A 72089-nucleotide genomic window follows, 5' to 3' on the forward strand; every position below is an offset into this window, starting at 1 on the left:
CACGCGCTTCTTAAAATCTCTAATTTCATTTTTGAGAGACCTAAAATGCTTTTAAAATTTTCTTTTAGGGGATAAGTCTATTCAACCCCTTTCTAGACCTCTTTGTGTTTATAATTTCACCCAACAATTAGTATCAGAGCGGGGCTTTTTTCAAAGTCACGGGACTCCAAAAGTTGAGGATATGGTTCCTTCGATCCTAGACGAGTTTTTCTAATCGTTTGGAAGCTTATGCAATTCAATAAACTCCAATGATATTACAATGATTTACTAATGTTTGATTATTTGTTGCATACATTACATAGAATAACTTAAAGTAAAACCTTACTAGTATATTCTTTATACATTAATTGTATTGAAGATATTCTCTAAGTGTTGATTCATCCAATATTGACATGATAATATTTTAAGGTATGTGCAGTGTAATCAGAAACCTAACACCATGTCTTAAAGTTTCCTCTGGGTTGTCCTAATTAAAGATCAATGTGCATTCATATTACAACATGCTTGAAGTTTTTGTGCGATAAAAGAAAGAAGCAAAAGGCATATTCTAATGACATATTCTTCCAAGGTTATAGTAAAAAGAAGATGAAGGCAGTTTGTGACTATTGGAAATGATTCTCTGAAGTTTGAATAGTTACTAAAGATTCGAGGATAGAAATGTATTCCTTGAAGTGAAAATGATTGTCAAAGACTTAAATAAGTTATTCGGGATTGACAAAATGTGTCAATATGTGATAATCAAACCATTGTTGTTCAAAATTAATCTGAAGCATTATGAAGGAATGTCTGATAGTATTCTTCATACGTATAAGAAGAATTATATCCAACTAGTATATGATTGATCATATTGTTCGCTTATGATATTCTTGTTGTTGATTACAAATTGTTCTCGTGTACAACAAGTTAAGCCTAGATCGTCTAAATTGGTATGATCGTTTCAACCCTCGCTTATTTCTTTTTAAATATACATAGTTGTAATTATTGAAATGCCTAAGTGTATTGTATGTTTAATATGTGTATGTGTACGCGTATGCAATATTTTTGTGTATCTCATACTTCAAATCATTTAATCATTCAATACATCGATTTTATTTTATTTTGGCCGTTTATTGCATATATATATATATATATATATATATATATATATATATATATATATATATATATATATATATATATATATATATATATATATATATATATATATATATATATACATCTGCATTTAAATTCATTCATACATGCATCATCATCAATATTAAATTTTCATTCATTCAATTTTTTTAGCATTTACATTAAATATATTTCTCATTAAAAATATCATTAAAAATTATTTTTCATTTCATCAAAATAAAACTTTCATGCATTAAATAAATTTTTCAAAATCGTGCTTCATGATTTAAATCACTGATTTAACCTGATTCAAATCATAAGAATTGAAATTTCAAGTGTTTGGCGCTGTGGAGGTTTGATTCGAGTCACATCTACAATGTGATTCGAATCCCAACTCATTTAGTTGAAATTTTCAAGTGCATGATTCGAATCACAGAAACAACTTGATTCAAATCATGAAATGAAGAGGCACATGTTTTAGGCCATTTCTGCATTAACGGTTCATTTCTTCTCTTAACCATTTTTTCCACTCGTCCCATTCATTTTCTCAAACCTCATTTCACTCATAACTCATTTCAAACATTTTCTTCATAACATTAGCATCCATTTCACCTGATCATCCAATCACTCATAAAACCTAAACCTTGTTCATCATCAACATTATCATGCCTTCTCAAATTCCACAAAAGAGGTTCACTAACAAACAAAAAAGGGAAGAGACAAGTTTCTATTTCAAATTCATCACTTTCTTATGCGTTGCTCGTTGTACATCCATTGCACCTTTAACAAGAGGATTCACATCGTTCTTGATCACTTCAAGAACATATTGGTATCCAAATAACACATTCATTTGCTTGCACCATTTGTCATAATTCTTTGCATCAGGAATGGGTAGGTTTGTAGAGATGATTTCATTGGAAACAGAATTCATGTTGCATACTAGGTGTTTTGTGGATCGAACCAAGCTCTTGATGCCAAATGTTAGAACTTGAAATCCTAAAATTGGTTAAAATAGAGTAAATGAGTGTGGAGAGGGAGAGAGTGAGAGAGAGAGAGAGAGAGAGAGAGAGAGAGAGAGAGAGAGAACTAGAGAGAGTATAATTGAGGGTGAAAATGTTCATTCAGCTTATTTCGTTAATGATACCTTCAAGTATATATGCAATTACAATAAATTGGGACACAAGTAATCAAAATTGTCAACAAAAAAAAATTAAAACTAACTACCTGTAACCGGTTACGTCAAATCTATAACCGGTGACAACTGTTTCAATAATTAAAATACAATACATTGATAATGAATTACCAAAACGTAGTAATCAGTTACACCTATTTCAACAACTTAAGTTACTACACCCTGCAATCTATTACCAAAACGCAGAAATCAATTATTATTCTTGAATTACTAATTTTTTACAACAAGATCATCCATTATAGGCGTTTTATGCAATTTTATGCAATAAAAGGTCTCAAACATAAATATGTGATCTAAATGTTTAAATTTATCCAATGTAATTTTACAATGTGTATTCAATCTCAATCATTGATCTCCAATCAGACGGCTAACATCAATCATATACTTTTTTTACTCATTCAATTATATACTAAAAAACATAAAATCAAATGATTAATTAATCTCAACTATTAGTTGGAGATAAATCGATTAAGATCCATAAATGTACCATACATTTATTTTATGGAATCAAAATCTCAGTGAGCTAGGGTCCAAACAAAAGTCAAGAATTTATTAAAAAAATAATACTAGAAAAAGCAAAAGTCAAGAAATTGGTAATGTGGATGGGCTGTCCCATAACTATGTAACCATGCTGGCAATGGCAAGTGGGTCAGCTCATGAATAGTAGGGGTGGACAACCGGTCGGTCTCGGTCGGTTCCGGTTGAAAAATCTCGATCCATTTTTAACCGTGGTTGACAATAAGACACCCATTTCCGTCCGTTTGGTTGAACGGTTTGATCGGATGACGGATTAATCGGATTGCGGTTATACTCGGTTGGTTTGTTTCGGTCTTACATAGCTTTCATCATCTTCATCAAGACAACACGGTTAAGAGAAAAAAAAGAAAATTTGAGAGAAGGAAGAAGTCTAAGAGAGTAAAAATGGTGTTGTAAACAACCATGGTGAACTGTGTTTTTTCAGAGAGAAAAAAAGCATAGTTTTATCAATATAAATGATAGAAATTAAAAAAAAATTGAGAAGAAAGAAGGTACACGTGATGATAGAGTAGAGTTGTGGTCATAAATGCATAGCAGTAAAAAGGACAGCTATTCTACTTTATTTATTTGTATGCTATTGTTATTCATAAAATGAAGAAAGTTAACATATAGGAGTAATATATTGCCAACTTCGGTCGGTTATGGATTTCAATGGATACAATTTCAAAATCCGATTTCGACCATTTTAACTCATCAAAAACCGAAAAAGATGACCCGCAGACCCGAAAAACCGCTTGAATCCACCCGTTCTCCTTATTTCTCTATCGGTTAAATTGGATTGGGTCGGTTGTCGGTTTTTTGTCCACCCCTAATGAATAGCCATTTTTTCTGAAAAAAGTAACACATTCAAGTGATTTACATGTGCTATGTTTACTAAATAAATCAACCTACTCTAACAACAAATATTTTCTCCCCTATAAGCATGGAGAATCCTATGGTAATGTTGTTGTCAACTTGCCAATAAAATTAGAGCAACTAGGCCTGTAGATTCTATTTAAAGAAAGAAAAAATCAAATTGGTCATTGGGATTGAAAGATAACAACTTATGCCAACTAATTAAACTTAATTTAAAATTAGCGACTTGTGTTTGGATGATTGTCTTGAATATCGGTGCTAAACATTAGATATTAAAAATATTTAAATGTAAGTTAAAATAAGAGTATATATTCATATCCTAACTCATGTTTATGAGGCAAAAAAGATATCGATAGGTTTTGTTAAAGTTATTATAATGTAATTGGCAGTATTTTAATTTTCTTTGAAGTAGGACATTATATAATAAAGTATTGATAGTTTATATTTGTTAGCCTAAAAATCGAGGGAAAGTCGAGTGGGAAACATTGTTAGTTTGTGGGACTTTCTTTTGAACAACACATCTTTAGAGCGACACATCACTTCTCCACCTAAAATTTTAAGGTGATAGGTCAGTGGGTTCTCTCACTTATAAATGTTCAAGTCACCACATTTTTATCGAATATGAGACTATTTTTCCCACACTCACACTTGTTATATTCTCAACACTCTCCATCAGTGGAGGAGCCAAAAAATTTAGACAATCTGAACAAAAACTTTACATCATTGATTATTCATCTATTTTAATTTTGTCTAAAAATCGGCTATTAAATTGGGGAGAGTACAAAGAAAATAGGGATTGAGTCCGGGCGCGTGCTCGGGCTAGCTGGGCATTGGAACCGCCCCTGCTATCCATCAAGTGTGAGTCCATAAAGCGTCCACAATGCTCTCCCTCAAGTGGAAGCTTTCTCTTCCACATACAATTGTACCACCTCCTATACATCATTTGTGGGGTGTATTTTCGATACAAGTAAGTCGGTCCCTTTCTCAAAACCAACAAGTAAGTCGGTCCCTTTCTCAAAACCAAAGGCTCTGATACCATTTGTTAGCGTAACAATCGGGGGAGGGCATTGTTAGTTTGTGGAATTTTTCTTTGAGCAATACACCTTTGTGGGAGAAACACCACTTCTCCACCTAAAACCTTAAGGTGATAGGTGAGTGGGTTCTCCCCCTTATAAATGCCCAAGTCATCACATTTCTATTCAATGTGGGACTATTTTTCTCACACTCACACTTGCTATATTCTCAACACTCCCCTCAAGTGTGAGTCCACAATGCTCCCTATCAAGTGGAAGCTCTCTCTTCCATATACACTTGTACCACCTCTTTTCCATCACCGGGGAGTATTTTCGATACAAGCAAGCCGATAACTTTTTCGAAACCAAAGGCTCTAATACATTTGTTAGCACAACAACGGGGGAAGGTCGAGCGAGGAGCGTTGTTAGTTTGTAGAACTTTCCTTTGAGTAACACATCTTTGTGGGAGACACCCTACTTCTCCACCTAAAACCTTAAGGTGATTGGTGGATGAATTATCCCACTTATAAATGTTCAAGTCACCACATTCTTATTAAATGTAGAATTATTTTCCCCGTACTCACCCTTGTTATATTCTCAATAATATTTTCAGTTCTATAATAGAACTATTATAATGTTAAACAATACACTGAGACTTTGCTATCAGGACAATATTATGGACAAAAACTCATGAGTTTTTTTTAATGTTAAAGGTGACTCTATCAACTGATGACTAAATTATTTTTAAAGAAATTAAGGTTTAAATATGCATTTCATTTATGAAATAGTTTATATAAAAAATTAGTTACTATGTTTGTAAATTATTTTTATTTTCTTTTGATTCTTATTTATGTGTCTTTATTACGATAGCATGAGTTATAAATTCTTAAAAAAATATATAAAAGTTGGAGTTGAACATTTTATAAGATACGTGTTTTAAGATTTTGTATGAAGATGTAATCTTCAATTCACTTATTTGATTAATCTTAATTCAATGTGTTGATCTAATTCATTAGTAAAGACTCGACTTAAGTTTCAATAGTTGTTTAAGAGTTTGATTCGATTTTGCAAAGGAGCTAGAGATATTATTAGTCTTGGATAATATACAAGGATGGTACGAGAGTCTCAAACTTGATGTATCATACTTGGAAGGAGAAATATTATGATGCGTTAAGTGTGAGTTATTAAATCTCTCACATTGTAGAATTATTCAAATGAACTAATCTATATGGGTTTTTCCACCATATAGTGTTTTTCACATCTTCAGTATGTTGATGACACCTTAATCATAGGCAGAAAAGGGTGGGGAAACATACGGATTATAAAGGCAATTCTACTGCTGTTTGAGTTAATGTCGGATCTCAAAGTGAATTTTCATAAAAGTTCGCTGATCGGTATTAACATTCCTAAGAACTGGTTAGAGGAGGCAACCAACATCTTAAATTGCAAGGTAGGATCCACACCATTCAAATATCTTGGCTTACCGGTTGGGGCAAACCCAAGAAGAATAGCGACGTGGCAACTCGTAGTTGATACAGTGAGATCTAGATTGTCGATATGGAAGCATAACCAACTGTCTATTGGAGGTCGGGAAGTTATTATCAAATCAATCTTGTCAGCTATCCCGGTCTATTATCTCTCCTTCTTTAAGGCTCCGACAGGTATAATCTCAAAACTCGAATCAATGTTTAAATAATTCTTGTGGGGTGGGAGAGAGGATGAGAGGAAAATAAATTGGATCAAATGGGATACGGTATGTAGACCATTAGAAGAGGGGGGCTTGGGCATAAAAAATTAAAAGGATTCGATGATGCTCTCTTGGGTAAATGGGTTTGGAAATTTAGATCGGAAAAAGAAGGTCTTTGGTTTAAAGCATTAGCTAATAGATATGGAGATTTTGATGGGTCCATCATAAGTGGAGGGAGAGATAGCTCTCTCTGGTGTTCCGATTTAAGTCATTTAGAACTAGGGGAAAGCGTATTAGCGAATGAATATTCAGTCAAAGAAACATATAAGAAAATTACAGAGGATATATCTTGCTTGATCAACCCCCTGTGGTTGAAGATTTGGAATAAGAGCATTCCGTTAAAAATCTCCTGTCTTGTCTGGAGGCTTTTTCAGAATAAAATTGCTACTAAAGATAATTTGTATAGCAGAGGTATCATTAACCAAAAATCTTTACTGTGTTGTAGCGGTTACGGGATCGAGGAATCAGCCTCCCACCTATTCTTTGAATGTCCTATTTTGCAGGTATTTGGTATCACATCGCAAATTGGTTGAGAATCTCAACGACATTCCGCAGAGAAGGACTAGACCACTTTCACCAATTTAAAGGTTTGATCGATAGCGGTAGACGTTTTTCTAAGAAAGTTAGGGTGATTTGGTTCGCTTGCATATGGTGCATATGGAGATAAAGAAATGCGAAGCTGTTCAAAAATAAGGAAATCAATATGCACAACATGGTCGACTTCGTGATTCGTTGGTCTTGGAATTGGCTGAAACTAAAATCAAGTAGCATCGACTACAATGTAACTTTGTGGTATTTGAATCCGAGAGCTGCTCTTGGAGGTGTGGATTATTTTTGAAACTCGGTTAGTAGGAGCGTTTTTCCGTTTGCGGTTCAGCAGTTTGGAGGACTGACATATTATCCATTTTTTTATTCTCATTTTATACAGGATGTTTCGTCCGCCGAATAGTTTGTCTCTTGCAGTCAGAATCGAAAGATGCATCACTGGGAGAACGATATCAAATATTCTAGACGTTTATGGTGTCGTTTCTGGTGTGGAGCACACTATTATTATTTGTAGCTTCTGTCAATATCGCTGATGCAGACTGTAATCATTGTTGTTAGGAGCATTATTGCTGATTCAAACTGTAATTGGTTCCTTGTGCATTGTGTAGCTTGGTTTTATCTTAGTTTACTGCAGCATGAAAACTATGTATTTCTCTGGTTTGGCATTTCTTATGCTGACCAACTTCTGTTTAATTTTAATGTTGGCCTTTTCCAAAAAAAAAAATTAAAACATAGGATTTGAGTTTTAAAATTGGAGCTCAAATTTTTAGTTTTTTTGGCACGCATAACTACAAATTATAAATTTTAGTTTTTTATTTAATATTCACGGTGTTTCACTAAAAAAACAACATATTCAGTTATTTTATTTCACGAAATTTTTTCTCTTTTATTTATTATGTTTAATCTTTTTTTCTGTTAAATATTATACATTAATATAATTAAATTAATATTTAATTATTTTACATATCACTTCAAAGATTACTCATATTCTACTAGTTTGTGTTACATTAGATATTTGTGTATTATTTTGAATAATTTTAAACATTACTGTATTATTTTGTATTATTCTACCGAAGTCATCTCATGTCTCATAGGTTAATTATACTTCCTATTATGAGATATGACTCATTCCAATTACTCTAATTATTAGGTCAAACTTAAGAGTCGTGTGATTGAATTCATACGCAGTAGAAATAATCTTTGTAACGACTCTTGTATAACCAAGCCTATAAATATCATTGGGACAATTGGGCAATCCATTTTTTTTTACATATTATAACATATAAAACCTTCTTGCGCATCTCATCATAAATTGAAATAGGTTATTTATTTTTTATTAATCGTGCATCATTTGTGCACAACTATAGAGACTAATTAATCTCTCGAGCCTTTTAAGACCATAATAGACAACAAACTCTTCATTAAAAATTTGTGCACAACTGTAGAGTTTAATCTCTCAAACATTTTAAGACCATAGTAGACGACAAACTCTGCATAAAAGATTTAACATTATTGTATATCCAGAGCGACATTTGAACTCAAAAACTCTAATTAATTTGTAATAGATCTTCACCATTTTACTCTAATATTCTTGGATAAATTTTCTTTTACAAATAAGTCACTCATGTAAACTTTTATATATATATATATATATATATATATATATATATATATATATATATATATATATATATATATATATATATATATATATATATATATATATATATATATATATATATATATATTTTGTATTTTAAATTTTTAATATAAACTTGAATGAGTACTCGTTTTAACATAAAACCATGATTTTTGACGAACAACTATATAAATTGAAATGTTTTGAAAAATTAACGTAGTAGTCTATAGTCTATAGATGTTTACTAAATATAATTTCAATTTCAACGACATGCCCGCGGACCATTCAATTATTCTGGTTGACGAACATTGCACATGAAATCACATGTTTATTTATACCATAAATTTAAAATTAGTTTCTTCATCATAAAAGAAATTAAATACACCTCGTTTGAGAAATGTAGAAACAATTAGTAACATTTTTCTATGAGCAATTAATCCTTAACGTGCCTTCTCCTTCAAGTTTCCAATTTGTCTACAACAATGGTACTTATCATCTTTTTCTTCACTACTTTATTTTCCAATTTAATAATAAAAGTTAATATTTATACTATTATTAATTAATTCCCACTATGATATTTTCAATTTATGATAAAAGAAGTATGTGTTTGTATTTTGTTTTTGTCATCAGAGTCTCTAGCTGATATGCTCTCTACAAGTACAAAGCATGGAAGGAAGAAATACAGTGCACAAATATCGAGAGTCATTATGATGTTAATTATAATTTCTGCAACCCATTTGATGCTGTTTCCTTCTCGTCATTGATTAGTACTGTGACAGCCTGCATTTCCATTTTTAGTCATTTCAATTTCACCTACCTATATGAGCTGTGAACAGACATTTGCAACTTCAAATCCTGCAATTTATTTTACTTATTTATTTATTTATTTATTGTTGTAGTGTATTTTTTCTTTATAAGCAAAAATTCATAGATAAAAATAAAAGAGTACTAGGGTGAATAATTTGATTAAGAAATTATTTGTATTTATTAAGTGTAAGTTTGGTCTGAGGATCAAAAGTAATTCTAGAATTGTAGAATTGATTCTGAGTGATTTTAAGATGTTTGTTTAAAAAAAAGTAGAATTGATTATGTCTCCAGAATTGATTCTACGTGAAACTAGAATTTATAGTTTGTGCCTTTATAATTGATTCTAGATAATTTTTACATTAAAATTTATTGTTCAACTCACTTTTATATAAATGTATTCAAACATAAACTAATCCTGCTAAACTCTGAAAAAATTAATTTTACTTAACTCAATTATATTTTAATCAATTTTGTCCATCGCCAATCTTAAGACACTCTATTTCATTTATATATAATTTTCTTAAAGTAGTAATAGTATTTAAATTTGTAGCTTATACTACTCATTACTCCCTCCGTCCCACAATGAGTGACTCAACACACCATTTCACGTATATTAAGAAAAGTGTAAAAAAGTAAGAGAGATAATATTGTTTTTACCATAGTACCCTTATCATGTATTGGGAATTGTGAACTTTTTAATAATTAGAGGATAAAATTGAAAAAAAATGTATTGGAAATTGAAATAGATCAATCATTTTGGGATATCAATTTATTCCAAATGAGTCACTCATTATGGGACGGAGGGATTATTATATTTAGGCACTCACGTATAGTTTGAATTTTAGTATATACTCCCTCCGTTTTTTATTATAAGTCGTTTTGAAAAAAAAATTGTATTTAAATATAAGTCGCTTTACAATTTCAATGAATAATTAATGCTATTTTTCCTATTATATCCTTAAATATTTATTATTCTCTCTCCTTTCAATTATATAGATTTATCTTCCACATGTCATTAATAAAGGATAATTTTGTAAAAACCTTCATAATTTCTCATTTTCATACAACAATTATTATTTTCTTAAACTGTGTGAAAAGTCTAAAACGACTTATAATAAAAAACAGAGGGAGTATCTTATTACAATAAAGATATTGTACATTCTATAATAACATTTACAAAATATTTTTTCTATCTCGTATTTTATATTTGGAATTTATCTTATTCTTGTCATTTTTTAAAAAAAAATTCTTTTGTATCCTTTATTTATTTCAAAGGAATTACGTTAATTTGTAATTGTAGGATAGATGTCACATAGATAATATTTCTTCGACTCATAAAACAAAAACACATAATACATGACTATACAATATTCACACATTCCAAGAAACTCGTCCAAACTTCAATGACAAAGACAAGTTTAGACGTTTAGAAAAGTTGTTATCTTACTTCAGATATACATTTGATCTAGGAAGTTCTGCGTCGTTCTTCAGAAAAATTGTTGCTATTTTTGAAAGACAAAGTTCTATTCCTATTGGCTTTGATTTTCATGCTATCATAACAAAGTAGTTTCTGAACTACTCATCAGAAGAACAAAGAAAAGAAAGTGATCTTTTTCAAGCTTACTATTTCATATCAGAAGTGCATCATATGAAGATAAGATCAAGAACATTTCTTAAGAAGATTCAATACAACGGTATGCTACAAATCACTATTACCAAGATGTTCATACTATTCAAAAGTTGTCTTCCATGCCATCATGCTAAAGCTACAAGCTAAGGAAGTAACGTGTTGTACTATCCAACATCTACACTTGATTCTATCTGTTGGAAAGTAAGTGTTGGTTTTAGAAAAGAATCTTCTATCCTCACAACGTCTCTTTCTCTGAAGGATATAAAAAAAAGATTAAGAACTCAGAAGAAGAAGCTTGTTGGTTGCAACAACAAAAGTCAAAGATGTTGTTGGTTGCAAATGCCAAAGCCAAAGATGTTGTTCGTCGCCAATGCTAAAGTTGCAATGCTACTGCTAAATGAAAATAAGCCAAAGCTCAAGTATTCAAAGCAAAGCGAAAGCTGTTGCAATATTATGGAAGCTGAAGCTAAGGGATAAAGAAAGAGAGAAAGAAGATTACTACAAGATGTTATCCAACAACTATCAAATACATCTTTGTAGAATCATGTAAAAGCACGAAGTTGTTGCTTATATCTTGCTCAACACTTTTGTGTTATATTTGTACTTAAACATTTGTGTAAATCTGCTTAATAGAAGCAAACATGTAAGCACAAACATTAATCAATTCCTATTTATTGTTCATTGAGTGACTATTCTTATTCTGTATACTCGAGAAGACTTTGACAGTTTATTGTCGTGAGAATTCTTCTTTAGGGGACTAGTTGGATCATAATTCTTAAAGGAGTCGTTGATCGTTATATCTCTTCAGGGACCAGTTGAGTCGGAATTCTTAAGAGATCACTAACAGAATTGATCAATGTTTGATTGTTAGTCACCGAAGGTTGGCCCGTGCAATTGTATTCATTTCTATGATTATTGGATTAAGTCCTTTTATGAGGCAAAATCACCTTGACGGATGGACAAGACTAACATTTTCTAAGGGGAACCTGAATAATTGAATGTGTCATATTTCTGTTTATTGCATTCGCTATTGTTTATCTTAAACAAATAATGTTTCTAAAGGGCAAATTTTGGAAAACCCAATTCAAACCCACCATTTCTTGTGTTTTTCTCTACCTTCAATTGGTATCAGAGTCTGGCTATGTTATTGATTTTTTAATCGAACACTTAATTGTGTAGAGAGATCAAGTTCTAGAAAAACCTCTGGCTGCAAAGAAAGAAATGACTTATGTTCAAAGCCATTAAATCTTCATTAGAATTGAAAGCAATGAAGATAGTGATGATGTGAATTTTAATTATGACAGTGCAGTGGATGTAGCATTTTTAGACTCAAATGAATGCAATGATAAATATATGAAAAATGATAAGGAAAATACGTTATATTTTGTTAGGATACAAAGGGAACCAGTTAAACACCAAATTACAAGGGGGATTTAAATGAGAGTGAAGTTGAGAGTGGTTGTAAAACTAATGAGGAATATGTACCAAAGAAGAATAAATACCCAATTATTTAATTTGCAGAAAATATGACAAACTATAAGTGGAAATTATAAACATATTCTAGTAAGAAGTCTGATTTTAAGGAACCAATCAGAATATATGCAATGTAGTCTGTAAGAAACGTTAATTCAAGAAAAGTGACAAAAAAAGAGTCACGATTATCTGCAAATATGCTTGTTGGTGAAATGCTTACTATGCCAAATTACCAAGTGAGAATATGAGGCAACTAGGGAAGGTGTTGGACATTCACAATTGTGGTAGAGATTCCAATGTAAAAATGATAAGTAAATTGTCTAAGTAGGAAGATACAAAATTCTTTGAAAGATAATCCTAATATGAAGATTAAGGAAAAGACTCAATAATTTAATGGTTTTGATGTTAATTAATTATTTTTGAAAATGAACCTTGAGAATAATTTAATTTTTAAATTAGTTTTGATTTCTTTCCAGTATGGATAAATGTTTAGTCCATTAAAGTCCAAATAATTCAATCAATTGGTGAAGAGACTCTCTAAGAGGTATACTCGCCCTAGAGGTACATTGGATTGAGGCCACCCAACCACTAAAGTTTGTTGGCAAGGCCATAAGATCTATTTACAAATTTCTTTTGAAGTACAGATACACTAAACGGCAAATAAATATCAAGTACACACAATTTTAAATTAAAACTTCACACTTAAGGCTTTCACTGACTTGAGCTTTAGAGTATTTGTCGATGCACCCTCATCGTCGGACCGAAGCTAAAGACTGTACTGGAAATCACCATTAGATCTTTGGACGATTTCAATCTTTCCTTTTGTCACGTGGGTTCTACCACTTAGGAAATAATGGCTTACCAATAGAAATGATATAACTGTTGTATGAGAACTATAATTGCCATTATAGTTTGGAGCTTTGGGATATAACTCTTGATGAAGTGATGTGTGGTCATTGGTGTATACACGGCCTCATGGATCTATTTGATTATCTAGTGTTGCATATTCACCCTCTTCGTATTCCTGATCCAAGTCAAAAGTATATAAGAGGGTAAGTCATTTCCTTTTCTCTTATTCTGCTATTCTAATCCTTATTCCTCTGTTTTTTTTTTATTTTATTACCACCATTTTCAAAATTTCTATGAGACTATTCTCTAAGTCTTAAAGTCCTTACGTTAGGTCGACGACATCATATTCACCAAGATTTTCATCCTTTTAAAGTCGCTTTCAGATCTTCTTTCAATGATATATCTGCACTCTTTATTGTTTTGTTTTTTTCTCTATTTTTTCTTATGTTTCTACATGCGATGGAGTATCCATTCATAGGAGGTTGCACTTTTGTTTAATGGGGAAACGTACTCTTCCAGCATTCATGTTTCCCGTCTTTCTCCCATTAATTCTTTTTGGTTATTCTAGACGTTGTTAGGATAAAGTAGTTTTTAGTCCTCGTTGGTTGGCTTTGAGTGACCTTTAATTTCGCATGTGTGTGTGTGTGTGTGAGAGAGAGAGAGAGAGAGAGAGAGAGAGAGAGAGAGAGAGAATATTGTATTCAACGCGTTCACACAAAGTGAAATGGTGGGTAAGTGAGGATTATTTTCTTCGACTTACTCGTTGTCTTTGTGATGAGATGTGTGATGGGCAAGACAATAAAGTTCCTTTTCACATAGACACTTGTAGATTCAACAATGATTGCTCAAAATAATTATGTGGATGATGACAAATATGGAGATTCCATCCATTATTTATTATCTAATTGTTTGATTTCTTATGATATGGATACACATATAGGTGACTCTTTAGGGATTGAGCTACAAAGGCTCCATTTTCTTCTAATTAGGGAGGGATCATAGTTCCATGTGCACAAGTACTTATAAGGCTAACCCTAATGACATAATTTTTTTATGAACTATGTTTTCATCGTCGTTTGAACTCGACTCCATTTTGAACGATCTTGATTAGGAATGTGTGGCCCGAATCAAGGAGTTTGTTTGTGGCTTCGACAAGACCTCCCATTTTGAAAAGATGTTTGGGCAGCTAAATAGCAACGACCGATATTTTGACACGTAGTACTTGTCATAACCTCTAATTAAAAATATGCTTTCGATATTATCATTCTGTAATGTGACTAAGAATAATTGATATACAATAAACTATATGTAGGATAAAAGTATTTGATAATACGAGGAATGATGGGATTTTTAGACCACATACTTTTTATCGCAGAGGCATTAATTAGGGACTCACCAAAGGTCACAACGATAAAACTATATTAAAATAATAACTTCTATTTAAGCAATAATCGTAATCACATGTTAAATATTTACCTGAGTGAGTGACTTAAGTGATTCATGCAACAACAAGTTTTTCTTGTAGGGACACAACTATGTTTGATTAACGTAATCAACAAAGATATGGATGTCAACACATTCTAATTCAAAATGTTGCAAGTGTCACTCATATTCAGCCATCAGAAATTTAAAAAGATTAAAATAATGTGTTTGTAATCTTACATAATTTACTGATTAAATGAACATGTTCCTATACCATAATTTATATATTGACCTATAATTGTATGTGACGAATTTTACTTATTTTTTATGTAAAAGTGTTTTTGATCAATATGTAAAAGTGATACAGATCAATATTATTTTACCTAACTCACTACAAGAAAAATGTTGTTTAACCAGGGGTTAAACCCCTCACAACTGCCAAAACACCTCACAAATCATAAATTTGTGAGGGGACAACACCCCTAGCTAAATAAGGAGTCGCAAATAATTTGCGTGGGGCTTTCCACCTTTGCTTATTTAGCTTGGGCCTAAACCCCTCCGAAATTGCAAACCCAAATTTAGCTCTTTCTAGTTCACAATCGTAGGCACAATGTGCGTAGAGATAGGTGCAAATTAATGTGTCAGCATTTAGCTAGGGATTAAGCCCCTAGCAAATTTCCGCTTTTTGGAATTTGTGAGGGGTTTATCCCCACGCAAATTGCAGATGTAATATTAATTTTTTTTTATCATTATCATTAAAATTATAGAAATTAATACATCAAACATTTTAATTATCTTAACCTTCATCTTCCCCTTCTTCCTCCTCTTCCTCTTCTTCCTCCTCAGCGTCCTCAACAACTCTTCCATATCCACTATCAGAATTTTGGTTTGTCATTTGTGAAGCTATAAATTGTTCAAATCTTTGTGTCCGCTCATTTGCAACCCGCATTGCTTCTTCATACTTCAATGTTTTCCTCCTCATTTCTTCCTGCATCTCTAATTCTTTTCTCCTCATTTCTTCTTGAATCTCTATTTGTTTTCTCCTCATTTCCTCAAATTCTGCATTTCTTGCAACTACTTCGCGTGATACCTCGGTATGCGCCAAATTTCTCACAGATTCAAACATTTCAACAGTTAAACTGTTTTTAAACTGATTATTACTACTATTTTTATACTGTTTTACAATATTGTTTTTTTTTTAAATAAAACTGTTTTGAATAATAGTTTTTATTATTTAAAAACAATTGTTATCTATATTTTAATACTAGTAAATTTTAAATTTATTAAACAACACCCAGTAACATCCAATAACAGTAAAAACACAAACACAATATATTATAAAAAATAATATCAGTATAAATTTTAAACAATTTTTTATACAAAAAGAAATTTAATATCATACAGCACCCAATTCAACAAATATGAGTATAAATTTTTTAAAAAAACAGAAAAAAAATATATTATGGATGGCCAGGGAAGTGTTGGAAAGAAGAAGAAGAAAAAATGTGTTTGGGAAAATTGTGGATTGGGGTATCAATATAACATAAAGTGAGGGGGCTTTCCACGTGACCTGAACGGTCACATTTGGCGCGGGGCAGCCCGTCGCAAATTGCAAAAGCACTTTTTAGAATTTTGCTCCTCTTGCACGCTTGCACACGCGATGGAACTTAGGTCTAACACACTAACATGGGCTGGCATTTTGCGAGGGATATCCTTTCACCATTTAAACGGTCCCATTTTGTGATGTGTACCCCTTTCTAAAAGCGCACCTATTACCGTTTCAAATTTTAAAAATTTTCTCTTCTTCTTTTATGCGAGGGGTAACCCCTCACTAGGGGTGGCAAACAGGCACGCCCGCCCCACAAAAGCCCGCGAAAAAAATGGAAAGTGGCAGGGCGGGCATATTTGATTGTGCGGGTCTAAAACTTTGCCCCGCCCCGCAAAAAAGTGAGGACGGGGTGGGGAAAGCCCGCGGACATTGTACCTTTTAGGCCTAAAAATAGTAAAATTGTATGAAAAAACTAATGTCCGCAAAAGTCCGCAAAAAACGGGGCGGGACAGGACGGACACATTAAAAGGAGTGGGCCTAAAACCTTGCCTTACCCCGCATAAAATGCAGACAAAACGGACTTTCCCCGAGTGGGGCCCGTTTTACCACCCCTACCCCTCACCCTTTGTTTTTCAAATTTTGTTTTTTAATTTTTGCTTTGTGGGAGAGTTTTCACTAAGGCCATCTCCAATGGTGCAATCCATTTTTGAGTTCTTTATGAGTCCCACCAGCCATATCATCTCAAAATAATTTATTTAATATTTATTTTATTGATGTAATTCAAATGGGTCCCACAACTTTACCTCATAAAGTAATTTAATTGGGTACCACAATTTTTTACTAGTTGCATTGCAATGCAACTCTACTATGACATGACAAATTGATTCAATATTTAATTATTATATTGATGTCTAGTTGGAGAACTCATTGAAAAATCTTACCATTGAAGATGCTCTAAGCCATATCAAATTTTAATGAGGAGTTTTTTTATAGTGAGTTATTTATTATTTTTAAACAAAAGAGAAGGTTAATTTATTACTGTATGTCCTATACCAAATCGAAGGAGATGATCATCACCTATTTAACTACGCCATACCTTGATCCAAATAGAGCCACTAGTCTTTGACTAATGAGTTTGTCAAACCAAGGTGTCTTAGTTAAATAACAAGTCATGAATTTCAAGATCTAACATGCATTTAACTTATGGTTCCAATACTAACTCTAAAAGATAAATTTCGTGTTGATCAACACAATTCAATAACAATAGCATAGTATATAGCTTAGTGGCAACACACACTCTTATGAGAAACTACATATAATAGTTTAGTAGACACAATGTTAAAGAGGCACGTGGGTAGAAGCTGTATACACCTAAACAATTTCGACTTGTACTTTGTACTATACATTACAATATGTATTACCTTGAATATTAGTGCATAAAGATGATGCACCTGCATCTTATCAATAATGCTATTTGTACACCAAAGTGTACACCTACACCGTATGTACGGACGACACTGTTCATGTACGGACGGTACTATTCACCGTCCGTACATGAACAGTGCAATATTATATTAATTTTTTTTTTACATTTTTTTTAAAATATTTTTTTTTTAAAATTTTTTTTTATGTTTTTTAAAAAAATATTTGACAATACCTGCGGATTTACCTACGGATTTCATAATACCTGCGGATTTTACTTGCGGATTTACCTACGAATTTGACAATACCTGCGAATTTATTCGCAGATTTACCTACGAATTTGACAATATCTGCGGATTTACTTGCGAATTTACCTACGAATTTAGGTAAATCCGCAAATAATTTTAAATGCAGGTAAATTCGGAAGTAAATCTGCTTGTCAAATATTTTTTAAAAAAATATAAAAAAAATATTTTTTTAAAAAATAATATTTAAAAAAATAAATAAAAAACGTAAAAAAAATATTAATATAATATTGCACTGTTCATGTATGGACGGTGAATAGTACCGTCCGTATATGAACAGTGCCGTCCGTACATACACCAATACGGTGTAGGTGTACACTTTAGTGTACATATAACATTGCTGGCATCTTATACCTCATTTACATTAAATTACATTATTACTTTAATGCACCTAACCTTTTTGTTTTCTCTCTCTCCAACCATGACCTCTATATAACTCAATAACTAGTAAGTTTTTCAAGTAACACTCACTAGATTACTCTTCTTTCTTTCTTGTCCATGCTCCAAAAAATGGCTTCAAAATCCATTCTTCTTCTAGCCATTTTTCTTGTGGTGGCCACTAAGGTATAATCTTTTTTCTACTTTTCACTTACTCATCAATAGCTCATAAATATCCACAAAAAAGTGGTGGTGAAAAAATTCTTTATTTTGAATATAACTATTACTTTCTTGATTAAGTGTAATATATTTTAACTTGCATATAATAATTCCTTTAATTTTAAAATAATATATCTTTATGTGCAGGTTTATTCGTATGAGGAAGATCTCAAAATAGTGGTATGTTGTTAACTCTAAAATAATCTCCTTTCTATTTTTGTTTGATTCCTTTAAAATATCTTATCAGAAACTTGTTTCATAATTATATTTTATCTTCTTATAAATCATTTTATTAAGTTTAATAAATAGCATATTTTTTTGGTTTAAAAAACAAGAAATTAGAAAAATGACATTTGGTGCAGGTGAACTATGCAAACCCTTCAGCTCCTTCTGTTCAAGCTCCACCAGTAAAACCATCACCAACACCTGTAGTGACGGCTCCAACACCGCCTTCTCCGGTGAAGACACCGCCAACAACTCCACCACCTGTGAATGCTCCTCTTTCTCCCCCATTGTCAAAAACACCTTATCAAACACCACCTATTGTGAAACCACCTTCACCACTACCAGTCACAGCACCCACTCAGCCACCAACTTCTCAGCCCCCTGTTGCCAAAACTCCACTGGCACCACCTACTCCATTCGTCAAATCATTGAGGGGTAAGTCACTCCATTTCTATGTCATTTATAGTTAAATAAAATCTCATAAATAATTAGCTACGGTTATACTGTCACTAAATCTTAAAATATTTGATACTGTTAGTGATTAATGTTAATGTTTGTGAGATGTGATGAATCATGAATTAATGATACTTTGTATGTTTATTTTGTTTGCAGATTGTATTCCACTATGTGGTTATAGGTGCCAACTACATTCAAGGAAGAACTTATGTTTGAGAGCATGCGTAACATGTTGTAACCGTTGCAAATGTGTCCCTCCAGGAACCTATGGCAACAGAGAAAAATGTGGCAAATGCTATACTGATATGTTGACTCGTGGCAACAGATACAAGTGTCCGTAGATACACAAATTTATACACATATAATTATGAGTAAAAAAATATGTAATAGCAGGGATTAAGGTTTAAAATTGCTGGTTAATTGAATATTAATTTAGTTACCAGCATTACACTATGCAAGTTAAGTTAATTAATTACTAGTATGCTATATATGTAATGTATCGTGTATGTGGTCTTTGTGGTCCAGAAATTTATATTGAAATTAAGTTGTACTATTAACATGGAATTATGAAAGTATATTTTGTTGTTGAAAAATTAATACTATGAAGTTATGATCTTGATTAATTGGATTCTATTTTCGGGAAAGTGGGAACATATTGTTGATGTTTTTGTTTTGTCCTTATGGATTTGGTGGCATGGATTGATTCATGGGGTCACTGTCATATAAATTATGCCAGCTACCTTTGTCAGATTGCATTCATTAAAGCCTACCCATTAAATTGGAGGACACTTTTTTTACAGCTTGATTGAAAGGTATTCCCAAGGGTAGAACCTAGGTAGTCTAACTCCAATGTACACGTACGTACAAGTTTAGGCATCTGCGTTTTGGTGTAAGGAAAAATAAGGTAATTCAAGCTGTTTGCCTTTTTTTAAGTGTGAGAACTTTAATTCAAGCCTTATCAATAGTATAAAAGATTTTTCAAGCCAGCTATGTAAAAGGAGATCTTAATATCTGTACCCTACATGTGATATTCATGTTCCATACAAGAAATCCAATTTTTAAGTTCAAATTGGACTGCAATAAACTAGCCCAAGTCCGAAACTGCTTATTCGCACCTCCTCGTCATATCTAGCACACTATATATGTTGAGAAATGAGTGTGAGTTTTGTAAGTTTTAAATTATTTGAAAAAATGGAGGTCGAATACTTTATAAGTGAGATGACTCATACATATTTTACCTTCAGATTTTAAATGATTACGTGGCATTTTTCTCACTTGTTTGAGCAAGTCTTAAACATTTAGGTGATTCTCTAACCTATATGAATGCTTTACCTCATGATTACTCCTAAGTTGTATCAAAGGTGATTATTTGAGTAAGGGAAGCAACTTTTAGTATCGAAAGTCTTCATGACATTGTGATGGTCAGACGGTGTGTCCTGTTGAAGTGTCTAAGACGTAATATGTGGATTAATTTTGACATCAAGTGGTTTCAACTCCATTCCAAGAGCTTTTGCTTGAAGGGGAGTATAAAAGATGGACTCACTTAAGAGAGAGATTATTGAGAAACAAGTGTGAGTTGTGTAAGTTCCACATTGTTTAGATAAATGAATTGAATATTTTATAAGTGAGAGGACACATATATCAATTATCTTCAAATTTTGAATAAATATGGGATGTCTCGGTCACTTGTTTGAGTGAGTTTTTATTCTTTAGGTGATGTTTAGTAAGAAAATGTGACATGATAAGTTAATTTTGAAATGATTCTTATCTTTAATCTTTAGTTTAATTTATTATCTTAAATTTGAGTTATGATAAAATAAAGGAAAATAGGATAAAAAAAGTAGATAAGTAGTCCTTTTTAAGAAAAATATTTTTTTAAATTAAAAAATTAATTTAATTTATTATAAATAAAAAACCAATTTAAGAAAAAAAAAATTAAAAATCATTAAAAAATAATTAATTTTTTTTAATAAGCAATTTGAACCTAGCGGCTTTCGAACCTGAGACCTTGAGAGGAGCACACTCTCAAGACCCAAGCGTTTCACCGCTAGATCACACACGCACAAAAAAAAATTTAATAATAAATGAAAAAATTATTATTAAAAAAATTTATATCATGAGAGAACTTAGTCTCTTTAGAACATAACACTCTCTACAGAGGAGAGGATGGTTGATTTTGTGAAATCTAAGAGATGTGGTTAAGTCCCACGATTTTCTACATATGACTGTTGACTTGGCACACATTCACAACATGATCGGACGCTATGGACGGAGAAACAAGAAGATGAAGCGATACATCTACACAAGGGGCGATCGAATCAAACGAAATACGTTCGAACTAATAAAAGGGTGATCCAAGAAGAACGAAAGACTAGGCACATGACAGTCAACTTGATATTTCTCAATTATACCACTATATGTATAATTGATAGAGGATCTTTCTCTTATTATATTTTGTTTGAAAATATTTTATTGAAATAGTTTCGATTGATCTCTAATTTATATTACAGTATTTATGAATCCATTGCAGTTTTATTTATAAAAAAAGTAATTTCATTAGATCAAAAATGGTAGGTATTGTATATAAAATATTTTTAACTTTAATTTGGAAATTTATTGATAATACTATACTTAAAATCTTTTAATAAATTTTACATTTTAAGAGTTGGATTAAAAAGCTTCCGATATTATTAAAGGGGGTTGCTTCTCCCACCCTAAGTGATGAAGAAGCACTATATGGAAATTCAAAAATGCCTCTACAAATTCGAAAGTACATTTCTAGAAACACCAATTTTACACCAAAACACGTCATAAGTGAGACATATCCAATATTTCCCCAAAATCTATTCTGAAAATGTATCTCGGGACACACCCTATCAAGGATATTTTTTGTTTAAGAATTTAGTGACAAAATATGAAAGTGCACTTCCGAATTTGTGAAGCGAGAATTTGGAAAAATGTCACATTTGCATAAATATTTCGAACTTAGCTTTCCAAAGTTCAAACCTACTACTATTAAAAGGTGGTTGTGTGTTTAGAAAAGATCTCCTTAAAGGTATGTTGAAAGTCATCTTCCTCCTCGGATGATTAGTCCCTAAACAAGAGTCAGACTCCGATGCCACTTGTTGGTCATGTGACTTCACACACAAAAGCGGGGGTGGGGTGGGGTGGGGTGGATTGTGTGTTTCAAAAAAAATTGATTTTGAAAAACTTTTAGAACTATGTCCGTAGTTTAAAAGCATTTTAGAAAAGATTAAAAAGTAAGTAGTGAAAATTAAAGTTTCGAAAATAAAATGCGAAAAGTAAAAGTTAATGGAAGAATGAAGACACCAAGAATTATATAGGTTCATCCAAAGCCGACTTAGTCATGTCCCCAAAATTTGATCTTGAGAACATCTAATAAAACTTGAGATCTTTTAGAGATTGAACTCTCAAACCCCTATATATAAGGAAAATGAAGTATGTGGCTAACTTCCAACCAACCAAACAACGAACTAGGAGAGAAGCGGTGAGTCTTTCTTCCAAACGAGTGATTGAAGAGATTAGTATTCATCCCAAAAAAAACTTGGAGCAGTTAATCTTTAAGCTTCAAACCAAGATTTTGCACGTGCTGATCTTGAATCTAGAAGAGCTTTTAACACCAGATTGAGATCATGAACCAAATCGTAGTTTTATACCGGGCTAACAATGAACCTAGGATATTTTAATATCGAGCTGGTATACAAGCATAATAAGCTTTTAACATCGGCCTGAACTTGAACCAAATGAAGACTTTTAAACGGGATGCATTCCATTTAGACACCATCATATGAGAATCAAGTCCCATTGATATGGTTTCATTTTTTACTGCTTTTCAGTTGACTTTAGATATCATCAAAGATTGGTTGTCAAAAGCATGTTCATATTTGATAATTGTCATCTTCAAAAGCATGTTCACCTTCAATAGAACTTCCTTGATTCATGACCTGCAAAACATGGTTCCACATTCTCCCCCTTTTTGATAATGACAACGCATCTTTCAGGGAGTTGGTAAAAAAAATAAAAAGTTATTATTTTGAGTAATTAGACCCCCCTCAATTAAGTAAAAGTATATTGTACTCCCTATGAGAGTATACTCCCCCTCCCTTTGTCGAAATAAAAAAGGCATGTAAAGATGCATTGCAAAAATTTAAACATCCTAACATTTATAATTAAACATTCAGGAAAAGAAAAACATTACTATTGTACTAAATGAAATTTGCTAGGAATTCAAAGTACAAAAGGAAAATCACTCTATTGAAATAATGCGACAAAAAGGAAATAAAACAAAATATTCAATATTCTATAACACATAGATAAAAGCATTCATTGCCATAAGCCTCATCATCACCATTCCTTCATGGCTTCTCTCTAGGTTTTTGCCTTGACAAGGCCATGATGGTGATTACGGAAAGAGAGCTCACATGAAAGATGCTAGAAGAGATGAATTTTTAGATGCAAGAAATAGTGAGAGGGCATACCTATTTATATTGCGTCTTTGGACGTTTTGGTCGTGTATTTCTAGGAAGCAATCAATGGAGATTGTGCTGATTGAAAATCAAATCGTAAAATTTCCGAATTTGAGTGTGCTAATCAATTGCCAAATGGTTCTAATTGATTGGTTAATCAAATATTTCTGGATTTCACACACTTTAAGTCTTGTCAGATGCTTACTTTTATAGATACTTGCTTGAACTATACTTTGAGATCAGACTTTAAGTTGTATTTCATTTAGACAACATCATTTGAGAATCAATTCTTATTGATCTGGTTGCATCTTTAATTGTTTTTCACTTGATTTTAGTTATCATCAAAGATTGGTTGTCAAAATCATGTTCATTTTTGATAGTTGTCATCATCAAAAGCATGTTCATCTTTAATGGAACTTCCTTGATTGATGACCTACAAAGCACGGTTCCACAATAACAGTTATTAATGTTAATTTATATTTGTTTCTGCATCTGTTTCATTTCTGCATCTTTTTCTAGTTCAATAATTTATGGATATATACTTGTGTAAGTTATACCAACAGGCATCTCCGTATCAGTTTTTGTAATAAATTAGGGTGTGTCTCACTTACGAATGGATTATGTGTGAATTAAGGTGCATCCGGTAGTACATATCTGAATTCTAATGATAGTTTTTGTTTTTCACTAGGGTAGGAGAAACACCCTTAGGAGTGGGAAGAGAAATCCCCTTATTAAGAGAGGCCTTGATCCAAGTTGTTGGTCAAACCCAAGTAGGTCATACTGCAAGATATGGGATAAAATTTCTAAATTCCTAACCAAAGCAATTGGGGAAATGCTCTTTCCAACCTTAAGGGTGTGCCATATACTTCTGAAAACTTGAAAATGCCCTTCACGTATCTGAAGATGCATCTCTGGACGCACCTAAAACTTGAAAATTCTCTTACAATCAAATTGATTGTAAGGCAATCAACAAATCAACAATGCTTTAAAACAATTAACGGAAAATCATTACGAATCAATCATTCAATTAATGTGTTTAACAAGTTGATAATGGAAATTTAAATGCAAGAGATAAAGTTATATATATATATATATATATATATATATATATATATATATATATATATATATATATATATATATATATATATATATATATATATATATATATATATATATATATATATATATATAAATGAGACATATCAAATGAGAACTTTAGCTATAATGAGAACTGAGAACTTTTAATAATAACCATTGAATTTTGAATTAATGGCTCAGATTTACCTCATATTTTAAAATATTTAATTAATGTTTAAGTGAACCAGATATTATGTAATATGTATTTAACATATGAGGTCAATCTAAGCCATTAATTCAAATCCAATGGTTATTATTAAAAGTTCTCAGTTCTTATTATAGTCAAAGTTCTCATTTGATACGTCCCCTATATATATATATATATATATATATATATATATATATATATATATATATATATATATATATATATATATATATATATATATATATATATATATATATATAAAGAGAGAGAGAGAGAGAGAGAGAGAGGACACGAGGAGTTGTTTAGGTAGTTCACTAATCATCCTCGCTACGGCTACGTTTGCCCCTAATTCCAATTTGAAATTGAGATATCAATCTTACTATGCAAAAAATTGTTTACAAGAGATATGAAGCAATCCAACCTTACAAACCATATGTTTGATGTTGATCCTTGCACTTTTCTTCCATTGATCTGAGTTTGATCAAGTCACCCAACAAACACCAATTGATTCACCATCTCGCACTACTCCTTTGCAAGAAACCATCGTTCTTCAAAGCCTTCAGTCGGTTGAATCCAAATTTCATGTTGTTGTCACCCGAGATTACCCATTGATTCACCGTCTCACGATACTCCTTTGTAAGAACCTCCCGTTCTTCATAGATCTTCACTCGATCGAATCCAATTGCATAACTCTTGTAAAAAAAACCCAAATCAACACCTTAATCTTGGAGTAAAAACCTTCACATTTTTTTCAATGAAATCCCCTATGATTCTCAACCCAACCTTAGGTTACGACCAACCTAAATTAAACATTATCAACCAAGTCTATATGGCATCCAAACAATGAATGATTATGTATACTTTGTTTGTGTGTATGCATAGATGCAAGGTGGAAGATGATGACCATTATTAGTATGTGTTTATAGTTTCATCAAAATGAAAAAGATGCTTGTATGATGTATTTATAGTAGTGCAAGTTGGAGGCAAAAGGAAAACATAAAAATGTGAAAAAGGATGCAATCTATTTGAAAAACATCAGCATGTGTCGACCTATATTAATGCATGTGTCGACCAATATCAGGTCATGTGTTGACACATTCAAACAAAAGCTACGGGCTTTAAAACTAAAGCACATGTGTCAACCTGAAATTCGTATGCGTCGATCTAAAATATTGTATGTGTCGACACATTCAAACAAAAGCTACATGCTTTATTGTTGCAGTACATGTGTCGACCTATGAAAGGTATTTGTACACACTTGTGTTTTGAGCAAAAAGTAATTTTTAAAGCTTGCAGCTGATTTTTAATGTTATGTAATTCATTTTTGATGCATGCATGATACATTTTCCAAACATGTTCTCAGTGCATTCCAAGATCTCTAATGCTAAGGTGCACATAATGACTCAGAGATACCGTTCAATGTACAAAAATGATAAAGTTTTCCTAGTTTTGACATCATTCAAAACATCTAATGGGCAAATGCACTCATTTTTTTGCATGTAATCTTTCCATAATATTATAAAATTGGGAGGTAATTTTTGGATAAATTTTTTGTTTTTTTTAAATTCTGCACTACATAATACACTGATTTTGTACGAACAGTGGTTTAGGTGGGTCCATAGAAGCATCTCCGGACACACTTTTTAATTATGACACAAAAACAAAACATGGACTATACGGACACACGTCTCTGAAAAATGTCTTGATGATATGATAGGATTTGTAAGGTCCTAATTGATTTACAAATTCTACAAATAGAGGTTTCTCATTCCATGTTCTTTACAAAAACCATAATAAATACATATCCCCATATTGCATTTAAGTATATTAATGGCCCAAATCCCCCTTTTTAATATAGGGTTTGCAAGAACACACTTCTCGTAAATCTTAAATTCAAACTGAATACTCTCCTGCGATATTCAGAAAATCAGAGAGTTGTCAAGCTCGAGTATCATTCACCTTCGATTGACAATGAAGAAAAATTACACTTCACCATGCTTAAATTGCAGACGAATGAGGATTTAAAGGCTACGTGGAGTACATTTTACCGTTATTCAAAAAAGAGTCCAATGGAAGTGGATACGATGATTGCACGATCAACCAAAGATATTATAAGAATGTTGCAACATCGCAAACCACCCGTTTGTAATGGAATGTAATGTTAAATTGATGCTAACGTTAACGATTAACTACATAATATTTATTTTGATGTTAATTTATGTTATATTTTTCCATTATACCATTATTACTAGGTGTTTCTTATTTGATCTGATAAATCACATTCCACAAATGCATCTCCAAACAATTTTTTTAACAAAATAAAGGTTTCGCATCAATTTGCATTGTTTATAACTAGTAAATCATATTTTAGAGATTCATCTCCAAATCATTATAGGTTTATATGAAGATGTATCTCTTGACTATTTCTCTAAATACTAAAAGCAGTTGTAACTTGTCATACTAGTGGGAAGAAGATTTCCTAAGCAATTTCCACCTTACATACATGAGAGAGTAAAGGGTTTCCTAACAATTTCCTAAGCAATTTCCACCTTACATACTTGGGAAGAAGATTTCCTAAGCAATTTCCTAGATATTGATAATATGTTCAACAATATTAATGTTTTTTTTTATATTATAATTCGTTTTAACAATTTTATGAATATTAAAATAATATAATGAATATTGTATTAAAAAAATTATGAAAAAAAATTATAAAATAACTTTTTCTTAATAATATGTGAAAATAAATTAAAAGAAATAACATAAAGTGTATATATATATATATATATATATATATATATATATATATATATATATATATATATATATATATATATATATATATATATATATATATATAAATATAACAAGAAAATAATATTAATAATTTATTGATATGTAAAATAACTTATAATTGATCTCTTTATTTTTAATTTTACACATAATTTTGTTCTCGTAATTTTAATAAGTTTCATGTGCGTTAACTAAAAAAAATTGAAATGTATGAGTTAAGTGTTAAATTGAGATAAATTGTGAGACTAGATATGAGTTTTTTAAAGTTTGTCATTGAAGCAAATAATAGATAAGCTACTTAAAGAAGATATGACATAAAGAAATCCACAAAATACAAAATAGATGATCTAAGTTTTTGTAAATAGTAGGTTACTCATATAATGTTTAAGTGTATGAATACTGTTTTTATTGAATTAAAATTGTTATAATAGTAAATAATTAAATAAATCAATCAACAAATGATTAAATAAAGTCAATTTTAATAGACTTTCATGGAAGTTGGTGGGGATATTTTCCCTTATATATTAATATTTTGAAATCTTTAAAGAATGAAGGAAGTATCAAAGTAGTTATCATTAATCTTTAATACATTTTCCCTCTTCCAATTTAACGCGCTTGTTGACTCAACTATATATTTCCTTCACTTTTCCTGTAACTTTCCTTTGTCTCTTCCAAAGAGACTTTTCACTCACTATTTATATATCAACACTTTCTCCTTCACAATTCACAACCTTCAAATTCTCCAACTTTTTCTCAACCACAATGGTGCAATCTCAATTGTATGTTAACTCCTCCTTCTCATTTTTTTTAATCTTTGTTGTATTTTGTTTATTTTTACATATAAAATAAATGTATATGCAAATATATATATATATATATATATATATATATATATATATATATATATATATATATATATATATATATATATATATATATATATATATATATATATATATATATATATATATATATATATATATATATATATATATATATGAAGAAGTAGGGTTAATACCTATTTTCACCCCTGCCATATGGGGTTGGTTTGAAAAACCCCCTGCCAAAAAAAAATTGCAAGAATTCTCCTAACATTTGAAGATTCTCTCGTTTTAAACCTTGTAAAATATTTGTTTTTAAAACCAACCTTGCCATTTGAAGATCGGTCACTTTGAACCCTATAATCTTGTAGATTATGTTATTTTAAAGGGTTAATACCTATTTTCACCCTTGCCATACGGAGTTGGTTTGAAAAATCCCCCCGCCAAAAAAATAGTTGCAAGAATTCCCCTAACATTTGAAGATTCTCTCGTTTTAAACCTTGTAAAATATTTGTTTTTAAAACCAACCTTGTCATTTGAAGATTCAGTCATTTTGAACCCTATCATCTTGTAGACTATGTCATTTTGAACTCTCTGGAATATGACGGACAAGGTTGGTTTTACTAAAAAAAATAATTTACCGGGTTCAAAATGATAGAGTCCTTCAAGTGGCAAGGTTGGTTTCAAAAATAATTTTTTTACAAGGTTTAAAACGAGAGAATCTTTAAATGTTAGGGGAATTCTTGCAACTTTTTTTTTGGCAGGGGGATTTTTCGAACCAACCCCATATGGCAGGGGTGAAAATAGGTATTAACCCTATTTTAAACTCTCAGGAATATGACGGGCAAGGTAGGTTTTACTAAAAAAAAATTTATAGGGTTCAAAATGATAGAGTCCTTCAAGTGACAAGGTTGGTTTCAAAAATAAATTTTTTACAAGGTTTAAAACGAGAGAGCCTTCAAATGTTAGGGAAATTATTGCAACTTTTTTTTTGGCGGGAGTTTTTTCGAACCAACCCCATATGGTAGGGTGAAAATATGTATTAACCCGAAGAAGTATTACTTTAAGAGTAGATTTAATTTTTGAACTAATATTGAATATCTTGTGTATTTGTAGATTTAGCAATGGAATTGAACTTGCATCTTTTGTGACAAGTTCTAATCTTCTTCAAAAATCATGGAACCTTATCAAATCTCGTAATGTAGATATTGCTTCAAATGTTGGTGTTGGACTATCATGGAAACTTTATAAAGAACCAAACATTGATGTTACAATCATAGCATTTGAAGCTAACCCTTCAGATTCTTTCATTCTTCAATCAGAATTGGTTTCATTTGCTAAACTCAAGGAGAATAATTCCCTAAATTTTGAGTTTTTGTCTACAAAAAACATTTCTCTTAACAAAACTGTCGTTTCACTCTTTTGTGAAAATCCTCAGATGTTTGATCAGTTGAAAACTAAGGTACACCTTTTTCTTTTTTAAATTAGAGTTTTTCGTCTTTAACCGAAATTTATTAATCATTTGAGTTCAATAACTTGATTTCCATGTAATGGCTTATGAAAACACTTGAGCGTAATTGTTTACGTGACGAGTATTTATTTGATAAGTACTTAATTAAGTTGTTTATCCGTGTCAGATAACCATAATTTGATTTGATCGAGAATAATAACACTTCTAATGCAGGTTATTAGCTCCACTAAGTTGATAATTACTGGACTTGCTCTTGGAGGATCAATTGCTTCACTCTTCACTTTATTACTATTAGAAAGCATTGATTCAAAAAAGAAAAAACCTATTTGCATCACATTTGGTTCTCCCTTAATTGGTGACACATGTTTACAACAAGCCTTATCACAAAATTGTACATGGAATTCTTGCTTTTTGCACATTGTTTCTTGCAATGATCCACTTCCAAGGAAGTTCATCAAAGATCATACTAGCTCTTACGTACCATTCGGAACATTTCTCATGTTTTATGATTCATATTCTACTTGTTTTGAGAATCATGAATCTGTTTTGGCAATTCTTGAGACTTTAATCCATGATCAAAATCAGGTGTTTGATTCTATAGAGTATGAGAACATTGTTGAAAGTCTTTATCGAAAAACAATTTGCAAGGACATAACAAATCAGATTCAAGACATGAGCTATTCTGATTCACTACACGCGTGTATCAACTTGCAATTGTTGGCATTAGGATTGACTCCACATATGCAGGTAACTCAATATTTGCTTCTAATGTTTGAAATTCTAGTTTTGATTGTATCGCGATACATGATATATTATGGAGAATTGCAGTCAAATGCAGTCTCGATCACAATTGCATTATAGTTATAGACATCAAAACCATGATAAGGTGATCTAGGTTGTGACGATTGACCATTTCCTCAAATCATGTCGCATACTACTCTAGACTTAAATATAAACAAAAAAAGTATATGCATTTGATCTAAAACGAATAGTTCTTGAATTAACTTGTTTTTTAAGAAAACCGTATTAGAATTATAGTGCAAGTATACAACTAGTATTTGTCTGTGGTATGTACAATTTTTATTGACCTATTTCACTAAAATTGATTTTTTGGCAGCAGCAACAAGACATGGATATTACTTTGGTAAAAAAGATGGAGGACTTAGAGAAAAAATTTATTTTTCAGAAGAAGGATAAATTTGATCCATCCAGAAAATTGAATTTAATGAAGAAAGACATGGTTGACCTCGAATTGTACAAGAAGGTTTCGAAAGTTCGAAATTTAGGATACTATGATAGCTACAAGAAAATGGACTTTGAATGTGACCAAGACATTGTTAAAAACCATAAAAGCCTCACATTTTATTGGAAAGAAATGGTCGAAAAATCATTGATGAAACCACAAAAAGAAGAGGCATCGCTTCGTACTCGCTGGCTCTACGGAGGAACGACTTATAGGAGAATGGTTGAACCATTAGATATTTCTCAATACTATCTCAAAGGTGGTAAAGACTATGTGACTAAAGCAAGATCTAGTCACTACAAACAATTAGAGGATTGGCTTGTAGAAGAAGCAACAACAAATTCCACCACAAATGGTTCACAAAATGTGACTAGAGATGATGTGGAATCAATTTTAACTCTTGATTCTTGCTTTTGGGCACATGTTGAAGAGGCTCTAATTTCATGCAAACAATTGAGGGATGTGAAATCTAGTGTCATTGAAAAAGAAGATGCAACAAGAAAATTGATTGAGTTTGAGAATTATGTTTATGGATTGCTTGTGGAATATGCAGTGTCACCAGAGATTTTCCTTAGTGGAAGTAGCTATATGCAATGGTGGAATGAGTATAAGGAAATTAAGGGAACTTTGTATAGTTCAAAATTCACATGTTTTATGAGTAATGCTCATAATTACAATGTTCAATATGTTGAAGGAAGTTATAATTTTGAATGAAGAATTGTCACCTCCAGTGATTTTAACAATGTGAAATATCTAAAAACTCCTTTCATCGTGATAGAAGAATGAACCACCGTAAAATTTCATGAAAGATTGTAACTTAAATAGTTAAGATTTTTCAAGATTAGATATTAGTCATTTGTGAAAGGATAAGTCAATCTTTAATTTTCTCCTAAAAGCTTAGTTTTTTTTATTATTTATTTTGATCTGAATTTGTGGTAGTTTAATCTAGTAGCATGTCTGAATTTTAGAGTGTGTTTGGATGAGGTAATTAAGAATTTTCAAGGAATTTAAAATTCTAAGTAATTCAAATGATTCAATTGAAATTCATTCAATTTTAAATTCTTTTGTTTGGATGAAGTATTAAAATGATTCATTGTTAAATTTTTTTGGTCAATTTCATCAATTTTAAAACTTTTGGGCCAAATTTAAAATATGAAAATTAGGGACTAATTTGCAATTTTAGAAAATTTTAAGGACCATTTTGTAAATTTTGAAAATTATTAGGGACTTATTTGCAATTTTATGAAAAATTTTGGGATAAATTTATAATTTTAATAAAATATAAGGATCATTTTGCAAATTTAGTAAAATTAACAATAAACAATTTAACACTCAAGTTATGGAGCAATTTCAAATTCTTTACTTTTTGGTGTCATTTGAAATTCTTTAAATTTAACTTGAATAAAATACTTCACAAATTTACATCATTTTAACAATTCTCCATATTTTTCATCCAAACAATGAATTTTGGTCAAATCATTTTCAAATCCCTCAAAAAATTACTTTCCCTCATTAAAATGCTCCATCCAAACACACTCTTAATGTTTTCTTATTTAACTTTTTTTTATCAGTACTATTATATTTGTGTTTTTTTTTAAATATTTAGAAAATAAAATAAAGTACACACGCTTGCTTCGTCGACTTCACCAGAGCATCTTCTTTGCAATTTCATTGACATCAATTTTCCAAAGACTATACTTTTTCTCTTCCATTAACCATAATGGTCTATACTTCTATTAAATATTTCAATTCAATCACCATGACATGACACACATTAAAAAATAATCATACTAATAGAATATGATACTATTATTACTGATTTATGTTGCATAACAATTTTATTTATTTATTTATTTGTTAATTATGTTTCAGATTTAGCAGGGCAATTTAGCATTCAACTCAACTTTCATGATAGGCTATTTGTTATGGGCTAACCAAGAGCCAGCTAGTTGGCCCAAAGAAAGGAACAATTCGATTAACCACTCGCAACATATGAATTATCAAAGGAAAGATGGTAGGAGATTCATTCCCAGATACATCCAACATTTTTCCTTATTTTATTTTCGAAAAATAACATAAACGACTCCTCTATATAAATGGAAAGCGTCATTCTCTAAATAGACAATTTCAAATTTAAACCTCATTCACTCATCTCATTTATATAGTGATTTGAGCGTTAAAGTGTCAACCTAACAAATTCTACCCATTCTTCACCGCATAAGAAGATCAAATTCACTGTTGCTTCCCACAACCTCTATACTCCGATCAATTCAAATTCCATAATGAAACAGTGACGCCGTATGTGAGAATCAACTTCTAATTCATGCGTTTTACACAAGTGAATACTTTCACTTCGATTCACTAATTCAAAACTTTGTCGACCTTAGAGTTCTTGAGATCGACCTTTAGATCCGATGTTTTTGATCTATTCCAATAGCAGATCAACTTTCATTTTTAGAATTTTCAAATCTATAATCTCCAGATCTTCACATAATGACTGAATCTAAAGTCACTCACGCTAATACTTTACACGAAGCATCCTTCGCTTCTGGCATTGCTCAAGCCACAAGAGATCCACCGCCTCCTCTTCAAGGTGGCGTGGATCAGGTCGTTGTAAATACTTTATTACTTCCAGACCTCCTCTAATCTCTTCCGATCGTAGGATTTGCTCCACATGTCCATCAAGGTAAGCCTTCGCTCAGACCTCTAATGCTACCACCAGCCTCAAAACTAGAAGCATTGTCCAGTTTCTAGTTGTAACAGGCTAACCTCAGAATACAAGGCACAGATGAGTTACTGAACAACATGTATAATATATTTCGACAACAAAACTCTTAATATAAGAAAGATTGACTTGTCTGAAAGAAAGCCTACACAATGCGCCAGTAAAAGGGAACACCGTGCAAAAAGCCGCTTCCAGAAGAAGCCAAACTATTATCTCTGAGTCAGCTGCATCACAATGAGACAAAGTTTTAAAGTCTCTGAATCACTAAAAAAGACATCAAACTCCTCCTCACACTCCTAGAAGAAGTTAAGGTAGTTACGTTCCTCTGGAGGAACAAGTTGAGAAACCTCCAATGAAGAATCCACAGAAGCATCCTCTTTGTGCCCGCATCCTAGACAACCAAAAACCAAAGTTGCTGGAGAAAACTCAAAATATGAAGGAGTATGACGAGAAAGGAGATCCTAACGAGTACCTACAGCTCATTGATAAATGTTTGAACTACTTTCACGTCAATGAGACGGCGAAGTGAAAGTTATTTGCACTAACATTGAAGGGATCTGATAGGCTTTGGTTCAAAGCTATGCCGAAAATGAATATTGAGTTCTAGACTAATTTGTGCAAGAAATAAAATCTAACAAATAGATCTAGCTATTGGAAAATTCGCAACCATAATGGCTGTATCATGCTTGCGATGACTTGCTTTTTTGGTCATATTTTGTTGTTGCTATTTATAGGATAAAGAGAGGAAAAAATGGAGTTCCGAATTTGATAGTAGAAAGTGAAGGCAAAGAGTTCAGGAACAAGAATTTTTATAGTTTTGGAGCCATTGGAGACGTATTTCTTTATTGATTTTTATGTAGCCTTTATCTAAACTAATGGTAATGAATTGTATCACTATGAGTAGCTAGATTTCTCTTGATTAGGTCTTAGAAGATGAACTTGATTTTACTTGGTTGGATCATATGATTGTTAGATGTTATTGGAATGCTTATATTATATAATTTACATTCAATTACTTTTATTCTTAAGGCTCTTTGGGTGTTGAAACGCACAAAGTGAATTTTGATGATTAGGGATTATTGACGTAAGTCTACCTACTGAAAATAAAGCAATTTTTCAACTTAATAATTAACTAGGAATATGTAATTATAAGTTGTGGTTAGAGAATTAATGCACGTAGATCGCCTAGTTTTACTTCAAATTTTACTAAGGAATTAGAGAATGGTAGTCTAAATTAATGAGGTGTGCGTCAAGAAATTGGGTAAAGTAGTATTGTTAATTCATTGTAAGATTATAAAGTCAATTTGATTCAAATAATACACAATCATCAGGAGAAAAAAATTAAGAAATTTAAATAAGATCTAACATTTTTTCATTATCATATATTTTATCAATTTTATTCGCGTAATTTATTTTCACAAAACAATATGAAACCCTCCTTTTTTTTTACTTTAAAAAGCATAATTACAACCTTGTTAAAATTTGTAATTTCTCTGAAGAAGATCTTTATTGTATTATTTGAGCTAAATTTGTTCGCTTGCTAAAAAAAAATCATATATTTTGTTTAACGTGTGGTTGGTGGCTTGGGGCATTAGAAAAGAAATCAATAATAAATTGTTTGAAATAGAAAGGTTTCCGGTGTACCCGTTGTCTAATAAAGTAAAGGTCCTTGTTTTGGGTTGCTAATAGTTACAAAAAACAAATAGCTCTGAATTTTGTGGGGGTTTAGTCTAGTTGTATGTTTGAAGCTTAATGTTATTTATTTGGGGTGTTCGCGATGCGGTTTGGACGATTTTAACTCTAAAAATCATCTGAATTGCAAGAGAAAAAAACACACGATTCGATTTGGTTCGGTTGGCTTTCAAAAATAAAACCAAACCAATGTGGTTTGGATTGGTTCGATTTTTTTCAAAAAAATTATTGAACCATACACACATGTAGAGAAAAACATAATTTTGTGTTTAATACATTGTCATAAAAAAAAATTATAATTGTCAAAATAAATTTATGATTTGATACATAAAAATGCGTCTTACAATTTTATCTTAGGTCTAAAGAATGATATACATGAAATTGCATTCGTAAATATATATTATACAAAGAATACGATAAAATATATTTTATGAAAATAGTATTTATAAATGAATAATATTTTATTTTTATGATGATATATAAATTAAAATAAATATCATACAAAAAATATGATAAAATATACACATAATACCAGGTGATTTTTCTAAAAAATTATATATATATATATATATATATATATATATATATATATATATATATATATATATATATATATATATATATATATATATATATATATATATATATATATATATATATATATATATATATATATATATGGTCGGTCCTTTGAATTTGGGTGTCTTGGGCGAATCAAAATAGTGGTGCCCATATAATTTTTTAACAATAAATACACAAGGATAAAAGAAATAATTGGATAAAAAACACATTTTCATTTGACAATGTGCAAAAGGAATAGAAATATAGATCTTGGAATTAATATTTATACTACATCAAAATGTAAACCACTATAAAGAGACTTATTCTTCTTCTTCTTGATCCCGTCTTTTTTTCTATAAAAAAAAAAAACCAAACCTTTAAAATTATTTAAATATCATCTTCTTAGTATTTTTTTTTTGCAAAATCATTAATAATTTGTTCATAATCAAGGTTCTTCAAGAAATTATTTTCAATTGAAATCAACACAAGACTATTTAATCTATCTTGTAACATAGTAGAACTCAAATAAGAATTTAATAATTTTAATTTAGAAAAACTTCTTTCAGCAGATGCAACACTGATAGAAATAGTCAATATTACTCTATAATGTATGCTTGCATTAGGAAAACAATTAAAAGTCTTTAAAGAACTCAATATCATATATCTTGATTTTGATTCAACTGTTAAAACTTCTCTAATAATTTTCAATTCTTCAAACAAAATTTCACCATCAAGATCAAGAGAATCACCATGTTTTAAACAAGTTTCAAGTTGTTTACAACATGCTTTCAAGTTCCTATCAAATAATGATCTAAGTATTTTAATACTAAACAAGAATCCAAAAATATTTTATATGTGCCATACTACTAAAATCTTATATCAAGTTAGCCAATTGTTTGATCTACAATATATAAGAAATAATGATTTCGAAAAGTCTCTTCAGTAGACTCAAGATTCAGTTGTGTGAGTTGAGATGAAATTTTCATCATAATGTTGTTTTTTACTAATTTGACGTTTTTGAAAAAACACAAATTCAATCTCTATTTCATTGTCAATCTTTTCAGCATTAGCCTTACCATTTACAAATCCAGATTCTATATATTTTTTCAAATACTTGATCAAACCTTTTACTAGTTCTATAGCCACATCAATATACATGTTTTTTTTTTGCAAACTTTTGTTAATTTCATTAACAACAGATAACAATTCAAACCAAATAATCATAGCTACTAAAAATTCAAAGTTTCAAATTTCATGAGTTGCTTAAGATTTGACTTCACTCTTATTTTCAGGATCATTATCTTGTTCAGCAGCTAGTTGAAGTAATGATTCACTCTTAATTTTGGAATCCATAATATAAAATATTTTTTATATCATTATTTTAATTTTAGTGTCTCAATTAAACTCTTTAGTTGCTAAAATTATGGATATATTAATTGATTTTATTTTAGAGAAATTAATTGATTTTATTCTACTCTATATTTTATTTATGAGAAATTACATTCTTTTTGATCGTACCTGATTAGAAGAATCGTCGCTGGCTGCTCGGAACTGTGTCTTCGAGGAGTGAGGAGGGGGTGTACCTGCAAGGTACTCCGATGCCAAAGTAAGGAAACGAGCAAAGGAGTGCAAGTACAAGCTAAAAGTAAGAAAGAAGTGAATACCTGACCCTCTAGTGAAAGAGGGTATTTATAGCCCCCAGCGCTGGGCCATGATCTCGCTATTGGGTTGGACTTCCAAGCCCAACTAGGAGACTGCCAAGTTTCCTGAGCGGAAATATCGGAGGAGCGTAAGTGCCCTCTATCCTGGTTAATTGCTCCGAAGTTTAAGGGAGACGCGGTCTTTTAGGGACCACGTGGACTCCGCATTATTCGGGGGGTTGGATATGAAGGAGCCCTACGAGGAGTAAGGTCCTCGGCGAAGGTGATGCTCGCGTGGAGCAGGGTCCTCGGCTCACAGAGGATGTTATCGGGGGACCTCCTTGCCGGGCGCTTGGTGGCCCGAGGAGCATTACGCCGAGGATGGTGGAGATGAGCACTCTTAGTCCAATTGGAGAGCGCAGAGTGGTTTGGGCCTTTAAGGCTAAGTGGGCCGAAGCTACATTGGGCCTAATCGGCGGATGACAGCGATTCCTACGACTTTGATGATGCTCGGCCACGGTGATAACGCTCGGCATTGGTGGGATGGATCCCCGTCGAATGGTTGTGCTCGAATGGAGCGGTTCGTGGGTTGAAAAGAAAAGTCGCGCGTGTATAGCACGCGCTGACGTGGCATATGCAATGATTGCCTAGGGTCTAGATGGCGGCGCTTGTCAGGGGGCGCGACGTTTCGTCTTCCGAGCTTTTTCCCTGTAAAAAGGGGTGAGTCCCCACATTTAGGCGTTTTTCCTCTCTGTTCGCGCGCTCGGCTTTAGATAAACGATCCCCGGAGGAAGTTGGTCGTTTCACCGCTCGTAGGAATCGCTGTCGTCCGCCGAGGAGTTCATCCCAGCCATCATTTTCCATGTCTTCAGGTATATTTACGAATCTTTTCCCAGTTTTTATGTCTTTTTCGTATGGTTTCGAGAGCTCGCGACTGCGCACTTTCGCTGTTCTCGCCGTCTTCGTCGGCTGTGCCCCATGCACAGTCGTCACTTTTCCTCGGGTTATTCAAGCGATGCCCGGGGGTCAGTTTATGGACTAGACGATGTTTCTGTTCAGGTCTTCGTGAGTTCTTAGGTTCGACTGCCGTAATCACATCCTTTTTTGCTAAGTTTTGGCGCGAGTCCTCGGCTGACAGATGGATTTGTCCTTGATGAGGGGTTTAGCCGGGGGCTCTGCTGCTCCTGCTCTACCCTTTCGCTTGTGTTGCGGTGGAAGGGTGGATTTGATGAACCGTCGAATTCATTTTTTCCTTCTGCATGCAGGTGAATCTGATTCGAGTGTCAGTTCGGGGTCGAGTTCGGAATCTGGCTCGTGGGCTAGTGGCTCGGAGAACACGACGGCGAGCAGCTCTGATGTTGAAGTTGTTGAGATTCAAAACACGCCCGCCACAGCCGAGGAGGACCATGAGGATTCCCCCGGTTCGGATGCCGAGGGAGGGGTTTCTCCAATGCCGCTCTTTAGTTATGAATGCACGGTCGACCTAGACTGGGTAGCCGACGAACCTATGTTGGTTGTTTCCCGATACACCGAATCCTTAAACGGAGCTTTTAGGGAGATCGAGGTTCGGGGAGATGGTGATGAGTTGAACTACCAAGTAGGCTTCCCGTCTCGACATGAGCGCGTATGTTCTCGTTTTGATAGGGACAATTTTGCTATGTATGAATATGTGTTCAAGGAGCTTGGTTTTCGTCTGCCCTTCTCCGGCTTCCAGACTTCTTTGTTGGTGTTTCTTGCCCTGGCGCCATCTCAACTGCATCCGAACGCCTTCGCTTTTATGCGGGCATTTGAGATTGTTTGCGACTACTTGGGTATCGGTGCTACGACCGCTTTGTTCGGCCGCTGCTTCCGTGTCCAAAGACAGACGGCAGACGGGCGTTATAGTTGGATCTCCTTAAGAAATGCTGACAGAAAACTTTTCGGGATGTATACCGACTCGGTGAAGGGTTTTAAGGATCGGTATTTCCTCGTCCGTCCGTACAGCCCGGCAGCTTATTCTGCTTTGTCTGATATCGTGGAGGTGCAGGATGAGGACGACAACTTGGAGAGGGATGAAGACGGGCAGGTAGTGAAGGAGTTCTGCACAGCGTTTACGTTCTTTTGGTGGAAAGGCCACTTCTCGTCTCCCCCTAAAAGTTATGCTTGGGAAGACGGAGAGCTGGACGAGCACAATACGGCGTCATATTCGGTTCTCTGCAAGTATGTAGACGATTTCACCATGTCTCAGTGGGTGACGAGGAAAGGGGATCCCATCTTGGACGAGAATGGTGTGCCGAAGGTAGAGCCGCGGGCCATCAATACTAAGGCCCTGTTATCTTGTCAGACTCCCGAGGAGACCCGTGCGCTGTTAGGTCGTATTTGGGCTATTTATCTTGTTTTGTCTCTGCTGTTTGGTGTTTTCGCTAACATGTTTTCTTTCCTTTTTCAGATGCTATGGCGGAGAAGGATGACAAGCTCTTGAAGATGGTAACTCAAGATGCGAGGAAGCTTCGGGAGAAAAAGGCCCGGGCGGCGGGTGCCGGTGACAACGCAGGTTCGGCTGGTTCGCCTCGGGTAATCTTGGATGGTGAAAGGACTCCAAAAAGGTCTCGTCCTGCTGAGGGGGCTCGTGAAGAGACGTCGAGCCTTGAGCCCGACCGCGCTTTTGTGCTGCCTCCTTACTTCAAAGATGGGGGTTACTTTGAAAAGTTTCCTCTGGCAACCTCTCCGGATGAAGCCCGTCGGGTGGAGAAGATGGGATCCCCCGCCCTCCTCAAGCAGCTAGCGAGTGATGGTGCTGCCGTGATGAAGGTTTTGGGGATGGCCCAAGTGTTAGCTAGGGGTGGCCCGGTTTCTGCCGAGGCTCTGAAGAAGGCGGAGTCGGCCAGGAAGCATGCCGAGGACGAGGCGAAAACCTTGAAGGCCGACCGTGAGAAGTTGAAGAAGAAGATTGATGGGGTTCTGAAGCAGAAGGATGAGGAGATTGCGGTGGAGAAAAAGAAACTTGCCGATCTTCAACTGGAATGGGCACCCTCGGCTGACGAGTTCCTGGATGTGCCTGCTCTGAAATCCAGGGCCGAGCTCGTCGAGAAGATAAATGGGCTTAAGATGAACCTTGCCGAGATGGCCGAAGCTGGGTTCAACTGTGCAGTCCGTCAGCTGAAGCTTCTGAACCTGGGCCTGAAGATGGACAACATTGGGCTTTCGTCGAAAATTGTGGACGGGGTGCTGGTGCCTGAGTCCCCCGATGGCGAAGAGGAGCCTTAGTCTGGGACTGCGTTCCCGTTTTTTGTTGGCCTATGTGCCTTTGTAATTCGTATGTTGGGCTATGCCCGAATGATTTTTGGGGCCTGCGTGCCCGTCAATTTGTTGTAATATTTGGATATCGCCGGCCAATTTGGTCGGCAGTTAATGCTTTACTATTCCGCATTTATGCTTTTATCATCCCAATGTGTGTTTTAGAATTTTTATTGTTGCATGTTTTGGGTCCGGGTTATGTTTGTTCCGGGGAGGTATTCCAACACTTAGGAATATTTTGCTTTTGGATTGTGCTCGGCCGAGGTTGACTGCCCGGGCGTGTGGTGTACGATCCGGGTGCGCAGAGCTGGTGTGCGCCATGAGCGGGCACGAGACCACGGTCGGGGCCAAGTGCTCGCGGCGTGAACGGTCCCATCGCGAGCTGGGATTCTGCCGTGCAGGTACTTCCACGGTGGGTCTAGGTGTAGAATCCGCCGTGTAGCCGGTTCTATCCTTTTGATAGGGAGCCCTGACTGTCGCTGTCGTGGAGTGCTCGCGTTCGTACCATGACACGAGTCCATGCCCGGTTTCCTCTCGTGTTCGGGACGAGCGGCCGGGGAGTGTTATGTTGTGTCTAACTGTAATAGCGTCTGAGTTTTTCAGCATTCCAGGGTCGAGCAAGTTTTTCACCGAGAAGGTTCTCGAGGTAATAGGCGCCATTCTCGGTTTTATCGTAAACTCGGTATGGGCCTTTTCAGTTTGGGGCGAGTTTGTCCTCGCGTGAATCTTTCATGTTTCCGCGGAGCACTAGGGCGCCGACTTCGAACTCGCGTTTCATAACTTTGGCGTTATGGCGCAGAGCTATCTGTTGTTTTAATTTTGCTTCTCGGAGGGAAGACCCTGCTCGGATCTCTTCGACCATATCGAGCTCTTCCCTCATAGCCTCGTCATTGAGCTCTTCCTCGAGAGGCGACTCGGTCCGCCGAGAAGGTTCTCGGATTTCCACAGGGATTACGGCTTCGGTGCCGTAGGTTAACCTAAATGGGGTTTCGCCCGTGCTTGAATGGGGCGTCGTCCTATATGCCAAAAACACACTGTGTAATTCCTCGACCCAAGCTTTCTTAGCCTCGCCGAGTCTCCTTTTTAATCCTCAGTGGATGACCCGGTTGGCTGCTTCGGCTTGCCCGTTTGTTTGGGGGTGTTCAACCGAGGTGAAGTGTTGTTTCGTGCCGAGCTTGGCTACAAACTCTTGGAATTTCTTATCTGTGAATTGGGTGCCATTATCGGTTATTATCGCCTGTGGAACCCCGAACCGAGCGAGTATATTCCGTTTATAAAAACGGAGTACGTTTTGAGACGTGATTTTGGCGAGCGCTTCGGCTTCTATCCATTTAGTGAAGTAATCTACGGCGACCACCAGATATTTGTTTTGGTATGACCCGACTGGGAATGGTCCGAGGAGGTCCATTCCCCAGGTTGAGAAAGGCCAGGGTGATGAGAGAGATTTAAGCTCGTTTGGGGGAGCTAAGTGCATGTCGACATGACGCTGACATTTATCGCATTTCTGGATGTGCTCCTTGGCGTCTTGTTGCATGGTTGGCCAGTAATATCCTGCCCTGAGGGCCTTTCTCGCCAATGATCGGCCTCCGACGTGTTGGCCGCTGATCCCCTCGTGAAGCTCTTGTAGTATCTCGAGTGCTTGCGAGGCGTCGACACATTTGAGGAGAGGAATGGAGAAACCTCACCGGTATAGTTTGTTCTCAATGATAGTGTATGAGCAGGCTCGTCTTTTGATCGCTGAAGCTTCTTTCGCGTCGGTCGGAAGTTCGTCCTTCGTGAGGAAGTTGTATACCGGGGTCATCCAGCAGTGGTTGTCGCCTATGGCGAGCACGGGTAGGGGTCGCGCGTCCTTGTTTATGCTTGGCCTTGATAGGATTTCCTGGATCACCGACTTGTTTCCGCCTTTCTTTCTCGTGCTCACGAGTTTGGATAAGACGTCGGCTCGTGAGTTGTGTTCTCGGGGTATATGCTCGACTTCTTCCTTTGCGATTTTTTTCATCTTATCTTTGACGAGCGTGAGGTACTCGACGAGCACGTCGTTTTTGGCTTGATAATCGCCGCTGATTTGGGACGCGACGAGCTGGGAGTCGGTGTAGATCTTAACCTCCCGAGCACCCACATCTTTGGCGAGTCGCAAGCCCGCTAAGAAGGCTTCGTATTCCGCCTGGTTGTTCGATGTGGTGAAAGATAAACCTAAGGATACTTCGATGATAAGCCCTTCGTCGTTTTCTAGGATAATGCCGACCCCGCTTCCCGAGCTGCTTGAGGCGCCATCTAGGTAGATGGTCCACTAATTCTTAGCAGGGGCTGGGGAGTTAGCGATTGAGGTTATCTCGGCTATGAAATCTGCCAGTGTCTGAGCTTTTAGTGCTTTCCTGCTCTCGTATTGTACGTCGAATTCGGATAGCTCGAGGGACCACTTTAGCATTCTCCCGGCCATGTCCGGTCGGCTGAGGAGTTGCTTGATAGGTTGATCTGTTCGAACGACGATGGTATGGGCGAGGAAGTAGTACCTCAGCCTTCTGGCTGCTGTTATTAGGGCCAGTGCGACTTTCTCAATTTGTTGGTATCGCACCTCGGGTCCTTGCAGGGCATTGCTGGTGAAGTATACGGGTTTCTTCCCGTCTTCAGTCTCTCGGATCAAGGCCGCGCTGACCGCCTCGTTTGAGACGGCCAGGTAGAGATATAAGGTCTCGTTGTCTCCCGGTCGGGAGAGAACGGGTGGTTTTGAGAGTACTTGCTTAAGGTGGGATAGTGCTCGCTTGCATTCTTCGGACCATTCAAAGGTCGCTTCCTTTCGCAGTAACTTGAAGAATGGGAGAGCGTGCTGGGCGGATTTTGCGACGAAACGGGATAGTGCCGTGAGCATCCCGTTTAGGACTTGGATGGATTTTTTGTTGTTAGGAGTGGGGAGTTCCGAGAATGCTCGGCATTTATTTGGGTTGGCTTCTATTCCTCTTTCGGTCAAGTAGAATCCGAGGAATTTGCCTGCCCGGACACCGAAGGTGCATTTCTCTAGGTTGAAGCGCATCTTGCAGGATCTGGCCCGCTCGAACACTCGCTCGAGATGCGTGGTGTGGTCGGAGTCTTCCCGATATTTGACGATCATGTCGTCCATGTATACCTCGAGGGTGTCGCCGATCTCTCCTCGGAATACCTTGTTCATCATCCGTTGGTATGTGGCTCCGGCGTTTTTGAGTCCGAAGGGCATTACGTTGTAGTAATAATTGCCCGACTCGGTCATGAACGCCGTGGATTGCTTGTCGCAACTCGCCATGGGGATTTGGTTATAACCTGAATAAGCATCCATAAAAGACAATAATTTGTAGCCATCCGAGTTGTCGACCAGCCTATCAATGTTAGGCAATGGATAAGCATCTTTGGGACATGCCCAGTTAACATCAGTATAATCAACACACATTCTCCATTTTCCATTAGATTTTTTGACTAGTACAACGTTTGAGAGCCAAGTTGAATACTTGGCCTCGGAAATAAAATTCGCCTCTAAGAGGTCTTTTACAGCTTTCTCGGCAGCCTCCGCTTTTTCGGGAGACTGCCGACGCCTGCGTTGAACTACTGCCTTCTCGGCTGGATCAATGGAGAGATGGTGGCAGGCAACCTCAGGGTCGAGTCCGGGCATTTCAGCTGCACTCCATGCGAACAGGTCGGCGTTGGCTCGAAGGCAGGCCACGAGCTGCTTCCTTGGTAGGTCTGGGATATCCTTGCCGATCTTCACCGCTTTGTCGGGGTTGTCGCCCAGTGGGACGAGCTCGAAGTCCCCGTCTGGGATAGGTCGGACGGGGTGAGCTGTCTTTGGTCGCGTCTCTTCGCCGTTCTTTAGTTCTTCTTTTGTGAAGCGAGCGTCGAGATCGACTGAGCTGAAGTTGGTCGGTTGATGCTGATCTTCTCGAGGATGCTTCTCTTCGGCCCTTGGTTTCTTGTTGGAGCTGGGTGGAGGGGCGATTAATTGCAACCCTTTCACCGAGGCGTCGAAGATCCTTCTGGCGACTTTGATGTCGGTGTTGATGGTGGCTACTCGTCCTCTTTTCGTGTAGAACTTCATCTTCAAATGCACGGTTGAGGGGACGGCAGTGAGTTCGGACAGAGTGGGGCGCCCGATGATGCAGTTGTAGAGGGTCTTGCAGTCGATCACCAAGAATCTTGTCTTGACTTGCCTGGGAGCTTCTCCTTCCCCGAAGGTGACGATCAGTTCGACGTAACCCCAAGGTTTGGTGGTTGCTCCGTTGAAACCCTGGAGGTCGGAGCCCACGTAAGGAGTGAACTGCGAGTCGTCCAGCTGAAGGGTCCGGAAGAGGTGGGAATACATGATGTCGACCGAGCTCCCCTCGTCGACCAGGATCCGTCGGACGTCGAAGTTCGTCATCCTTGCTCGGACGAGCAGGGGAATTGCGGCGTTCGGAGCTCCTCTGGGTAGTTCTTCCAAATAGAAGGTGATCGGGTCTGACTTCCCTTTGAATTTTTGTAGGGTAGGGCCGAGATCCGAGTTGGCGCTGATCATTTCATCAAACTTTCTCTTTACTGAGCTGATGGTGAGAGAATCGGGGTCCCCGCCATTGGATATGACCATCGCGGTCGGGAACCCTTCCTATGTGCTGAAGGCGGTCGTCACTCCGACTGAAGGAATGAAGTCTTCTGGTCGGGTGACGGACAGAGCTACTTGCAATGGTCTACTGTCCGGTGAGTTACCCTCGTCGGAGCTCCGTTGGGCTTCTCTTCGGGAAGGTTCTCCCTTCTTCGTGTATTTCGAAAGGCGACCTTCTTTAATCAGAGTCTCGATGGCATCTTTGAGATGCATGCATTCATCGGTCAGATGCCCGTGGCTCTAATGATACTTGCAGTACTTGGATTTGTCGGTCCCTGGTCTGGTGGGGTTCGACTTCGGGGGTCTTATGCTAGAGTTCTTGAATTCGGTGCTTTTGCACTCGGCCAGGATTTTCTCGCGTGAGGAGTTCAGGGGATTATAGTCGCTGAATCGACCGGCTGGTCCTCGGCATTCTTTGGCGTCATGGGACCTGTCGTCCCTTCTTTTCTCATGTCCTCGGCGCGAGCCCGAGTTGTCGTGGTTTGAGATGCGGGAAGCATCATTGCCCCTCGAAGCTTTTATCGCCGCTGCTTCGCCTTCTTCGAAAGCGATGAAGGCTTGGGCTTTGTGGAGGAGGGCGTTCATGGTGTGCACCTTCTTGATTTTTACAGCCTTCTTGAAGTCGCTTCCGGGGAGGAGTCCTCGCTCTAGGAGGTATCTCTTCATATAGTCGGTCGTCTGTACTTGGACGGCCTCTTTGTTGAACCTGTCGAGGTAGTCTCGGAGAGGTTCGTTGGTTCCTTGGACCACAGCCTCGAGGTTCGCCTCTGACTTCGGTTGCCGACGGGAGGCTGTGAAATGGCTCAAAAAGAGTTCCTTGAGCTTGGTCCAGGAGTGGATGGAGTTGGGGGGAAGATTCCTGTACCACGTCATTGCTCCTTTTCTGAGCGTGGTCGGAAAGATGCGGCATTTGATTGAGCCTCGGACGACGTGATAATCCATGACGGCTTCGATGCTTCAAATATGATCGTCAGGGTCGGTTGTTCCGTCGTACAATTTCAAGGTTGGTGGTTTTTCCATCCCTCGTGGGAGACGAGCTCTTCGGATGCTTTCGGACAAGGGGCTACGGAAGTCTTCCTCGTCACTTAGTCCCGGAGAGGTCGAGTGTCTGCCTCGCCGGGATTTCACCTGTGTTTTGCCCGGATTTTTGCGGTTGTCCTGGGGAGGGGAACGCTCGCGGGTTTTCAACACAGCTTTGGAGGGGCCTTGGGGATCTCGCTCGGGGGAGAGGCTCCCAGGCTCTGTGGTCTCAGGTCTCTGATTCTTCCTGCTCTTTCGTACTGGAGAGCGGGAATATGATCTCTGACGACGATACCTCTTAGGCGGGGAGCGCGAAGAGAATGGGGAACGCCGACGATACCTCCTCGGTGGTGAGCGCGAGGAAGAGTAGGAGCGCGATCGGTAGCGCCTCCGCGAGGGGGAACGATATCGTCGCTTCCTCTCTAGCTCGTGAATGCGGTCGCCTTGAAGCCGGAGGAGACGGTTGGTCTTCTGTAATTCTTTGAGCAAGAGGACGGTTGTGGAGTCGGCTTCCTCGGGGATGTCGTCTTGTTCTTGGTCGTCTTCGTAGTGAACTCTTCGCCTCTCGGAGGTATGGGTGAACGAAGAAGCAACCTGCCCGTCTCTGGCGTCAGTTTCGTTCAGGTTTTGAGCCTGCTCGGGTCCATTCTGGGGTTGAGGCTGCTCGTTCCCACCGTTTTGAACCTGTTCAACGTTCTGAAGTTGCTGTCTTCTGTTGGGTTGCGAGGTCTCATGCCTCTGTCCCCTTTGCCCGTCAGCGGTATGCTGCTGCCCTTCCCGCCGATGCCGATTCGTCCCCTCAGGGGTGGAACCCTCGATGAGCTGTTGCAGGTGGAAGGGATCAGGGTTTGGGACGTTGGTGTTGTTGTTGTTGCCAGCCATGACGATCGTGAACGGATTAGCTTTGATCTTTGTTTGTTAAAGAAGGGGGAGCAAGATTCCCACAGACGGCGCCACTGATCGTACCTGATTAGAAGAATCGTCGCTGGCTGCTCGGAACTGGGTCTTCGAGGAGTGAGGAGGGGGTGTACCTGCAAGGTACTCCGATGCCAAAGTAAGGAAACGAGCAAAGGAGTGCAAGTACAAGCTAAAAGTAAGAAAGAAGTGAATACCTGACCCTCTAGTGAAAGAGGGTATTTATAGCCCCCAGCGCTGGGCCATGATCTCGCTATTGGGTTGGACTTCCAAGACCAACTAGGAGACTGCCAGGTTTCTTGAGCGGAAATATCGGAGGAGCGTAAGTGCCCTCTGTCCTGGTTAACCGCTCCGAAGTTTAAGGGAGACGCGGTCTTTTAGGAACCACGTGGACTTCGCATTATTCGGGGGGTTGGATATGAAGGAGCCCTACGAGGAGTAAGGTCCTCGGCGAAGGTGATGCTCGCGTGGAGCAGGGTCCTCGGCTCAGAGAGGATGTTATCGGGGGACCTCCTTGTCGGGCGCTTGGTGGCCCGAGGAGCGTTACGCCGAGGGTGGTGGAGATGAGCACTCTAAGTCCAGTTGGAGAGCGCAGAGTGGTTTGGGCCTCTAAGGCTAAGTGGGCCGAAGCTACATTGGGCCTAATCTTGGCCCAGTCCAAAACACTTTTATTAAGTAGTGTCCCTATAAATTTGTCAACCAATATTTCAAAAAAAAAAATTTAGGAAGTATTTTTGTAATAGAAAATTCTTTTAATATATATATATATATATATATATATATATATATATATATATATATATATATATATATATATATATGAAGGTAAGAATTTTTTTTTGGTGCCCCTAAAATTATGGGGCCCTGGACTCCCGCCCCGCGAGTCCGTGCTCAGGGTCACCCCTTTATATATATTAGTTATTAAGATTTTGTAATATAATGCGGTTTTGTTTGGTTTGGTTCGGTTTATAAAATACAAATTGCAAACCGAATCAAACCGCGCGGTTCCGCTAAAAATGGCTCAAACACATCCAAACCAAATGTGATTTTTTCAATTTTGATTTGGTTCGATTCGATTTTATGGTTTTCTATTTGGCCGATTTAATTTTAAACATCCATATTATTTATGTAACTCTTTTTGTGGTGGTTTAGTCTAATTGTGTGTATGAAATTTAATGTTTTGTTATGTAACTTTTTTATTTGTGTTTTTGTTTTGTGTTTTTATGTGAAGATATATTTTAAAATTGTTTATTTATAAATATTAATAATTTATTTACATAAATATTAATTAATATTGTTATCATAATTTAAATTACAAACAAATAATTTATAATATTTCTCTTACCCCACCCTATAGGGTAACTCACGCATATGCATTTTCAAAAATACTTCATATTTCTGGAGGTACATTTACGAAAGTATATTTTTTAATTTAATGTTCAATTATTTCCGGAATCTTTTTTCTTAATGTTCTTTAAACGATTTTGTAGATGCATCTACGAAATAATTTAACGTTAAATAAAAAAGTATTTAAAAATACACCTTTAAAAGCAGAGAAAAAAAATGAAATTTCATCGTATGCTCAAAAATATTGAGATATTTTCTTATCTCACCCATATCAGTTAAATTATCACCCTCATCTATTTTGTGAACATATGTATTTTCTAGACAAGTCTTTTATTTAAGTGGTCTTTTAAATTTATTTAGCTTATTAAAAATACCAATCATAATTTTTCTATAAAAATTTGAGAAATTTCGTAGCATAGGAGGTGGGAAATCAACCTGCCTTTTCTTTACACATATCCAACCTTCTTATTTATAAATTTAAAAACATTTTACTACAAAAGAATTGTATAAAAAAGTATCTTACCTTTCATTAACTTAAGTATTATTTAATCATATATCGTGTCCAAAGTTTCCGATACCCAAGTTTGTCTCAAACCAGGCATCTCTCTCAAGTTGCTTTATATTATAAAAATAAATTGTCATACCTTATATAAATAAATGTAAATGTCTATAAAATGAATTTTAATAACAAATTTTAAAATATTTAAAAATAAAATACAGTACACACGCTAGCTTCGTTGACTTCATCTTAGCATCTTCTTAGAAATTTCAATGAAATTAATTCTTCAAAGACTATACTTTTTCTTCTCTTCCTTTAACCATATAATATATATTCCAATTTACCAATAATTCACATCATCACATAACACAATCTTCTATTCTTCTATTCAATCTTTCAATTCAATCACCATGACACACCTTAAACTGTAAGTATTAAGAAACATACTATTATTACTGATTTGTATTATTACATAACACTTATTTATTTATTTATTTATTTATTTATTTTTGGATTTTTTCTTTTTTTAGATTTAGTAGTGGAATTGAGCATGCTTCATTTGTGACAAGCTATGAAATCCTTAAAAAAACATGGAATGTTATCTCATCTAGCTATGAAGACATAGATTCAAACATTGGTGTTGGATTGAGTTGGAATGTTTATAAAGAACAAACTTCAGATTTGACTATTATAGCCTTTGAAGCTACTTCAGATTGTTCTAATCTTAAAAGTGATTTGGTTTTGTCTTCTGATCTTAAAGGGAAGAATTTTGTTCAGTTTGAGTTTTTGTGTTCTAAGAGTATCCCTGTTTTCTCGATTAATAGTGCTGCTGTTTCAATCTTTTGTGATAATTTCCAGAAGCTGGATCAGTTGAAATCTGAGGTATTGCCCTTTTTTTTGTTTTTGATTAATTCTATAGAAGTTCTAAATCTAATTGAATTTTGGATTAATTTTTGTTTGAATGTTTCTGTTTTGCTGCAAATTTAGTGGTTGTTGTGTAAACTGGTTTATGAATTGATGAGCTATATAACTTCCCAATTTATCATAATTACCAAAATAGTAACTTTCTTAGCTTTGCAATTTCAAAGACATAGAAAGCAAAAAGTAAAGGGAGTAAGATTCCCTGCAATAATGATCTCTGTAGCACCGACATTTCTAAAAAAGGTGTCTCTGAGTCGGTGTCTGAAAGCGACACTGATACTTTTGATTACGTTTAATTTGTTTATTTTTTAAAATTATTATTGGTGTGGACAATGTTAGTGTCACGTTTTCGGTTTTCGTACTTCATAGAAAATAATACCTGAATTCACGCAAATAGCGCAAGGATGACTATTGAACTAAGTTTTTGTGTTGAGTATGACTTGTAGACAGTGTCAAATGGGCAAGGGGCAAGCAAGTAGAGCATGCTTCACCCCTGCCATTATAGTTGCGACTACGAAAAAGTTCAGGGATATTATTGTAATCTAAGTGGTATTAATTATATAAGTCTTGTATGAGTGTAAACTCAAATTTATTCATTATCAATAATACGGAACTTTAGTTGCGCTATAGTCGCAGATATAGGCACGCTTAGGAGAACTTCCTAACCAATTATCGTGCGCTCCTTTGTTTTGCACTGTCGTTTCTTTTCTCTTCTGTTACTAGTTGTTTTTCTAACAAGTTCGGGGCGTCCGAATTTCAACCTCGGTATGTTGAACTGTTTGATCTGAGTCCAACAGTCACGAATACACCGAGTGTGTGAATGCGGAGTGTTCATTTTCATTTATTTTACATACATATTATAATGATGATATTGTAGATCTTCTGCATATTTCTAGTTTCTAGACATGTATTGGTATTCATTTCGAAATCCTTATTTGAAAATCTCAAATGCAGATTTTGAGTAAAAATCCAGTGACTCCATTGATTGTTACTGGAAAAGGTCTCGGAGGATCGATTGCTTCACTCTTCACAATATCTCTATTAGATAACATTGGTTCAACCAAAAATCGACCACTATGCATCACATTCGGTTCGCCTCTTGTTGGTGACAAGAAGTTGCAACAAGCTATATCGCGTAGTTCTTATTGGAATTCTTGCTTTTTAAACATTGTTTCCTGCAATGATCCTCTTCCAAGGCTATTCATCGCAGATCACATGCCTTTTGGAACGTTTCTGTTCTGTTCTGATTCAGATTCTACTTGTTTCGAGAATCCTGATTCGAATTTGGAAATAATCACGACATTAAGCAAAGTACACGGTCAAAATCAAGGATTTCAACCGGATGAATATGGAAGTATAGTCGAAAAACTCAGACGTAATGCGGTTTTCAAGAATTCTTCTACCCCGGCCGGAGATAAGACTCGTTCGGATTCACTTGCAATTGGTATCAGTTTGCAGTTACATGCATTAGGATTGACATCAGACATTCTGGTATGTGAATATTTTCTATCTTTTTATTGAAGAGTTAGAATCATTTATTCAAGCTTGTTTGGATAAATAATTTAATTAAGTGCTTATGTATATAAGTTGATTTCTAAAACTGACTTTGGATGCAGAAAGAGCATAACATTGATATCAATGTCTTAGAAACAAAGATAAAAAAGCTAGAAGAAAGATTCATTCTTCTAAAGAGGATATCGTTCGATCCGTCCAAGAAATTGAATCAAATGAAGGGACACGCAGCGCAACTCGAATGGTACAAAAAGGAAACGAAAAACCGTAACATAGGATACTATGACAGCTACAAAAACATGAACTCGCCGTTTGATCACGATGTTGTCGAGTTTCATAAAAAGTTAACAAATTATTGGGAAAAAATGGTTGAAGAAGTTGAAATGAAGCCTCAAAAAGAAGGTGCGGCGTTTCGTACGCGCTGGATCTACGCGGGAACTACTTACAGAAGAATGGTCGAGCCTTTGGCCATTGCGCAATACTACAAAGAAGGTGGAAGAGATTACGTGAATGAAAAAAGGTCGAAACACTTCAAGAATTTGGAGGAATGGTTGAAAGAAGGTTCGAAAAAAGCTAAAAATGAATTAAATAGTACGTGTAGGAAGACAGTGGAAGTGATTTTGACAATAGATTCTTGCTTTTGGGCGCATGTTGAAGAAGCTATACTTGCATGCAAAGAGTTGAAGGAAGTGAAAGATAAAGATGGGGTAGTGAAAAAATTGGTTGAATTTGAGGACTATGTTTATGGTTTGCTCAAGGATTATGCTGTTTCACCAGAGATTTTTTTGAGGCAAAGTAGCTTTATGAGTTGGTGGAAAGATTATAGAGCTATTAAGGGATTTTCATACACTTCAAAACTTGCTGATTTCATGAATGATATTGGAAAGATTAAGCAATATGGTTTGGGAGCTTATGATTTTCCCTGAGATATATATGGTTTTAAATTGCGGTTGCATGCAGTTGTACTGAGACCTTGATTTTGAAGCAAAATGCTGCTTATGTAGACGCGATTTTGATTGTGATGCTGTTGCAGCCGTAATTGTGGTTGCAGATACTAAATGATAACTCGAGTCGTATGTGTAATAAATTAAAATTTCATTATGTTTTACTCTTAAGAGGCCGTTTTGGGTATTTTCTTTGTCAATTTTGGGAATAAGTATGCAAATTAGTTCATATTAAGTTTTGAAAAATATATTAAGATTTAAAAATATTTATGTTTATAAATCAACCTCAATATTTAGATAGAGTTTTTGCATTCTGAAATTTGGATGCTGCATAACTTATAAGCTAGAAGCAGAAAATGGGAGTTTGAATATGGTTTTCTTTAGATTTAGGATTTCATGTGCACAAACATTCTTTATGTGGAATTATTCATGCATGTTTCCTTCATAAAACATAAAAGCCTCAGAACCATGTTATGTATGTGATATTCACAAGTTGAATTGACCTCCCTCAAATACACACTCACCTCCTTTTTTTTCCCCATATATTTCTTACACTTGAATTAAATTAATGTTATTTGAAACAATCTTAAATACTAAAATATAAGAGAATATAACTTTGATGACTGTTATTTTTTTACGAACATATAAATTATTTTTAATGACTAGTTTATGGTTTAGACAATTTTTCAATCCATCTTATAGGCTTCTTACGCACCACCGAATTAATCAAAATGTCCTCGTGCTTCCGTAGATAAACTTCCGAAAGCATCATTTTTTCAAAAAAATAGTTTTTTTCCCGTAGATGTATCTACGGAAGCGTTAAAACATGGGATTTTCTCAATTAATTGGGAAAATTACACCCTTCCGTAGATGTAGCTACGGAATATTTCATGAACTTAATTAATTTGAGATTTTCCTTGAGAAAATCCCAAATTAATTAAGTTCATGTATATACGGAAGCGTGGAAAAATCTCAAATTAATTTCATGATTAATTGGGGAAATCCCAAATTAATTAAGTTCATGAAATCTTCCGCAGATGTATCTACAGAATGAGTTGAAAAGAGAAGTTCATCAAATCTTTCGTAGATGTATCTACAAAACATTATGATTTTTCCAATTAATTGGGAAAATCGCAAGTTCCACTATATTTTAACGCTTCCGTAGATGCATCTACGGAAAAAAACCAATTTTTTTTATAAAAAAAAGGTGCTTGTTGAGATGCATCTACGAAAACTAGGGGCATTTTTTAAATTTCACGCGGTGTATGAGATATTCACGGGGTAGATTGAGAAATAGTCATGGTTTATTGTTTTTTTTCTCAATTTTGTTTCTATTCTCTTACCCCAATAAATTTTTTAATTTTACTAAGGGGTGAAGAGACCTCTTATATACAACTTACCCTTTATAATTGAGTATGAATGTGCTCTTTTTAAAATGAGATTAGTTTCAACAGGGTATTTACCGTGAATATTGGTAAACAAGTGTTAGTCTTCTAAAAGTAAAAAAAGAAATCGTTCCTCACAGCATCGACTAGACTAATCCTAGGAAGTGTACTTTATGTTCGAAATAATTTCATAAAAGGTAAAGAACAATTCGACATGAATTTGTGTTATCGTTTCGGAATTTGTTTAATCTACACAGATCTTATTTAAAATAACAATCAAAACTTATAAAATATACGGTGTAAAGGCAATTGAAGGATAAATAGAAATAAGGTAAACGACGAGAATGTAAAGTTCTGGAAATGTGAAAACTATATAGAACTGTAAAAAAGGAATGTAAATGTGGTGTTTTTATATGAACATTTTCAGACTCACTCGTGTTTCTCACACACAGATACTTTGAATAAACTATTGAAATTTTGTACAAAATGAACACCCCTAAATCTAAACACTAAGATCCATATATATATATATATATATATATATATATATATATACACTAATTCGAAGTAATTGTTTCCAACGGTCTTTCGATCAGAGCACGCCACGTTGCGCTCGACATGCTTCTATTTTGCCCTGAAGCTCCACGTGTCTCTAAGTACAACGGTTCATGACAAATAACAGTTATACCTTCGCTCAAACTTAACTTCTTCGTCGAAGTAATCTCCTTTGTCGAACTAAATATTCAACTTAGAAAAATATTTCTAAGTCCATGTCTAACATCTTCCCTTACAAAGACGACTTCGACAGATATCATTAAAAGTGGCCATAAATATTGGTGTAGAGAGGTTAAATTTATGGAGTGTTTCTAGGATGAAAGAGTGATTAATTTCAGCCAGTCATGTGCTTGACATCTTTGATAAGGATTGTATCACATTTATCTGGAATCACTTAGGTGCCCCTTTTTGTGAGGCAGATGGCAGGGAATTTGCTTGTCTTGACTTCAAATGTGCACTTCTCTTGGTTCAACCTCATATTAAACTATCGTACATGGGTGAACATAGGTATGAGGTGGTTTCATATAGGTCATCTTTCCCGTATTTAACAACGATGTCATCCATGTTGATCTTCATCATGTCTATCACCTCCTCTTTGAAGATCTTGTTCATTATTCGCTGGTAAACAACACGTGTATTTTTATCCAAATGGCATAACACTCTACTTGAAGTTGGCATGTTTAGTCATGGATGTTGTATTTTCATATCCTTCTCGTGCATTGGAATCTGTTTGTAATTGGAGTAGGCATATGTGAAGGATACGATTTTTTACTTGACTGAGTTATCCATAACTTGTCTATATTAAGTAGAGGATATTTGTCTTTGGACAGACCTTGTTCATGTCGGTGTAGTTAACACATATGCGTCACTTCTCTTCTTGACTAGTACAATGTTTGACAACCACTCTATGTAGTTGAGCTTGGAGATAAAGTTTGCTTGAAGATGTCTGTTGACAATGCACTTGATGTAATCAGCCTTCTCTGATGAATGACAACATCTCATCAAGGTGACATACTTTTCTTAAAGGTTGATGTTGAGTTAATGGAATGCAATGCTATGATGAATGCCTGCCATTTCCTTTGGAGATCATGTGAATATATATGTGTATACCTTGAGTCAATTGATGAGGTTATCCTCCACATATTTGGGGAGGTTAGCCCCAATTTTTATTGTGAGAATTAGGTTATCGTAAATTAAGATGGGTATGAAGTCACCATATAGAATTAGTCTTTAAATCTTCATATTAGGCTCGACAAAGAGAAGTCTCTTTGGGTTATACACATCATAGGACATGCCTTCCTTTAGACGAGCGTAGAAGTCTGCAACATTGATATCTAAGGAGTAATGTCGAGAAGAATAAACCTCATTCACCTTCTCCTTAATATGGGTCGGTGTTGTGGACTTATGTTCTTGTAAGTATAATCATCAGTTGATTAAGATGATGACAACCAATAAAGCAAAATTTCTTGAAGATAATAACCCCATAGGTCAAATAGATTGTGGATGTTTAAGATCTCTCTATGACACAGGGAAGTAATTTTTACTATCCAAGTAAATTTTCTAATGATGGAACTTATTAATTAAAAAGATATCACAAGTCTCGTCAGTCATATGATTCAAGTTTCAGTTGAAGTGCTAAATTATTGATGTATAAAGCAAGGGAACTTGAAGACTTGAAATTGTGAAAGTGTGAAAGCTCGCCTAATTATGCGCTTCGCGACTTAGAGTGACCAATTAAGATAGAAAGGGTAAAAAGTAAATATTGATACTCTATGGTAATCATACACACACACACACACACACACACACACACACACACACACATATATATATATATATATATATATATATATATATATATATATATATATATATATATATATATATATATATATATATATATATTTAAACTATCTCATATCTCTTAAAACTTCTTGAAAACCTAATAAGGCTTGTGTGAAATTAATCAAGAAGTATTTCTAATCAACTGGGAAAGTTTTTACACCGCCTAATCAATTAAGTACTTGGTCCAATCAATCAGAACAAGGTAAATGACCTAATCAATTAAGTACTTGGTCCAAATGAACCACTGTGTTTCAAATTGCATGCATCTCATAATTCATCTCTCGCTCTTAAACATATGGAATATTGTTCAATGACCTAAGTTATTCATAACAATGATTCCTTCTCTTCTAGTTTATATTGAAAAACGTCAGTTTGTTGACTAATTCAGACTCATCATCATCACTATCATCATCACTATTGTTTTAAATGACATTGATGATTATTATGATGGTAGTGATGATGATGAATCCAAATTAGTCAAAATATTGATGCTTTTCAAAATAAACTAGAAGAGAAAGAATCATTGCTATGAAGAACTTAGGTCATTGAACCATATTCTATATGTTAAAGAGCGAGAGATGAGTTACGAGATGCGTGATATTCGAAAAACAGTGGTTCGTTTAAGTTGTTTTTCAAAAATAATTTAATTTATTAGATTATTATCTTCTACATCAATTTTAATGATTGTATATGTTTAGTGAGGTGTGGGGAAAAATATGAAATTCACATATTTTATAATAAACTCATGTATATATATCATAACGGATATCTTTCATAACCGTGGTAAAATATTAATTTTATTCAATTTAAATTGTAGCTGCTGGGTTTCAAACCCATGACCTAAATATATATAACAACAATTGTTTAAGATAATCGTTGTGATATTTACGCGCTTCCTAGTTTATCACCACGGTCACACGCCCGTGGTGGAAAGAAGCATACATATAATCACACACTACCTAACAATGGACATACAATAGTCGTTATATGTAGTTCACCACCATTGTCATATGTGTTTTCCATAGTAGTGAGAGAAATGCATTGACAAATATTAGAGGTTCAGTCTTAAAGAAGTGACCTAATACTCTCCCCAAGAATTCTTTCTTGAGAGTTTCCAATATGATGATGAGAGATTTTAACAAGCTTTTTCCTCAAACCTCCTTTTACAAGGATTGAATTTTTTTCAATGGTTAAGTACCCAACCAACAATGAAGTTTTAACCGATTGGGAGTTTTAACAATGGAGATCTCCATAACCAGTATGAGGTTGTAATTGGTTTATCTCAACAACCAAAATAGAGCTTTTCACTTGGTTTAGCTAGCAACCAAAATTAAATTTCTCCCAATGAGAAATTCCAATAATGTCTTTACACCAAATAAAAATATCCCCACAAATATAATACTTCACTCTCAAAAGCATTAAGGCAAATATGAGAAAATATAGAAAGAGGAGAGTGAGAGAAAGACATGTGAAATATGGTTTATGGTATGTTAGAAATGAAAAAGGAACCATCTATTTATAGAACAAAATGTGGCTCAAATATGGAAATAATTCATGGACCTTTTAATGTTCATAATCAATTATCATAAGTCATAATCGGCTATGGAACCCCAAAATAGAAGGTTTTGATTTCAAACTGTTGCCAACCATTAATGGACTTCTCCAATCAATTTTAGGCATTACAAAATGAAATAACCGATTATCCCAAAGGCCTAATCGATTATCCCTTTATTAAGCATGCTTCTTATTGATCAGACAATCCCATAATTTATTGGTTAAGCTTTTAAAACATTTTTAGGTGATTTTAATAAAAGAAAAAAAAGGCTTTTAAACGGTTTAAAATGTGTGTTTTATTTTTCGTAATATAGTCGAGAGTTATCCTTATACCTTTACAAACATTGTCCACTCAATATAAACTCGACGAGCTTTTACACTTCCTCTCTTTTACAACTCTAAAGTTTCGGTTACTTTCCATATTATCTTTGACTTGAACATTTAATTGGAACCTTAGGTCTTCTACTGATGAGGCTTGAGATAATTCTTCATGATAACCTACATCATCAATTAAACCGCTTAATCATAGATCTTCAATTACTTCACCCAACACCACTCGACATAAGGTGTTTTTCTTCCAGAGATAGCCATAGATAACTTGATCTCCATGAACACTTAATCATCACAACCTGATCATCACTTGATCTACACATCTAGATATTCCATGATCACCACAACTTAGTCTTTATAACTTGATAGTCAAGCATATTCACTTGATTACTCTATCAGATGATTTCCAAGCTTCATCTTGATTAACTCATTTGAGCACCAAGCATCATCACTTGGTCATGTCAATCACCATCACTTGATCAACACAGCAAACACCATCACTTGATCAACATGTCAAGAACCACCATATTAAACACCATCACTTGAACAAACATAGCCTTGAACAACAAGACTGATGAGAACTTCTCTTGAGAGTGTTGTCAACATCAAAACTTAATCAGCAGACTACTGTAGTCTTCATACCTGCAAGCGTATAGATCCATAGACAATGTACTCAACATGCTCATTAGGATCGCTAGTGCCATCATGCACCTCTAATTGTAAGGGTTTCTTCAAAGGCCTTATAATGATGCACAATATAATTCTCTACATGAAATGGTTCCATTGACGACGAATGGCATGTTGCCATGCGAAATTCTTCTCATGCTTCCTTTGCAAAAAATGGGAAGAAGGAAGCCTCTTTGGATGAAGGTCTCTAGGTGGTGTGTGGTTAATATCTCTGCCAATAGTGTCATGTGGAGAAAAGTTGTTGTCACAGTGAGGAAGGTGAGGTTTTCGTGACAGTTCTTTAGCTCTAGATGATTGCAAACTGGCGTGTACAAGCATGATCACCTAGGCGGCTTCGATATGGCCAAGTTTCAAGACTTCTAAATATCTTGTTGTCTCGGTTTCAGCTTTTTCCTTGTTCTCTTCGACGCGGAGGAGCCTTATGTTTTGTTCACGCAGTTGATTGGAAATGTTCAAGAGGAGCCTATTCGTATTAAGTGTGTAGAGCGAGAGGCTTGGAGTTGTTAGAGAGGATGCACTGGTTCGGGAATTGAAACGAGAGTAAGAGGAAGAAGTTGATTCTGCGATGGGGTAAGGATTTCCTTGAGTGGCGGTTGAACTTAAAAAATTGTTGATGATGTTTAGGATTTTTGACGTAGGGGACGCTCTTCGATGACAGGAGAAAGAAATGTCTTAGAGTTATCGTAAGAAATCTCAATGGTTGATTGAAGGTGATGATTATTGGTGATGATTCAAGTGTAGTTAGAACAACTATGGTCGCTCAGGACTGTAATTGAAAAACAGATGCAGAGGTACAATTAAGAAAATGTGAGAAAATCAAAAGACAATTTTCACAGAAAACACCACTATTATATCCTGAAATAAAGAATGATTGGAATGTTAAATACGACCATCATGAAAACACTTTTAGTGTGGTGGTGGCAATTCTATAATAATAGGAGACAATATATATATATATATATATATATATATATATATATATATATATATATATATATATATATATATATATATATATATATATATATATATATATATATATATATATATATATATATATATATATATATATATATATATATATATATATATATATAAACACTCTGACGGGGGTGGACAAATTGTATCGGCCCGATTCTAACCGACCAATCTGTTGATTATTTTTTGCAATCAGATCAAGTCGAATTGGGTGTCAGATTAATTTAGTTGTTTAATTTGGATATTATAGAGTTGTTTCAGTCGAGCTTGGATGATTATTTTGGATTCGTCAAAAACCGAATCCGACCAAACTCAATTAATATTTATTTTTATTACAAAACTTATATTATAAAAATAAAATTTATAATATTGTGAAGTTATAATTATTTGGCAAAATACCATTTTTGGTCCCTTATGTTAACCTCGGGATTCATTTTGGTCCCTTAACTTTAAAAAGTGTCACATTGGTCCCTTAACTCTTCAAAAGATGTCATTTTAGTCCTTTTTGTCACATTAGCGACGAAAAAACTCAAAAATCGGTCGCTATTTTCGTCGCTAATATGACAAAAAGGACTAAAATGACACCTTTTGTAAAGTTAAGGGACCAATATGACACTTTTTGAAGTTAATGGACCAAAATGAACCCCGAAGTTAATATAAGGGACCAAAAAGGGTATTTTGCCTAATTATTTTTAGGATTTAATGCAAATACACCGACAGTGTAAAGCAGTTTTACACTGCCAGTGAAATCCAAACTGTTAAATTTTGTAAAAGTTTGACTTTTTCTTTAAATTAAATATAAACTATTTATTTTTAAGATGCACTGACCGTGTAAAAAATTTTACACTGATAGTGCACTACCTTTAAACTCTTATTTTTATAGGTTACCAAATAACGTTGTGTTTTCACACTAATATAGGAACATGTACGAATGTTATTTTGTGTATTATTAAAAATATTATCGTATAATAATAATAATAATAATAATAATAATAATAATAATAATAATAATAATAATAATAATAAAACCTATAAATGCGGGCGTACCTGCGCGTGAGTTGAACCTATAAATTAAATTAATGTGGTTCTTATAAGTGTCACATATAAAACATAAAACCTAACATGATATATGACTTAATTTATCCAATTAAATTTACTATACATTGGTCTAATCAATTCCACAAATGCCCAATAATCAAATTAATAATAGAGTAAATATTCTCTTGCTTTCTATTGTTTTCTCTTTGGGTTCTACTTGTCGGTGCTGGTGCACATATATTTAAAAATAAAATAATTAATATAATAAATAGGATAAAAATTCTAAATCTTTCTATTAGATTCTTAACCGTATCAAATTAATAAAAAAATATTACTAAGTCAATTATATCATTTATTCACACAAAAAATACATGCTATACAAGTAAAAATATGTTGAAAGCAGAAAAAAAAAATCTAACTTTTTTTGATTAATATCTATGATTCTATATCATTAATGTAAATAGTTTTATATTATAAGTTTTAATTATCAAAAATACATAAAAATAATGTCCTCTAGATGCTGCCAATCCATTTCCATGTTAATACAGCCCCACTCCAGCTTCATTCCACACTCTCTTCAATCAAGCACACATCCCGTGATCAACGCACAAAATTCCGCCACGTGTCCCTTCTCATCTTCATCAAAAACCCTTTATCCCCACACTTTCTTTCTTCTCTTCACTCTCCAAACCCAAAAACAACAACAAAATAGCAACAAACAACAATGGCAGCAACAAAAACATCAACAACGTTGTTGCCATTGTTCTTCTTCTTCTCCCTTTTCCTTAACCTCTCCGAATCAAGACTCACCTTAGACTACTACAAACAAACATGTCCACAATTCGAACAAATCGTCCAACAAACAGTAACCTCAAAACAGATCCAATCCCCAACAACCGCCGCCGCCACACTCCGCCTCTTCCTCCACGACTGCCTCCTCCCTAACGGCTGCGACGCCTCCGTCCTCCTCTCATCCACCCCCTTCAACAAAGCCGAACGCGACAACGACATCAACCTCTCCCTCCCCGGCGACGCCTTCGACCTCATCGTCCGCATCAAAACCGCCCTCGAATTCTCATGTCCCAACACCGTCTCTTGCTCCGACATCCTCGCCACCGCCACACGCGACCTCTTAATCATGCTCGGTGGTCCCCACTACAACGTCTACCTCGGCCGCCGCGACGGTAGAGCCTCCGCTTCCCCCTCCGTCAACGGCCACCTCCCTAAACCATCAATGCCCATGTCACAAATCATCGACATCTTCACCAAACGCGGCTTCACCGTCGAAGAAATGGTAGCACTCTCCGGTGCTCACACCGTTGGATTCTCTCATTGTTCCGAATTCTCATCCGAAATATACAACAACTCCTCATCTCCAAATTCACCAAGCTCATACAATCCTCGTTTCGCCGAAGCGTTACGAAGTGCTTGCCGTGATTACCAGAAGAATCCAACTTTGTCGATTTTCAACGATGTGATGACACCGAACAAGTTCGATAATGTTTATTTTCAGAATCTTCCTAAAGGTTTAGGGGTTTTGAAATCGGATCATGGTTTGTTTAGTGACCCATCAACGAAACCGTTTGTGGAAAGATTTGCTGCGGATGAAGATCGATTCTTTAAGGTTTTTGCTAGCTCAATGCAGAAGCTTAGTCTTTTGGGTGTTAAAACTGGTAGGAGAGGTGAGATCAGAAGAAGATGTGATCAGATTAATTGATTTTTGTTCTTGTTTCTGTGAGGGTTTGTTATGGATTCTGGTTTTTGTTACTGGGTTTCATAAAAATGTAAACTTTATTTTACTTACTCCTTTTTTTATATGTATAATTTTCTTTTCTTTTTTTATATTGTTTATGTTATATATGTTATAATATGATAGTTAGATTTATAATTATTGATCTGAGGTGGATCTTGAGAGCTAGTTGAAAATTATGCATGAATTTGATGATTTATGCTCAGCTCAATCATATACATACATAATTATTTTGTGTGATTGTATGAGAGAGGGTGGCAATTTGGCATTGTGTTGTAAAATTTAATAAAATCTCTCTTTTTTATTCTTATCTTTTGTGTAAGTTTGATTTTCAATGCATAGGCTATAGATTGAAGCACAATGAGTGTAGATTCAGTTTGAGTTTCAAATAAACTAATGAAGTACTAGTAAGTCAATTAGATTTGACTAGGCAAGTTAAGAAAATGAAATGAAGAAAATAAGTAAGGGGAATTTAATGAAGTCTAAATATATTAAATGAAGAAGATGCTTTCTAAAAAAAATATTAAATGAAGAAGATGCTTTTTGTTTTTGAAAAAAAATAGGGTTTTGTTTTATTTATTGGTGTCTTTGTAACCCAGCTGGTTTCATGGCCAACAAGTGCACGTGGATATGCAAATAATTTATTAGATATATTAATCCTTTTTGTCTTAAAAAAACAGTTGTAGAGTTGGGAGTGTTGTTGTTGTTAATGCACCTTCCGGGTTAGGTGCCGCATATAGTACCAAGACATTAAATATGTTATATTTTTTTATCAAAGTGGTGGAGGATTTAATGGATGGTAAAGATTTTTTTAGTTAAGTGTCACATAACATAGGATCCCATTATCCCAATATGTAAGATTGGATTGGATAATCTGTTGGTTTGGATCGATATCAAATTTAAAATGTAAAGCCGACATAAATTGCCGTTTTATTTTAAAGACTCAATTCTGATCAATAAAATTTTGATTTTTGACAGATTCTTTAGATCAATTTATCGGATAAATCGGGTGGATTTAATCGGTTAAATATTTATTAAACTAAATTCACAAAAATTATTTCTTATAAAATTCAGTAATATTTATTTTTTAATTTAAAAAAATTATCAAATTTTAGAATAGCATTAAATTTTTATTATTGAAAAAAATTATTATTACGTGATAATATTTTCAATATCATTTGACACTAATTTGATCATTGTCATATTTTAAACCACAGTAAATAATAATTAAAATTTTGTATTGCATTTTCTTGTATTCTTGTGAATAAACAATGTCATTAAATTATAAAAATAATAATATTATCAAACTTCATTTTTAAAATGATCAATATATAATAAAAAAATTAAATATTAGTTGAGTTCGATCGGATTCGATTATCGAGGATTTAAAATTATCATCTGAGCCCGACCGAATCAACCTTATACTATTCAAATTAAGCAACTGAATCAACCCGACATCTGATCCAATCCGAATCATTTGCATAAAAATTACAATGGGTCAGTCGGTTTGAATCGGTTGACTGAAATTTGTCCACCCCTACCAATATGTACAATATGTAGTTAATTCAGGTGATAAGAAACAAAAACACTTGTCTAAAAAAAAGAAGCTTAAACACTCTAAACAAATGGTACTGTTTTGATAGGGAACCCAAAAAATTGATAAAACAGTAATATGAAATCTTGTATAGGTGGAGTGAATTTTCGGTGCTACAAAGAGAGGGCCGACTTGACCTGTAAGATTAACAATTTAATTTCAAAGTTATTGATAAAATAAGGAGTAATGTGAGAGTGTGAATGAATTTGAATATCTAAAATGACACACTATTTTCTTATACATTTTGAGCGATTAAAACCGTCTGCATGATAGAAGACACGCTATGCAGGTGGTCGTACATAATCATTTTTCATTGGTGGAATGAGGGACCATCTACTCCATGCACTTTTTCAATGTCGCTCTTGGATATTTTATTATGGACCTTGTGAACAGCCTAAAACAGTTGTCCTTAAGCTCTTATCTCAGCTTTGTAAGACGAGAGTTTGCCGTGTACGGCCATAGGTTGGCTGCTGACAGAAGCAAGTGAATACTCTTGATGTGATGTCACTCTCATTAGGAATAGACACATTAAATGTGTTTCTTGTAATAGGTAGCATTTTACACGGAGCTTTTGATGCGTGTCCCTACACTAATCAGTAATGATATCAGGATATTTGACCTTTACTCGAATAATATGAAACATTTTAAAGATATGTTCTTTTTGGTCACAATATCAATGAAAAAGCCCACGCTAAGATATGCTCCATAGATCTCGGGCCGCCTTATCAATACTCAGAGATATCACTAAGGGACTATCACACGAAGTAGCCTATCGTATGTTGTTATCTATCTGAGGGGCATACTGTAAGTTTTCTTCAATTTTCAAGATCTTGTCTATTAGGAATATGGTGTGGCACCAAGTGGTACACGATTTTCAATAGGTTAATGGCTTCCTGTATGCCTAGATTGCCTTGAAAAAGCTAGAGTTTAGGAAACATATCTTGTCCAGGAACCTTGCAAAAGATGTTAGTTTGAAGGTCCACCTTGATAAGACGGAAGCAAAGATTGAGAGGTTGGAAAATATTGAAATTCTCATTTGTTCTCTTAGAGGATCGAAATCTTGTGGCGTTGGAATGGAGGGGAAGTCACTAAGACTAGATCGTCCATCTTTAGTGGAGGAGGATGGGCCCTGCTAGTTTCAATAGCAACTACAACACCGACTTTGGCATATCGAGTGATTTTGAAGTTACCGTAACTTGAGGAGTTTGGCATGCGTTTTTTTTTAAAAAATATTGGTGTTCACGAGGAAAGAATTAGATATTTGGATCTGTAATGAAGAAAAAAATGGTTATTTGTGGAATTCATAGGAATCATAAGTCATTTCCCATAGACAATGTCACTATTTTGCTTGGGAACCATAAATGATCAGCGACATGGTTACATGAGATCTTAGATCAGGATAGGAAGTTTCCGGTGCGACAGAGAGGGTGCAGACCTACAAAATTAACACTCTAAACAAGTGGCCAATGGATCTAAACATACCGTGATTGACGCGTCTGAAATACAAAATGATATATCCTTGGTAGAATAAGGGACTACCTACTCCATGTGCTCTTTCGCTTGATGTGACTCTTATATCTCGTTACAGACTTGCAAACGACCCAAATTAAAAGAGATATAATTTCTATCAAGTCTAATTATCTAGTCTATTATATTTTGAATAAGTCTAACATCTTGATGGCCATGATAGAACTTGATAGACGTAAGAAGATTAAACTGACTCGTGTTTAGGAGTGTTCATATTTGTGTGACATTGTCTTAGTTAAGAGAATTTTAGTCATTCATTTATTGTTTGTCTTGCTGATTTTGCCTGCTATGTAACTTATTTTTAGGTGTAAACACGCACATTCTTTTCTAATCTACATATCTTCAACTAATGTTTCATTAATTTATTTGGACGTCAAAGTGATTGAAATTACCACCCTCCTTCACTAACAATCTGAAATGCGTCATGAAAGTCGCATTTTCGAAAATGAGATGATACTAATTAGGATTTGAGTTCAAATATTCATCTTCTTTATTTTTTAATAACATTTTCAAGTTTAAATCTAGTTCTGAGAATTAAATATTTTGTATTGGTAGGTCTAAAATGCAAAATTGCTAATGGTCTTCAAGAAGATCTTTAGCACTTGTGTAATCCTACTAGATGTGTTTTTTCTGCCTTAATCGAGTTGAATATAATCTTAAAATTATAGTACTAGATAAGTATTTATTTGGGAAGAAATTTGCTGCTAGTGTAGTCTCACTCATAATAATTGTATGGAGAAACACCATATTCACACCACAAAAGAGTCATAAAGTAATATTTTGTTTAGACTTTAGACTTAAAGGTTTTGTATTTGACTAGTTTGGTTTGTACATATGGGAACAAGTACAGTAGCTGCTGAAACTATAAAGTTTAAATTGAAGTGTAGTGCAATTTGCATAGTGAAAAAAGAAGATCCAAATCCAAGAAAAGAGGCTTTGTGACTGGTCAAATGGAAAATGTCCTGCCAGGCTTGATAAAGTCATCATTTTGTTAAGGTGGGACATGGTATCATGCTTTCCTTTAGCAAATACACTGGCAGAGTCATTATCATTATTATTATTAGTTACTCTAACATATGATAACCAATCTCCACCAAATAATTTTTTCATACCCATTATTTTTCTGAGTTTTTTTTTTTTTTTCATTATCGTTAATAAATATAAATCATTCAACTTTTGTAGTTTGATTAAAAACAAAAAACTCCACCAATATTAACATTTTATTTTTTTTTTCCGAAAAAAATGCACATCACTAAAATTAAGTGTACTAAATTTTTTCACTCATTTGCCACATTCTTTTCCTCTCATGCACTTTTCACATCATTTCAACTATTTCTCAAATTACTTATTTCTTCTCTTATTTTGATTTCATCATTTTTCTCCTCTTTTTCCTTCTTCTTCATTTCAAACACCAACAATAGTCTTCCACCGATAATTCAACATGTTCTTCTCCTTTCAACAATAATGTACAAAACATGTACGTTGAAGATGATGGAGGAAAATCTTAATAGAGAAGCCACACAATAATCTTCTCTAAAGAAATTTGTTAGACTTTCAACAACGACTTTTTCAACCAAATCAATTAATAAATCAATAACCATGGATGTAATTAGGGTTTTATCAAATTTCTGTTTATATATGTGGTTTTTCTCTATGTTTTTAAAATAATTTTCTAATATGTTGTTTCTACATCATTATAGTCGATGCATGTTCATTTTAGTTAGTCAAATGTTTTATGTATTAGGTATATCATTGTTTCTTGTCTTCTCCATTTCCATGTTTCCAAACCTTTACAAAATGTTAATTTCTTTATTTTATTTCCTTGGTTGCTTCAATGCTTTATATGCTAGGTTCATAAACTCTATTTTTGTTCCAATGATTTATCTAATGCATGTTATTTGTATATTATAATTTGACTTTTATATTAGGTATTTGTTTAATCCTTATTAACTCATATAGTGTTATTTTAACTTTTTAAGGCTTGATGTTAACTTGTTTTGTTTTCTTTGTTATTTAAGTCCTTTTGCGTTAGGTTTGAAATTTTATTTTTAAACAGACTTTTGTATTAACTATGTGTTTTTATCATTTTTTGAACATGATTAAATGTTTTTTCCTCTTTCTTTTAAATTGTTTGGTTGTAACGTCAAAAACTTCTGAGTTTTTAGAATGAGGAAAGATCACTACTTTTTGGCAGTAAATTGGGCTTTCTGATTCTGTACGGATGATGTGATTTTGGAGCCATGTTTTGAGAAATAAAGGGCCAATATGGGTGTCCAGGATAGCTCGCCCACCCTTTATTTCTAGTTGCACCTCTCTGTCAATTTAGGGGATTAATTTAATACCTTTCACGTTGTTTGAAGTTGAGTTTTTGGCATTTACAAATGTTGCTTCTTCCCAGGTTATGCCCAACGTCTGAGCGTGATTATTGCATTCAAAATTATACGCTAGTGATTGGAATTATTCCCCACCGTTGGGGTATTTTTTTTGTTTTTATGGTACCAAAATCAACGCCAAAAGTGGCGGGCGACCTTGTGCGTATTATCAGAAAGAAAACTATTCACGCCCACTTAAAACCCTACAAAAGTTGGAAGGACAAGTTTGTGGGAGTTAGAGGGCGAGACTGTGCCTCTATGCTCACAGATGAGGAAAATGGCATCCCTCGCTTCTCACTATCACGGGCAAGAGATCCGAAGACCATTATGGGCTTCAACCTTAACTACCTCGCCTCAGTTGAGTAAGAGGTGGTTCAGTGTTGAATGACTATAAAGTTATGAGTTCTCGCACCATGATCGTGGAGAAGATAGTGGGATAGACGAGTACTTGAGTGAGTTTACGGTCAAGGAGGCCCTTATTTTGAGTTTATGGTCAAGAGTAGTTGTGTTATTCATGTATAGAAAATTTATAAAATTCCTCTGATTGAAAGGAAGGAGCGTCTGGCTAGGAAGAAAATTAAACGCCAACTAACAGATAGCCCGAAAAGTCATGTGGGCGGCTTAATGACAAGAGAGGGAAAAAGATATGGTGAGGACGCCCTTGACGATGGACACCCCCTAAGACCCAAAAATAAGGTGAGGATTCTTCTTAGGTTTTGAAGGATGATTAGGTGGTAATCTCAGAAGAAGGTATAAAGGAAAGGGACTCGTTGCCAACAAAGGATGAGCCTCCCACTAACCCTTTTTGTGGAGGGATCCCATATTGGATGGCCTTAAGTTCATCAAAGCTTGTATATCATTTCATAAGGAATTCCTTGTTGACAATCAGGTCATCCATAATATGTCGCAACTCAAGCTATCAAATTTGGATGAGAATCATCTATTAAGGGGTCTTCTGACCGAGCAAGTTCAACAAGAAAAATATATCAACATCTTCAGTGAGTTGAGATCCCAACTCTTTATGTCTAAGGAGAATATCGCTTTGATCCAAGAAAGAGTGATGACCCTGCTAAAAGAAAAGAAGGATTTAAAGTCACTGCTATAAAAGGTAGCGCTATAGGCAGAAGCTCACGCTAAACTTCTAAAAGAAAAGAAGGATTTAATATCACTGCTATAAAAGGTGGTGCTATAGGCAGAAGCTCACGCTATAGGCAGAACCCTGCTAAAAGAATATCGCTTTGATCTATCATGCGCTCTCGCCACTTCCAAATGTGGTCTTCAGGATATATAACCTTTCACCTAAACTTACTCGCCAAAGAATTCCACCAATGATCTTTGGAAGTTTTGAGGTTGACTAAAGCCAGGCAAACCCTTTCAAAAGTTTCCTAATATAGGATGTGTGTAGAGCTTACTTAATCGATCAACACTCTCTTAATCTCCATATCGTCATACCTTACACTCATGACCATGAGGTCATTATCATGTGGATGAAAGCCTGCATCTTCCTTCTCAAAGAAGGCGATCTCAGATTCTAGGGCTTCCATCTCGCCCAAATTAGAGTTAGTAGGCGAGCCTTCAATGATTAGGATTTAGCGAGCGTACCTTCTGCGGACATAATTGGTCTCTCCACCCCTGACAAATCCTCATGCAATGATATTAAGGGTGCGGTGTACGGTTCTAACCTCGCCCCATCTTGGTTCCTTTTCCTTTTTGGACCCAAGACTCCCAGAGACATCTTACCCACGAGAGTTGGATCAACCCTTATTTGAGCGTCACCACTGGCATATTTTTTTTAGATAATCTTGGATGAGACGATATATCTCCTTCTTGAGTTGATTAAGCTATTTTTCACAAAGAAAAAAATATAAAATTACAAAAACAAGAGTATTCAATAACAAATTTCATCATAATAAATGGTCTTGTAGTAGACATATACTTAAAAAATATTCAAAACTCTATAACAAATATGTCTTCTCATAAATGTTATTTTCATAATATATATCAACATCAACCGGATCACAATATTTTCTATAATACTAGAGAGTTATGAACTACTCCCTCTGTCCCAAATTATAAGAGAAATTCTCTTTTTTGATTCATTGAATAATTAATGTATCTGGTCTATATGCAGACCAGATACATTAATTATTCAATGAATCTAAAAAGTGAATTTCTCTTATAATTTGGGACGGAGGGAGTATTATTTTTGAAAAAAATTAATAATTTTCCAAAAGTGGCCCATGGTGAATTGTTTATGAATGTGTTAAATTGTATAGAATTCACATTCAATCCATTAGTACCCAAATTTGGTTTTACAAAAAGTAGAATATATTAATGCACCATATTGTAAAGTGGCACACCCAGTCCCAGAACATGCTTGGGCCACTGTCACACAGCCATCAATGAGAAAACAGGCCTTAGAACGACCAGATAAACAGTGTAACAGAAGCCATGTTAAAATGAGGCCTACTTCTGTATATTGTACAGAAGACACAAATCATAAGTGGAGCTTTCTATTAGAAGGGGCTTCATTAATTATACACCAGACAATATATATGGAATTCATTGATCACTTTCAAGTTATTAATATAGTTATAGAGACTACTAATCTTTTAAGTTCAATTAGAATTACATGCAAGTGAGGACCAATTATAACATTATGGATTCGAGTACTCTTGCTTTTTTTAATTTGTTTTCAACTAGGTGGATTTGAATCATGGTAATACTCACTTAATGTTGATTCGAATCCAGTCACATAATCAGAAATTTTCAAATTAGCATTTCATAAATCTCATATTCACTTTATTATTACAAAATTTTTCATAAAGCACTTTGATTTAGTGTGGTTGATTCAATTGAGTGTGAGGGAATGTTGAACTATTAACTTAAAAAATACAAGTAAATAGATAAAATGCGCTTTATGATATGTAGCCTCACATATTTTTGCATGTTCTGTTGATCTTACTTTAAGCGCAACTTCTCTTAGATTGTGATTGTGTAATCTTTGTTTGGACTATTCGGCCAGTGGTGTTATTAGCATGAAACGTGATCCTAAAATTTAATTGTCTAGTTCTACCATGTTTTGAGTGAGTTTAATGTTATAATGACTATGATAGACTCTGATAAACATGAGAAAAAATCGGTGGACTCATGTTCTATTGTGCTTACACTTGAATTTGATAAAGACTTTAAATTTCTGTTTCAAGAAATACAGTCAAATCTTGCGAGAAAAATAATATGTGGAAATCACAAAATACCTGTAGGAAAAAACATTTACCCGTAGAGTACTTAGAAAAATCAAGTTCTTCCTCAATTTTGAACTATATCTGACCTTGTTTG

The 72089-nt window shown here is 34.8% G+C and overlaps 6 protein-coding genes across 7 annotated transcripts; 4 read left to right on the forward strand and 2 right to left on the reverse strand.

Moving 5' to 3' along the window:
* Nucleotides 1-18539: 18539 nt before the first annotated feature.
* On the forward strand, nucleotides 18540-19942 carry LOC131627004 (gibberellin-regulated protein 14-like). The gene is made up of 4 exons (XM_058897842.1): nucleotides 18540-18663; nucleotides 18844-18876; nucleotides 19059-19356; nucleotides 19534-19942. Exons 1-4 carry the CDS (start codon nucleotides 18598-18600, stop codon nucleotides 19716-19718), a joined length of 582 nt encoding a protein of 193 aa, XP_058753825.1. The 5' UTR covers nucleotides 18540-18597; the 3' UTR covers nucleotides 19719-19942.
* An 8679-nt stretch (nucleotides 19943-28621) lies between these two features.
* LOC131627028 (senescence-associated carboxylesterase 101-like) lies at nucleotides 28622-32495 on the forward strand. 2 transcript variants are annotated; one of them, XM_058897863.1, is made up of 4 exons: nucleotides 28622-28724; nucleotides 29883-30228; nucleotides 30451-30984; nucleotides 31355-32495. In XM_058897863.1, the coding sequence occupies exons 1-4, from the start codon at nucleotides 28708-28710 to the stop codon at nucleotides 32192-32194; spliced, it is 1737 nt and encodes a 578-aa protein (XP_058753846.1). In that variant the 5' UTR covers nucleotides 28622-28707; the 3' UTR covers nucleotides 32195-32495. The 2 variants fall into 2 exon arrangements, with proteins under 2 accessions (XP_058753846.1, XP_058753847.1); XM_058897864.1 differs by having other exon boundaries at nucleotides 31358-32492.
* A 13722-nt stretch (nucleotides 32496-46217) lies between these two features.
* LOC131627021 (uncharacterized) lies at nucleotides 46218-46850 on the reverse strand. The gene has a single exon (XM_058897856.1). The coding sequence runs from the start codon at nucleotides 46848-46850 to the stop codon at nucleotides 46218-46220; it is 633 nt and encodes a 210-aa protein (XP_058753839.1).
* Nucleotides 46851-46934: 84 nt separating this feature from the next.
* Nucleotides 46935-49789, reverse strand: LOC131627022 (uncharacterized). Its single transcript, XM_058897857.1, has 3 exons — nucleotides 49783-49789; nucleotides 47964-48028; nucleotides 46935-47819 (listed from the first exon to the last, which is right to left on the reverse strand). Exons 1-3 carry the CDS (start codon nucleotides 49787-49789, stop codon nucleotides 46935-46937), a joined length of 957 nt encoding a protein of 318 aa, XP_058753840.1.
* Nucleotides 49790-50029: 240 nt separating this feature from the next.
* LOC131627030 (senescence-associated carboxylesterase 101-like) lies at nucleotides 50030-53290 on the forward strand. The gene is made up of 4 exons (XM_058897865.1): nucleotides 50030-50185; nucleotides 50289-50640; nucleotides 51634-52170; nucleotides 52296-53290. The coding sequence occupies exons 1-4, from the start codon at nucleotides 50169-50171 to the stop codon at nucleotides 53115-53117; spliced, it is 1728 nt and encodes a 575-aa protein (XP_058753848.1). The 5' UTR covers nucleotides 50030-50168; the 3' UTR covers nucleotides 53118-53290.
* An 8808-nt stretch (nucleotides 53291-62098) lies between these two features.
* On the forward strand, nucleotides 62099-63349 carry LOC131627005 (peroxidase 31-like). The gene has a single exon (XM_058897843.1). It carries the CDS (start codon nucleotides 62232-62234, stop codon nucleotides 63222-63224), a length of 993 nt encoding a protein of 330 aa, XP_058753826.1. The 5' UTR covers nucleotides 62099-62231; the 3' UTR covers nucleotides 63225-63349.
* Nucleotides 63350-72089: the final 8740 nt, after the last annotated feature.

This window comes from Vicia villosa, unplaced genomic scaffold (assembly GCF_029867415.1).
Source record: "Vicia villosa cultivar HV-30 ecotype Madison, WI unplaced genomic scaffold, Vvil1.0 ctg.000345F_1_1, whole genome shotgun sequence".
NCBI classification, from domain to species: domain Eukaryota; kingdom Viridiplantae; phylum Streptophyta; class Magnoliopsida; order Fabales; family Fabaceae; genus Vicia; species Vicia villosa.

Coding starts and splice junctions, on each gene's coding strand:
- LOC131627004 (XM_058897842.1), top strand. CDS start 18,598: ATGCTCCAAAAAATGGCTTCAAAATCCATTCTTCTTCTAGCCATTTTT. Junction 18,664..18,843: donor TTCTTGTGGTGGCCACTAAG/GTATAATCTTTT, acceptor CTTTATGTGCAG/GTTTATTCGTATGAGGAAGA. Junction 19,357..19,533: donor ATTCGTCAAATCATTGAGGG/GTAAGTCACTCC, acceptor TTTTGTTTGCAG/ATTGTATTCCACTATGTGGT.
- LOC131627021 (XM_058897856.1), bottom strand. CDS start 46,850: ATGACGTGGTACAGGAATCTTCCCCCCAACTCCATCCACTCCTGGACC.
- LOC131627005 (XM_058897843.1), top strand. CDS start 62,232: ATGGCAGCAACAAAAACATCAACAACGTTGTTGCCATTGTTCTTCTTC.
- LOC131627030 (XM_058897865.1), top strand. Junction 50,641..51,633: donor TGGATCAGTTGAAATCTGAG/GTATTGCCCTTT, acceptor TCTCAAATGCAG/ATTTTGAGTAAAAATCCAGT. Junction 52,171..52,295: donor GATTGACATCAGACATTCTG/GTATGTGAATAT, acceptor CTTTGGATGCAG/AAAGAGCATAACATTGATAT.
- LOC131627022 (XM_058897857.1), bottom strand. Junction 47,820..47,963: donor GCGACGATTCTTCTAATCAG/GTACGATCAGTG, acceptor CACCTGCAACAG/CTCATCGAGGGTTCCACCCC.
- LOC131627028 (XM_058897863.1), top strand. Junction 30,229..30,450: donor TTGATCAGTTGAAAACTAAG/GTACACCTTTTT, acceptor CTTCTAATGCAG/GTTATTAGCTCCACTAAGTT. Junction 30,985..31,354: donor GATTGACTCCACATATGCAG/GTAACTCAATAT, acceptor ATTTTTTGGCAG/CAGCAACAAGACATGGATAT.